Source organism: Hemiscyllium ocellatum, chromosome 3 (genome assembly GCF_020745735.1).
Source record: "Hemiscyllium ocellatum isolate sHemOce1 chromosome 3, sHemOce1.pat.X.cur, whole genome shotgun sequence".
Taxonomy (NCBI): domain Eukaryota; kingdom Metazoa; phylum Chordata; class Chondrichthyes; order Orectolobiformes; family Hemiscylliidae; genus Hemiscyllium; species Hemiscyllium ocellatum.
In genome coordinates, this window is record NC_083403.1 from 48,786,138 (window position 1) to 48,847,085 (window position 60,948).

A 60,948-nucleotide genomic window follows, 5' to 3' on the forward strand; every position below is an offset into this window, starting at 1 on the left:
AAATCTTTCAAGGTTCTGACAGGAGCATGAAACAGCACTGAAGCAGTTGCCGCTATACTGGGGAAAGAGTTGTGGGAGGGGGCAGTGAAGGACTGGAACAAAGATCATTCTACATGCCCCATAAAGAAGCAGGCATCACTGGAGCCATAGCCAGTCCTTTAACTTTGCAGAAGTGAGATGAATTAAAGGAGAAGTTGTTCAGTGAGAGAACACGTTCAGCCAAGTAGACAAGAGTGGTGGTGGATGGGGAATACTCAGGCCTCTGTTCGAGGAAGAAGCTAAGAGCTCACAGACCATTCTGGTAGAGGGTGGAAGTGTACAGGGATTGCACATCCATGGTGAACAGGAAGCGGTTAGGACCAGCGAACGGGAAATTGTCAACTTGGTGAAGGGCATCAGAGAAATCATTGTAGGTATGGAGAGAGGATGGAGTCAAGGTAGGAGGAAATGAGCTGGATGGCAGGAACAGGCTGATACAATGGGCCTACTGGGGGCAGTCTGGTTTGTGGATTTTGGGAAGGAGGTAGAAGTGAGCTGTCTGGGGTTGGGAGACTACAAGGTGGGGGGGGGGGGGGGGGGGGGGGGGGTGCGTGGTGGGAATCTCCAGAGGTAATGAGATCAGTGCCAGTCCTGGCAATAATGACTTGATTTAAGAGTGTGGTGCTGGAAAAGCACAGCCTGGCTGGCAGCATCCAAGGAGCAGGAGAATGGACATTTCAGGCAAAGCCCTTCATCAGGAATCAGACTTATGGGTCAGGGCTGAGAGATAAATGGAAGGGGTTGGGGGGAGGTAGCTGATGAAAGATTGATGAAAGTGAGGGAGAAGGTGATAGGTCAGAGGGAGCAGTAATGGACGGGTTTGGAGGGCGGTGCCAAATTGAAGGCTTGGGGCTAGGATAATGTGGGGGAGGGGAAGTGAAGAAGCTATTGAAATCCACATTTATCCTGTGTGGTTGCAGGGTTCCAAGGTGGAATATGAGGCATTCCTCCTCCAGGCATTGGGTGGTAATGGTTTGGCGGTGGAGGAGGCCCAGGACCTGCATGTCCTTGACTGAGTGGGATGGGGAGTTGAAGTGTTCAGACATGGGTCGGCGGGGTTGGTGGGTGTGCGTGTCCAGAGATGTCAAGGACTGGGGGAGCTAGGAAGAAGCGTCTGAGAGCTGGCATTGAGTCTCCGCAAAGTAAAGATTTGCCTGGATGCTTTCTGACCCGCTATGACTTCCAGCATTTGTTGTGTTCATTACATCTTGTAGAGAAGTAGTTTGACAAATTATCTCTATTTTGTTACGCTTTGCCATTAGCATTCCAAATTATTTGCATCAAATTGATAAATCAATTCACCTTTCAAAGGATTAGGCAAATGTTCCAAAAGATTTGCTACTTGCAATATAATATGAAATCGCACCATAGCCACAGCCCACGGAGGGGTCTTCTTTGTTGAAATGTGAACTCGAAGCTTGATGATGCAGGGAATTCTATCCTTCCCTCGTTTTGAAATATGTTGAAGTAAGTTTGAATGTTATCAGGCAGTGATGATCATTTTACTTTGTTAAAGTTTTTGGAAGCAAACAGTCCCCGTGGATAGTGTAGCAAAAATATGCTCCACTGAACACTCACGTTAATGTCATTTTAAAGGAGTAGCAGAGCTGAGACTCAGGCTATTTAACAAATATTAGTTGCCTGTAATATGAGTGGGTGATACTGACGTTCACACACTATGCTCCATGTGTTTGCACACATAGACTGGGTCAGCTCCTTTGCATAATTCTGTCAGCACATTTCCATCTCCTGTTTGTAAAATTAAGGATGCTGGCTGTTCTTTCATGCAATGCGCAATTGTCTTCCCCAATAGGCATAGGCCGGGGTGGACCACACCAATATTATTTCAGTAAAGTGAGGTAGAAGCAGGTAAACCAATTTTTTTTGGATTTTTTTTCATAATGATGTACCATATTTAAGGCTATAAGATAATGCAGCCATATTTTGCAGGTAGTGACTGAACTGCTACTATGGATCTAATGAGCCCAGAACGTAGCCGTGAATATCGTCCCAGTGCCAAACATTCCCAAACGGATGAGCCAGTTTAAAAAAAAAGCAGTAATATTTGGAAATTAGAGTATTGGTCAGAAAGGACCTCCATTTTGAAGCATACAAGATATATTGGAGCAATTATTCATTCACCAGTTTTACTGTTTTCATTTCCTTCTGTATTGTCGGCCTCAGTTCAGAGGGCAGATGCCTGACCAGATTACTTCATGATTGAGTTTGTCAGAGTGTTATTCATCTTGTGAAAAATCTGGAGTGGAATTTTGGATTGTCTGAGAGGATAAATTCGGAGGAGGGCAATTGATTATAGCAGCCTGTAGGTCAGCACACCAGTTTCACAACAAGCAGATTTCAAAAGACGCCGACAAGACTCAGGAAAGGGAACTTGCCAAATCTTCTTTAAAGATCATTTAAATGAGCTTGTTGTCAGTTCATTCAGAGGACTGTTTCATAGATCAGAAGGAGGCGGTGGTGGAAGGGCAAGGTAAGCTCTGTAACAGTGAAACATAGGCAAAGGTAGCAATACAGTAAGAATACAATGAGTTGGCCTCACACTTTATTGTACAAATCTTGCAGAATTGTTAGCAACATCAAGTTACCAAGGAAACACCTAGGAGGCAGAGTTCAATACAAACCAAACTACGATGCAGATCTCTCTGGTAACATGAGTTATAAAGTTATAGAGACGTACAGCATGGAAACAGACCCTTCGGTCCAACCCGTCCATGCCGACCAGATATCCCAACCCAATCTAGTCCCAGCTGCCAGCACCTGGCCCATATCCCTCCAAACCCTTCCTATTCATATACCCATCCAAATGCCTCTTAAATGTTGCAATTGTACCAGCCTCCACCACATTCTATGGCAGATCATTCCATACACGTACCACCCTCTGCGTGAAAAAGTTGCCCCTTTGGTCTCTTTTATATCTTTCCCCTCTCACCCTAAACCTATGCCCTCTAGTTCTGGACTCCCTGACCCCAGGAAACAGACTTTATCTATTTATCCTATCCATGCCCCTCATAATTTTGTAAACCGCTATAAGGTCACCCCTCAGCCTCTGATGCTCCAGGGCGACTCCACTTTCAAGGAGCTATGAAGCTACACTCCAAGGTCTCTTTGTTCAGCAACACTCCCTAGGACCTTTCCATTAAGTGTATAAGTCCTGCTAAGATTTGCTTTCCCAAATGCAGAACCTCACATCTTTCTGAATTAAATTCCATCTGCCACTTCTCAGCCCATTGGCCCATCTGGTCCAGATCCTGTTGCAATCTGAGGTAACCCTCTTCGCTGTCCACTACACTCCAATTTTGGTGTCATCTGCAAACTTACTAACTGTACCTCTTATGCTCGCATCCAAATCATTTATGTAAATGACAAAAAGTAGAGGGCCCAGCACCAATCCTTGAGGCACTTCACTGGTCACAGGCCTCTCAAGATGTCACCATCTATTTCCCTACAGTCTATATCTTTCATATCCTTTTCGACAGTAAATACTTATGCAAAATACCTGCTTAGTATCTCCCCCATTTTTTGCAGCTCTATACAAAGGCCACCTTGCTGATCTTTGAGTTGCCCTATTCTCTCCCTAGTTACCCTTTTGTCCTTAATGTATTTGTAAAAACCCTTTGGATTCTCCTTAATTCTATTTGCCAAAGCTATGTCCCCTTTTTGCCATCCTGATTTCCTTCTTAATTTTACTCCTACTTCCTTTATACTCTAAGGATTTACTCAATCTATCCTGTCTATACCTGACATATGCTTCCTTCTTTTTCTTAACCAAACACACAATTTCTTTAGTCATTAAACATTCCCTATACCTACCAGCCTTTCCTTTCACCCTAACAGGAATATACTTTCTCTGGATTCTCGTTATCTCATTTCTGAAGGCTTCCCATTTTCTTGGCTTCCCTTTACCTGCGAACATTTGCCTCCAATCAGCTTTTGAAAGTTCTTGCCTAATACCGTCAAAATTTGGTTTTCTCCAATTTAGAATTTAAACTTTTAGATCTGGTTTATCCTTTTTCATCATTATTTTCAATCTAAAACTATTATGGTCGCTGACCCCAAAGTGCTCCCCCACTGACACCTCAGTTATTTACTCTTCATTATTTCCTAAGAGTAAGTCAAGTTTTGCACCTTATCTAGTCAGTACATCCACATACTGAAATCAGAAAATTTTCTTGTACACACTTAAATTCCACTCCACCTAAACCCTTAACACTATGACAGTCCCAGTCTGTGTTTGGAAAGCGAAACCCCTCTGACCATAACTACCCTATTATTCTTACAGATAACTGAGATGTCCTGACAAATTTGTTTTTCAATTTCCCGCTAACTATTATAAAACAATAATACAATCTCAATAGGGTGATCATCCTTTCTTATTTTCAGTTCCACCCAAATAGCTTTCCTGGATTTATTTCCGGGAATATCCTCCCTGAACACAGCATTAATGCTATCAGTTATCAAAAAAGCCACTCCTCCTCCTTTCCTTCCTGTAGCATTTGAATCCTGGAATATTGAGGTGCCAGTCCTGTCCATCCCTGATCCACGTTTCTGTAATTGCTCTGATATCCCAGTCCCACGGTCCCAACCATACATCTGCCTTCCGTGTCAGGCATCTTGCACTGAAATAAATGCAGTTTAATTTATCAGTCCTACCTTGTTCTTTGCTTTGTCCCTGCCTGCCCTGACCGTTTGCGTCACTTCTTTTCTCAACTGTACCAGTCTCAGATTGATCTCTTCAGGGTGAGAGGTGAAAGATACGAAAGAGACCTAAGGGGCAACACCTCCACGCTGAGGGTAGCACATGCGCAGAATGAGCCGCCAGAGAAAGAGTTGAAGGCCAGCACAATTGCAACATCCAAAAAACATCTGGATGGGCACATGAACAGGAAGGGCCTAGAGGGACACGGGCTGGTGTTTATGATGCTTATCTTGAGTTTCCATTCTGATTCTTGTTACAGCCTATAAAAGAAATGTACAAAACTGAGTACAAGATTAAAAGTGTTGGAGTCAGTTTTACTTTCCATGGAACACTTTTCTTATCTACTAGCTGAAAGTATTAAAGTTGAACCCTATACATTATCCCTCCTCCTACATTGAAATTCAAATCCATCTTCCTCATGTCTTTCCTCCACTCCTGGTCTTCGGACTTTTCTCCAGTCTACAAACTGAAACCATCAGGCTAGCAAGTCTTTTAGCAACAGTAAAAAGAAGAGTAGGCTAATATTCAAAGTGTAGACCATTGTTTATTTCTGCTATCGAGTTTAAATTGAGCCTGCTCCTGGCTTGGTCTGGCTCATTCCTGTGCCTGTCCCTGCTAATTGGATAGTAAACACAATCCCAGCTGACTAAGCACATAGTACCTCACAAAACAGCAGAGGCACATTTCCACACCAGCACAGGCTTGGGACCTCGAAGTTATCATGCTGTTAGGGTTCTGATCCAGAAATTGAAATCCTGTTCCTGGAGATTATGAGATTTTTTTTCATTATAGGCCTATGCCCTCCTAGTTTATCTAATGTTGAACATTACTTTCATTTCATGGCATCATGGACTTCTAGGTGGAAGCAATCCTGTGAACTAGATGCAAAAGTTGTATGGAAAACTTTTAGCATTATCCTTTGGCTATTTGTGTCCATGTAGGATTTGACAATGCAATAATGTTCAACCTTTGTGAGTTGGATGCATGAACCATTAGAACAAGGACAGCCTAAATGTTAAGGCGTGGCACCTGATATAAAGCTATATGCTTTACATATACCTTACATGAGCAAAACCAAATTAGCCCTTTGTTGATTGCTTCACAGATCTCTGAAACAGCCATTAGCAGGATTCTGATCAGAAATGGTTTTTCAGTACAACATGGGAAAGAGCCAAGAATGGTTTGAGTTTGTCAGACATTTAACTGACTAATAAAAGCAATAAGTGATTCTGATGAATCTCCCTGGGCAGGACTGTAATGCTATTTGTGCTACATGTCTAATCCACAAACACTATTTAATCATACTTTGCAACTTATTTGCTAACAGTCTCGTTGTGAGATTCTCACAGCTACACCACAGACCTCCATATATTACACATAGGACTCTAGACAAAATCCAGACATGCGTTAAACCTTAGACTCAACCACAAATAAATACCCTCCATTATCCTGCTCACTGTATCATAAACCAAACACGACCAAACTATTGGAAAGAAATACTAAAACTCATCAAACAGCCAATAAACACAATTTTGCCAGACAAGCACACTGAGTATCAAGGGGATTACTTGTAGTGGATTATTTCAAACACAAGTTATTTTCTTCAATCCAAGATTGAGTGAAGGGCACATTTTACCCAGTGAGAGCAGAGCAATTGACTGTGCCACAATAGCCTGTTGCATTCTCCATTTTTCCAATTCAACATGAACCACGCCTCCCTCCCCCCACCTTGTGTAAGGTCTTTCTATTGCCTAGGAGAAAGTGAGGAATGCAGATGCTGGAGATCAGAGGTGAAAATGTGTTGGTGGAAAAGCGCAGCAGGTCAGGCAGCATCCAAGGAGCAGGAGAATCGACATTTCGGGGATTCCTGAAGAAGGGCTCATGCCGAAATGTCGATTCTCCTGCTCCTTGGATGCTGCCTGACCTTTCTATTGCCTACTTTAGTTTAGAAAGTGAGATTTCATAAGATGGTATGTTTTAAACTGCCTCTGTTAATTCAAGGTAAAATGGAATAGTGGAAAGGGGTTTATCATTCTGCCTGACAATAAACCCTTGTGAGCTGTTTGCCATGAGGTCGAGAACACAGCCTTATTGAAAATGCAGTGCTACCTGGTGATGAAAGAAATGGGAGTTGATCTTCCTGCTGCCAGCCCTACTGATTTAGAGACCTTGGACAAGAGAGAAAGATTCAGAGGGAGAGAGAGAAAGGAAAATGCAACTTCAATAAATAGCAGAGGAAATAGTAGCTTTCTGTTAGCCACCCGGCAGAATACTGGTAAGGAGCTTTGTTTTCTGGTGGAAGAGAGAAGACCAGGGGAATGAAAAGATACCAGAAGATTCACCTTGTCTTGGCTGGAGGAAGGAGCTGTCAGAGTGGGGCTTGCTGTTGGAAATCTTTTTGGGGCTTGTCAGTGGACTGAGGGCAACATCTTCCGGCACACACCAAAGGAACGAGGAGAAGCAAGCCATTCTGAGAGTTACCCATAGAGACTGCAATTCTGTGGAATGAGTGTCATAATATATAAATGCAGCACATGGTTTTAATTTGTGTTAGGAAATTAAGGGGATTTAGTTTTTCCATTGTTTACTGTAATAGTTGCCTAATGAATGTATCAATGTTGAATTCAGTTTGTCTGCTACAGTGGAAGTCTTAAAGAGCAACATTTTCTCATGTGCTGATTTGAATTGGTCACTGGGAAATGTTTATTTTTCAAGGAGGTATCAGTGTCTACGTGAGATTATCGACTTTATAGACTACAACCTTCCTCCATTTGATCTGAAAACATTAAACATAATTGAGGTGATGGAAGTTGTAGAAATCAGAACCAAAATTATGTCCTGGATTTGGTCGTGAACTTAAAATTGTACTTTAAAAATAAAGTGAATAATGCTTCAGAAGACCTGAAGTAAATTTTCCTGCTTCCTCTGTAAGAGAAGATGAAACCAGTACAGGAGTCAGTGGTGAGCAATCGTTCATATCAATTCCTATTCGCACTGACATTCCACAAACATGCCATGACGCTGAAAAGCTGTAGATAAATTCCACAAAGTGTCACTCATACAGGAAGTTAGCAGAGCCAGCGGAACTGAAAGAAATCATGTTAACATCACTCAAGGTACAATCTAGCCATCATACTGACATCTAATTTCAAATAAATACAAAATCAGGACTTAAAGGAATTGAAGTGTTTGAGCTTCAATTTGCAATCTTGAGACAGTCACTTGCTGACATCGAGCCCCATAGATCTGTCCTAGCTCTCTTAAGTCTTGTGCCTCCTCAACACATAAACTCTGCAGATCAATGGATCTCGTGAGAAGGCAATTGTTTTGGGATGCATCATTCGTACATTGCAGCCCATCAGGTATTGATATTGTACTTTCCTTGTGGTTTAGGTAGTTGGCCAGAGGGATCTGCAGCTGGGGAAATAGCTAGTAAATGTAAGCAGATCATATTAGCAGTGAGAGCTCGCCATAGGTCAGGTCTTCTCCCAATTCTGAGATACAGAACCTCAGGGAACCAGCCATGAAAGGAAAACTCCTTTCCTCATATAAGCAAACCTGTAAAGGTATTTCAGCACACTGGTTTGGACACTCTGCTTTCCAGCCTATTTGCAGACAGACCACTCAGTATTAGTGCATTGCAATCTACTGTAGAGAGTGTGGCTACCTCCAGGCATCTTGCAGCTAGACCCTCAGAAGCAGTTCAGTATCACTTGCCTTGCAGTTTCAGTAGATCTGATGGTTGACATAGGATAGAAGACAGAAACAGACCATTTGACTCAACTAGCCCATCTTATTGTTTACATTCTACTCAAGCCCCCTTTCATCTTTGCTCTTTTACATTTACTATTGGAACCATCCACTCCCTTTACTCCTAAATGCTTGTCTAGTGCCCCTAAACACATCAATGCTATTCATGTCACCATTGCCTGGGGCAGCACGTTCCATTTTCTCACTACTCTTTAGATACAGAAGTTTCTTCTGGTATGCAGTTACCAGGTTCAAACCTGTACTCTGCTTTAGGAAGGTGGATGTGCAAGTTGGAGGGACTGGTGCAGCAAATAGAAAGGAGCCTTCAAGGCAGCACCTACCTCTTGTTATTTGTTCTTCCTCAATGGAAATGATGAGCCCCAGCTCCAAGAAAGAGGCACCAGCACCTAGTCTTGGGCTGTCAAGCAAGCAGCGTGGCTGCTCTTTCACCAAATTGCCCCAACCTTAGTAATATTGGACCTCTGAACCTTTGGTCAAATTGATCCATTAGCCAATGGGTGGAATTTGAACCGTGGTATGGTGTTCTTGATGTTGAACTGGAAGAGTGCACCAATTCCATTCGCTTGCTGTTTGGTGGTTCCCACAGAATTGCAATTAAACTTTAAAGTACTGACGATGTGCACTGGAAACTTATGTGATTACTCAGAAGAAGAGACACTTCAGTGACATAACCCAACATTAGCCTGCCCAATCATAAACTTAGGACACTGGTTTCTTGCCTACGCTACCTGTACCCACTGCACCTTGGATTCCAAGCCCTTCCCTTTTCCGCTCTACCCTCTGTCTGCTTTTGGATCCCTCTTGCACTCTCCAATGCCCCTGGCATCATTCTGCACCTTGCCTTGGACCCCCTGCACGGCTCACACTTGCTGGCCCAGAGCCTCCATGTTGGGCACCGTGGTCTTGCTGCAGAGCTTAACACGGAAAACCACTGACCTCAGTCTAAACTGCACAAACCAGTGCTCTTTACATTTAAACCAAGTGTGAATTGCATGCCACCAGTTGCTTGGGCAATGCTAAAGCAGGATAGAATTTTTGAAGATTTTACACAAACAAGTATTCCTGACATGAGCGGTCTTGCAAGTGGGAACCTGCCACATGGAGAAAGTGAGGTCTGCAGATGCTGGAGATCAGAGCTGAAAATGTGTTGCTGGAAAAGCGCAGCAGGTCAGGTCATTCCTGAAGAAGGGCTTATGCCTGAAACATCGATTCTCCTGCTCCTTGGATGCTGCCTGACCTGCTGCGCTTTTCCAGCAACACATTTTTCGGAACCTGCCACATGACAGGGTGAGACAGGACATGCTACTTACATGCTGCTGACTTAATCCCCGCACCTTACCCCTCCTTCAGGAAATGGATCACTTGCCTCCCACCTAATTCAGTCACACCACATGCCATATTTCCTGCTCCTGTCAGCTTCATAAAATACCCTGCTTTGATTTGACGTTGGATTGAGAAATGAACATAAAGCAATTATTGTGTTCAAATTTAAACCCGTAGGGTTGAATTGCACACGATTTTGGCTAGTGTTTTGGAAGGTTTCTCTCTGTGGGGCCTAACAGGTTTTCTTGCTATATCTTACCAGTCTGGCCTCACTAACTACCTACCCCGTCCCAGTGATGGCCCTCTCCTCCAATCCTAGCCCCGTCCTACCATTTGCCATACTCAGAACAATTTGCTGCTGCCAGGATATCTCAGTATGAATTGGCGTTCTTGATGCTGGTGCTATCTTTAAAAGACCATTGGGCTCCCAGACAAGCAGTGCCAGTCACTGCCCAGTTCCCTTTACTTGCCCTGGATGTGGCAGAGACAGGAACATGCTTGCCCCATGTTGCAGGCAAGATTCTGGTGGATGGAGTGTGCACAGAAGGGACATCCTCTTTCCCCAGGACCAGACCATGCCAGCCTGGTTTGCAGTTGACATCTGGGTCAGTGTAGACTCAGTATCTGGAGGAATGCACAGCAATGTAAAAAGGTCACTCTGCCACCATCTTCTCACTCTATTCTTTCTACTTAAGGCTCATGTTCAACCACTCTCACTAATACCTGGAACATTTTCCCTCACTGTCACACACCACAACCCGCCACCACTGTGTGTGTGTACTCTCAATCAGGACATCCCCCCAAATATCTACAACCAGACCATCACTAACAACAGTGCAATCCATTTTCATTTCCCTTAATACCTGCCTCTCCCTCATTCCAGGAGAGAAACCAGCCCCTAACAGGGCAAAAAGCGTCAGGATGAGTGGTGGGCTACCTGACATTCGGTCTCTCAGTTTTTATGAGGAAAGCATCCAGACTCTAACCATCTTAAGTCACTGACTGATGGTGCCCAAGCTCCTGGACTGATATCAGAGACTCACTGTAGCAGGACCCACTGCCTGAAGTCTTGACCAAGCCCTGCTGACGACCACAAGAAACTTCCTGGCATTGAGTCTGTGCTAAACGACACTGCAGGACAGAATCACTGTAAGCCTGGTATCTCTGACTAAGGAACAAGGTGCGAAAAGACAAACAAAGGCAAGGATGTGAGCATCCAGGTAGACTCAAGGTGAGCTATGAGACCAAGGAAACAAGTGCAGCGTGGTCCAGTCTATGAACTGAGTGCAGTGACCTTGATGCAGCATGGCAATGAGAGTTGTAGTGCAGAAGTGTCCTGTAAATGGATGAGAGAGATGCCCATGGAGATTCTTAGAGTCTGATAAATGTCAAATGCCAGGGGCTGTGGATGTGGGGTGTGTTTGATCAGTGCCCACTAGAGATGTTGGCACATGGTATCCAACATGGATGTCCTTTAGTAAGCAGCGAACTGAGATCACCAGGTGCCCGCTCAGATGTTATGTCAAGAATTCTCACTATACAGTTTGTTCATGGTGGATGGCATGACAGAAAGTTGTATATTAATGAGGTAAGATCTGCAGTTAATAAACATTTTAACAAGCAATAACCCCCTTAATAGGTTCTTGCCACTGCCCAGCAAGAATCTTGCTCCAGTGCCCAGAGCTTAGTTAAAAGAGGAAATGAGTTGTTCCCGACATCGAGTTAGGTGGCTCAGTGGTTAGCACTGCTGCCTCACAGCGCCTGGGTTCAATTCCTGCCTTCGGCAACTGTTTATGAGGAGTTTGACCATTCTCCCTGTGTCTGTGTGGGTTTCTTCCGCGTGCTCCAGTTTCCTCCCACAGTCTAAAGATGTGCAGGTTAGGTGAATTGGCCATGCTAAGTTGCCCATAATGTTCAGGGATGTGTAGGCTATGTAATACGTAGTCAGGGGTAATTGGGTCTGGGTGAGATATTCTTCAGAGGGTTGGTATGGACTTGTTGAGCCAAATGGCCTGTTTTCACACTGTAAGGATTCAATGAGGTCTGACTGAGCTTCTCCTGTGATGTTGTTAAATTTCCCATCATAGCCCACATCTTTCAGGACCTTAAAAGATTCTAATCAATATCTTTATCCTCTGTGAACCACAGAACCACAGTACAGTTACAGCAGTCTCTGAGTCGACTTGTCTGAGGTAATGTTACATCCCAGCGGGAATATTATACACCATTGTGGGTGCCACATTATAGGAAAGATATGAATGCATTGGAGAGAGTGCAGAAGGGAATGATTCCAGGTTTGAGAAGTTTCAGCTCTGATAAAACAAGTTGGGACTGCTCTCCCTGGAGAGAAGAAGGCTAAGAGAGATTTAATAGAGGTTTTCAAAATCATGAGCAGGCTAGTTAGAGTAGACAGAGAGAAACTGTTGCTGCTCATAAAAGGAACAAGAATGAGAAGGCGTAGATATAAAGTGATGTTCAAATGAAACAAAAGTGATGTGTGGATATGGGAAAATAACCATTTTAACACAGCAAGTCGTTAGGGTATAGAGTGCTCTGCCTGGAAATGTAGTGCAGGCAGGTCCAATTAAGGCATTCAGGGGGGCATTGGATGATTACTTGGATTGTATCGGTGTGCAGGGAAACGGGATTAGGCAGGAGATTGGCACTGGGTAATAGGGATAGTGCAGGCATGATGGGTTGGAAGACTTTCTTCTGCACTGGAATGGTTCCATGATTTTGTACGTCATTCAAACAGAAGCTATCCAAATGGTTTCAATGTCCTGTAATGCAAGATGAGGAGAATGGTGAAAGGTTAACATGGAGGTTCTTTGTGCAGGGTTTTAAGAGGTATGAAATAAACTGGTCACTGGCATCACTGTGCAACTCATTCCTGACATCCTCCTGTTAAGTGTTGAGGTGACCCTCTCACTGCTGTTTCATTGCGCTTGACCTGATCTTTCTTATCCAATGATGACTGCTGCAGTTGGTCAATATGCAGGCCTCCCTGAATGACAACACGGTGCCAATGCAACTTGTGGAAGATGCTTAAAGAGATATTAGCCATGAGTCTGTCACTGCAGCATCCCTGTGTTTTGCTCACTAATGGCACTTGGGTTTGATTGCTCAGTTGTAGAATTGAAGGCAGGGGGGTGGTGTAATGAACCACATATGTGAGTGTGGAGTAGTGTATCCTTTTACTTCCTCCTGCACAGGAGTGTAAATGTCAACTTAATCATATGTTCAAGTCTCTGACACGGGTCTTGAACTGACAAATGATGACTCACAGATGAGAGTGCAACCAAGATGGAATTTATCGCAAGATAAAATATACATAGGCTTTTTCACATGTACCCTATCAGCTCACTTTCCAAAGTCTTTCATGACTTATAACAAAACTAGGTTTCTTGCAAAGCATCAGAGCTAATTTAGGATTTTGTGCTCACTCGATCTGATTTTAAAGTACAAGAGTCAAAAATTAAACCAGGCATTTTGAAAACAGATTTTATAAAGTTTTGTAAAAATGGTGTCCATGAACTAAGTAAATAATTTCAGGAGCATTGCTGGGCTTAATTATACCTTTCTGGCAAATTTATTTACTCTCAAATTTTAGCAACCATTCAAATAAATTGTCTAACTTCACTGACTCCAAAGTTACTTTGATATTTGGGAGTTTGCCTTCCCATCCACTCTCAGTATTTCTCTCAGATTTTACTTTTAACAGCGGAGCTAAGAGAAAAGTACTTGAGGTGTTAAACTGATCTCAGGAAGAAAGAGCTTTTAAGATCTGGTTATACACTGACGAGATACACAGTTACTCAGATGAGGGTTGTGGATTTTGCAGGGGTAAAGTCAGCACATTGTCTTATGCACGTGCAAACAGTTTACCACAACAAGAAATATACCAGCAACCTTTATCTGCATTCGGTGCCTAAGGGAGCATTTCATCCTAAGTGAGGGCTATTATTGTAAATTGAGGAAATTTCATTAAACTGTTAATTTGCTCCCTAATTTTCCGCACTTAACTTTAAATGATTTTCAGAACAACTTAGAAAAAGTCACTCTAACAATTCCAAGACAATCAATTAGAACATACAGAGCCAGAACACTTTTCAGACTCTAACCAAGCCACTGCCCTGCTGTCAGATTGAGAACAGAGGGGAAAAAAAAGTCCAAGTACTTAATCATAAAGTGCATTTATTTGCAAATGCAAATAAGAGGCAGAACAGCTGAGGCCTCTATTGCAAAACTGATTTGCTCTGTGACAGTCAGTCTTGTCACTCAGTAAAACCACACCATACATTTGCCTAAGAACAAAAAAAATTGTATATTTGACTTTTCCTTTTCTGAATATGGAAGCAAGAGCAGGAGGAGTGGATTCAAATAATACCAGCTGGTGATTTCTCCTCTGTTGCCTCTGTTCTCCTCTCCACATTCCCCTTCCCTTCCCCACATTCTTATCTCTAGACATAGGTCCAGTCCTTACTGACCTTAACTTCACTATGATGCTGACCCACAGTAATATTTAGCTCACCAAATGACTTCAAGTTGACATTAAAGAGATTGAAGACTGAAGATACAACCAAACTGCCATTAATTTCAAATTACGTGTTTTCATTTGCATAGTGACAATTTGCTTTTCATGCCATATGGAAAGGAAAAGAATTAGACTCACACTGAATCTTCAATTTTCTGATCAGTGTCACTGAATAAAAGTGGTAACACCTATAAGCAAATGGGCGTTCACTTGTATTTAAATAACACCAATCAGAAAACCCAGACTTTCTAATCCTTGGCCATTAGTCGGGGCACTCCTTCATCAGTGGAAGGAAACTCCAACCTTCAAGACAGAATTTATTTTTAAAATAAATAACTGGGGATGCTGGAAATCAGAAAAGCTGGAGAAGCTCAGGATCTGGCAGCATCTGTGGAGTGAGGAGCACAGTCTTCAGACCAATGTGATTCTTCCTTGGAACTCATTTCTTCTGTTTGTTTACTAGCGAGCGGCATCACTAACTGGGTGAACATTCATTGCTCAAGAAGATGGTGCTGAGTTGTCTTCTTGAAGTGCTGCAATCCTGCAGTTCACTAATAGTGCTATTAGGGAGGGAGTCCCAGGATTTTGACCCAGTGACAGTGAAGGAACGGCGATATGGTTCTGTCAGAAAGGTACGTGATTTGGAAAGAAACTTGCAGTTGGTGGTGCAGCCATTGTGCTTGGTATTTAAGTAGGAAAGGTCACGGGCTCGGAAGGTGTTGTCAAAGGGATGTTGGTAAGTCATTGCAGTGCAGCTCGTAGATGCCAATGACTAATGTAAATGAATGGTGTGTCATCCCTGCCAGAACAGATTAATTTCTGGGGGCAAGGCGTACAGCAAAGCAATGTACAACATCGTTTAGTATTCCATTGCCAGCAAGGAGACAAACTTTATCAAGTCAGCTTTCATATTAGCAAAGAAGGAAGTGCTGAACCAGTATGTCACTGTATTCAGATAACTGACTGGCCCTTCAAATAAAAAGAGTCAGGAGACTTTAATTCGTAATTTATTTTAGTTTTCAAACTTACATTTTATAATTAATGTATTCAGTTTACTTATGTGTTCAGCAGATAAACAATTTAATATATTCTTAAGGCATTGCTTCTGTCACAATATATGAACAATACTGCAGATCAAGTACAACATGATGAGAAGGCTCTATTTGTTCCTGAACAATCACGATACATCACTGTGATAAAGTATTACTACTAGTAAGGAACTTCTGTCTCAAGGCATTTGTACTCCTGACCTATGTCTATCTTTCTGTCTCCTTCAGGTGGCACAGAGGGCAAGTAGTTGTCAGCTTATTTTCTTGAAGGGTTACACCTCTTGTAATTTTGATATAACTAAACGTATCTGTGTGCTCCACACACCGAATCTGTGACATATCTCTGCCCATTGCCTGGGGTGAGGTATGTTACCATCATTAAAGACATTGGATAGCACATTGTTTTATGTATTTATAATTGATAGATAGAATTTAAAGAACATGATCCAATCTTTTGACATTCAAAACAATATTTTTTATTTTTTAATGTGTCACTCACTGTGTGTGGAGAGTCAGTGTTTTATTGTAATAGTTTTGACCTCTGTGAAAAACTCAAACGAGTCTTTACCCCCTTCCCTGCCAACTCCGGAAGCTTTCATGCCACCAAATGGCAAATTCAGGTCACGAATAAGCCAGCAATTGGTCCATACCATTCCGGTATGAAGCTTCTTGGCAACCCGGTGTATCCGGCCCACATCACGTGACCACACGGTAGAAGCCAAGCCATACTTCACATTATTTGCTCGTCGAACAACCTCCTCCTCAGTTTCAAAGGGAACTATGCAGGTCACTGGACCAAAGATTTCCTCTTGCATACAGCGTGAACTGTCCTTTATGTCTGTGATTACTGTGGGCAATAAAAAATAGCCCGTTTTGTTTTTGTCAGGAATGTCCAGGGAATCAATTCCTTCACCACAGAGGATTTTAGCTCCTTCATTTTTGGCTAGATTGACATAGCCCTTTACCTGTTCACAGAAACAATTAATTGATTATTATTGTCGAAAGGACTCATTTCAATATTGATATACAATTCATCTTGTGAAACCTACTGTTTAAATTGCAAGCATACTGTGCCTTCACCACAGTAAAATGTTCTGTCAGTATTTCACAAAAACAAGAGTACTTGCTGCGTATTTATATTTTTAGTAGAAGAGACTGAAGACATGGTCAAAGAAGTACATTTCCAGGAAGCTTCTGAAGGGACAGAGAGATGACAAACCAGAAGGGTTCAGCGAAAGAGGTCCTGTGTATGTGGTGGAAATATCTGAAGGCTTTGTCACCAAAGGTGGAGTGGAGGGAGGGAGGAGGACAGAGCTAGAGTAAAGGTTACAGTGGTGTCAGGTTCAACTGAGTGGAGACATTTAAGAAAAGATTTGTTATGAGTTTAGTACCAATAATGGAGCCTGGTTTGAGTAAAGCTGAACTTAAAGCCAGAGCTTCTGCCTCAGAAACAGGATGCTACCTACTAAGCCAGAAGCCTTCTCATGAAAGCTGAACCCCAAGCACTGATCTTTGAGGGACAATATTAAATAGTTCCTCTTAGTTCAAGTACATTATCTCTACTGTTTGTCTTCTACTGCTAACCATCTTCCATTTTACATCTTCTCTCAGTTATGCAGGGGATACCAAAACATGGCTCATGCTGTGATTTTACTTAGAGCAAAGTATGCCCCAAGTCCACCTCAACTTTAACAGGAAACAAACCACCCTCTAGCTGTCTAGCTAACTGTCCCCCTAGCAACCTGCCAACCAGCTGAGCAATCCCTTGATTCCTAGACTTTTGAACTGATTGGCTCTTGGTTGGGAAGCACAATGCCTTCATCCACCCAATGCAATTACCTTGTTTGAATGCTTCCACTGAGAAAAAAACAATCTGCAAACACCTAAGAAATGCAGGATCCAGGTCAGGGACCTTTCCAAGGATTCTGCTGCACTCCAACAGCTGGACAGGAAGTCAGCTGGAAGGCTCCAGTAAATTCAGGAGGCACTTGTTTTTAACAAATAAAATCAGTTTAAATCCAAAGCACATTAAATGTGCTTTTGTTGAACATCAAAGGGATAATCAAAAGTAGGAAACTAAATTCTTCAATTTTTTTTAAAGGTAAATTTCTATTTGATGGAAACCCCAGCATACGAGAATGTTTACAAACCTTTTCGAGATGTTCTTTGCTAATGAGAGCACCCATGTTGGCAGTTGGGTCAGACGGAATGCCAACCTTCCATTTCCTGGCACTCTTGACAAACTTCTCCAGAAACTCAGCATAAATGTTCTTTTGTACAAAAATTCTGCTTGTACACAGGCAGACTTCACCCTGTCAAAAAGGAGAAAATAATCATTCAGCTACACTCTACTGTAGGGAGAGAACGAGGGAGGCAAAGAAGAGAGAAACAGATTAACTTTAATTAGCTGAAATGTGCATAAAGCACAGCTTGGCTTTAATCATGATCATTTTGAGAGGAGGTCAGGTGCAAATTAATTCATGTCACTATAGAAACACTTCATGAGGTGGTACAGAATCACAGTGGACTGGTACAGTATGATCAGAGATAATCAGTCATTAAGTTATATTGCTTACATTGGCAATGTTAGGTATTTAGAATAATTAATACCAATTAAATATCTAAATATCTGAAGGCGGAGGAAATGCACAGGGGACTAAATTGCACATAGAGCTCCACAACTAAAGATGCGGAGAAAATGCAATCATAAATCATCTGGCTCCAGTTTAAACTTGTCTTGACTGTCTTATTTGGGTTTGCTCATCTCCAGTGGCTCTCTGGTGGCATCGCATTGAGAGAGGAGCTGAATCGACCTTCCTGGAGGACAGAACACTGGAAGCCAATTTGGAATCTCCTGACAACAGAAACAAAATGGCTGGTCCAATAAGCTGGTGCAAAGCAGTGTTCCCTTTTAAAATGAATGCACCAATTTATATTTGCCTTTATAATCCACCCTCACTGGGACTATTAGTGACAAGTTATCCCTACCTGCTGTGTGTGAATACATGTGAAGGTTATTGGGCCTGAGCATGGTGTCTGTCCCACTTCCCACCATTTCCCAATGCTAGCAGGATGGCAACAAGCTCAGAGAAACCATGGAAACGTCCCTCAGGTAGTATCTGCACTCCTTACACAGGCATGGAAGGTTCATGTGTTGTCACCTTTATATTTCCGTCCTGCAGATTTCACTCTCCAGTGAAGCCAGTCCATCATCTCCAGGGCTCCAAAAAAACCCTGTAAAAGCCTGATTTCTTCATCTCACACAGCGGCAGTGGTTCCGGGCCTGCTCGCTCTTTAATAATGGAAACTCACAGGAAGGCTATTATGGATACGATGGGCCGAAAATCCTCTTTCTATACTGTAATGATTCCTAGAATCTAGAGGGTTTATTAAGCACAGAAAATAACCCAGGATCTGGGTAGTTGTAGAATTATAGGAGAGGGCAGATGTCTGAACCCTGCTGAATCTTTACTGACAGGAGTGAATAAACCAGGCAAGTTTCCTACTCAATAATGTTACAACTGGTTGGACATCCAAAGTGAGGAAATATGATTTTTTAGGTTATTTTCATTATTTTCTTTCACTTCGATACTATAGGAGTAACATGAATAATTAACACATATCGGTGGAATTGTGCAGGGAGCTGAATGACATGGACCATGGAGAGAAATGTGACAGAATATTGCAACAAGTCCACCATGTCCTATTTTAATATCACGATCAACTTGCTGCACCTTTTAACAATGTTTCATACATTGAGATTCTCATTAGGCAGTGGCAAGTTGCCTATTAAGAATGATTATTGCATTTTAATTACCTTATTAACTGCTTGGTTCATCTCATCTTATTAATACGAATCTTCCTAACCTTATAGACCAGTTATCCTGACCTCGGTCATGGTTAGGATTTTAGAGTTCATTATTAAGTTTGAGATTACACAAAAGCGTGGTAAAATAAGGCTTAATCAGCAAAGTCTTCTCAAGGGATAGGCATGCCTTACAAATCTGTTAGAATTCTTTGAGGAAGTAATGAGCAATTTAGTCAAAGGAGAGCCAATGGATTTCCAGAAAGCTTTTGACATGGTGCTGCACAGGAAGATATGAGCCCATACTGTTAGGGGCAAGGTGTTGGCATGGATAGAGGATTAGAGTGGTGCTGGAAAAGCACAGCAGGTCAGGATAGAGGATTGGCTAACTAGTAGAAGGCAGAGTGTCGGGGTAAAGGAGTCTTTTTCAGGAAGACACCCAGTGACTAGTGGAGTTCTGTAGGGGTCAGTGCTGGGACCACAACTATTCGTGTTATACATTAATAATCTGGATGGAGAAAATTAGCATTGTTGCTAAGTTTGCAGATGACACAAAGAAACGTGGAAGGCCAGGTAGTAATGAGGAAGCAGAGACTTAGGCAGGTTAGGAAAAGGAAGTGGAAGATGGATTACTATGTGGGAAAGAGTGAGGTTACACACTTTGGTGGGAAGAATAGAGACTTATACTCCTTTCTAAATGGGGAGAGGCTTCGGAAGTCAGAAGCATAAATGGATTTGGGAGTCCTAGTTCAAGATTCTCTTAAGGTTAAGATGCAGGGTCAAGAAAGGCAAATGCAAAGTTAGCTTTCATTTCAGGAGGGCTGGAACACAAGAGCAGGGCTATACTGCTGAGGCTATATAAGGGTCTAGTCAGACGGCAATTGGAAAATTGGAAGTAGTTTTGGGACCCATGACTAATGCTGGCATTAGAGGCTGTCCAGAAGAGATTTACTATAATCATCCTGGGAATGAAGATGCTGTCATATGAGGAGTGTCGAGGACTCTGGGTCTGTACTCAGTAGAGTTTCGAAGAGTGAGGGGAGATTTCATTGAAATTTTCAGAATACTGAGAGACCTGGATAGAGTGGATATGGAGAAAATGATTCCAGTAGGAGAGACTAGGATCCAAAGGCACAGCTTCATGGTGAAGGGATGACCCTTTACAACTGCAATGAGGAATTTCAGTCAGAGGGTGGTTAACCTGTGGAGCTCATTGACTCAGAAGGCTGTGGAGGCCTAGTCATTAAGTGTATTTAAGGCAGAGATAGATAGGTTTTTGATTAGAAGAGAATCAAGGATTATGGAGAGAACGCAGGAGTATGGATTTGAGAAACTTATCAGTCATGATCGAATGGTCAAGCAGACTCGATGGGCTGAATGGCCTCATTCTGCTCCTTTATCTCATGGTCTTATGGACAGAATCAGGTAAGAAGGTACTGTAGGGCTGGGTAGCGAGTTAATGAGGTGAGTTTGGTAATATACAGTGAAAGACCTTGCTAGCTCACCTCGTGAAAATCCCTCCAAAACATTCAACAAAACTGATAGGCAAAAAAAAAGCAAAGCATTTAACTACTTTAAGAGTCTATTTTAAGTCAAATGCAGCACCAATATGTTTTTCGAAAAACTTTAAAAACAGTAGCAACATACTTTCTTTCGAAGATGTACATTCTGTAAAAAACATGCCCTGAGTTTCTTTATCCACCCTTGTGTTCAAGATGATCCTGTGTTCAAATCCCTCCATGTCCTCACCATCTTTTCTCTGCAGCCACTTCAGCTTTAGAACCTCTAAGGCAACTCATTCTGGCCTCCTGGCAGATTGGTGATGATAATTGCTGTTGCCCTTCATTTCCTCTTAAATTTTCTTCTAAAGGCGGTGACTCACACTGGAGAATTGGATGAAGCCAGCAGTCATTATTGTCTTTGCTCTTGTGAGCCTACTGTACCTCTGTGTCTGGCACCTGGATGTTGAGTGGAGCTGACTTCCACCTCCAAGCCAACCAATGAATGATACAAAATGATGGCAGGCCCCCACTAATGTTCACTGCTGTTTTTCTTTAATAGAACACTGTGTAATACAAGTTCCTACCCAACTATTAGAGGAGCTCTCATTCTACCATAATCACATGTTGAGAAGGAGGAAGAGGTGTTTCATGGGTGGTTGAGCTGATAGCACCCTTTTTACAATTTCATGGAAAGGTAAAATGAGTCCTGCAGGAGTTTGTGGTTCAGCCAGCCCTGTCAGTGTAACTTGCTCTGTCGAAAGAGTGAAGCCATCTCTTAAAAAAGCCATTCACTTTCAAAAAGTCAACCAAATCTACACATATCTTAAAGAAAATCAGCAGGAGTAGATCTAGAAGTAAACAAGGATTCCTGAGATCTTTTAAAAACACAAACATTATTTTAAAAGATACTCAGTGCTGACTAAAGACAATCTTTGTTGAGATCTTTGTTGTCCTCGTGATTAGACTATGTAAACCTTGATGTTTATTTTTGACAGACACCACATGGTAGGATGGAGTAGATAGGAAGAAATAGTGGGAGCTTGTCAGAAAGATACAGCAATAATCTTAAAGGAATTTATTCTACATATGGACTGGAAAGGTCAGATGGGAAAAGGTAGCTAGGTGAAAAATTCACAGAATGTTTTTTCAGGATAGTTTCTGTGAACAACAGATTCTGAAGCCAAGCAGAGAGCTGGCTATACTAAAACTAGGATTATGCAATGAGGCAGGATGAATAAATTACCTCATAGTGAAGACACTCCGAAGAAACAGTGATCTTAATATGATTGAATTTTATGTTCAGTTTGAGGGAAAGAAGTGGGTGTCCATCGCTAATATTGGCACCTGTCTTAAAACAAGCAAGATCCTGAGGAGTCTTAAAAGGGCGGATATGGAAAGGATGTTTCCACTTGTGCAAGAATCAAGACTTAAAAGTCACAGTTTAAAATGAGGAGTTCCCCGTTAAAGCAGAGATAAAGAGAAACAGTTCCTCACAAAAGACTGAGCGTCTTTGGAACTCTTCCTCAAAAGGTGGATGCAGAGACTTTGAATTTTTTTAAGACTGAAATGGATAAATTCTTAATAAGCAAAGAGGTGAAAGGTTTTTGACTATTGGCAGGAATATGGAGTAATCATATCAGCCATGATCATAATGAATGGCAGAGCGAGCTTGAGAGAATGGGCGGCCTACTCTCTTGCTGTTAAATTATACATTTGGTCTTTTGGTCATTTGTACGTTCATATCTTCATTTAAGCAAAAACATATTTGATATTTGTATCCCTGTGAGGAAAAGACTGAGTTATGTGTTTTTTTTAATCTTCCTGGTGCAGGTAGCAAGTACTCTTGCAAAGTTCCTGGCTCTTATCTCTTTATAACATTAGTTTGTCGGTATGTGATGGGTTCATATGAATCTCTGAAAATGTTGTCAAACTCTTTTCTGTTGTCAAACTCTCAAAGTCTTGTCAAAAACTTACTGCCTTTCTTGACCTTGATGCAGATAGTGCACTGTCTTCTATAACTATAGGTTCCAGAAGGAACAAAACCACATCTGTCCATGTGTCTGGTGTTTATTTCCCTTTCCCATTATTGTACAGTGAATAGTTTTGAGCATCATTCTCCCAGACTGTTTTCCCTTTTTGTATTATACATGTTGGAGAGGATAGGCCAGTGGTAATGGTACTGAACTAGCAATGCAAAGTTGTCAATTCAGTTTCCACTGTGATAACTTATTAAAGCGATTGTTTTACATATGGTCATTTATGCATTACCACCAAGAAAATTACCATTAATTGTTTAATGAATGTCCTTGAGACAAACAACACCTCTCACTTTTAAATGACCTGACCTAAAAGAGATTTCAATCCATAGTTTATCTTTTAATGCTCACTGAATTAGCTGAATAGACTACTCTGTAATCAGTGTAACTAGAAAGGAGTGGGTATGCAATAAATCTAGTGTGGCTCATATCCTCAGAACAAATTCAATCAAAAAGAGAGATTTATAAACTCATGAGAGGCATGGATAGGGTAAATAGACAAAGTCTTCTGGTGGTCCAGAACTAGAAGGTTTAAGGTGGAAGGGGAAAGATTTAAAAGGAACCAAAGGGACAACTTTTCATGCAGAGAGTGGTGCATGTATGAAATGAGCTGCCAGAGGAAGCGGTGGAGGCTGGTACAATTACAACATTAAAAGGAATCTGGATAGGTACATGAAAAGGAAAGATTTAGAGGGATATGGGCCGAATGCTAGCAAATGGGAGTAGATTAATTTAGGATATCTAGTCGGCATGGATGAATTGGAAGTTTCTGAGCTATATAACTCTACAGCCCTATGACAAATGAAAAGCAGAGTTAAACTTCCCTGAGTAAAGGAAAATCTTGGGATGGTCTGAACTCATTCAGAACAAGAGCTTTCACAAATGTTTAACCTTAAACCACTGTTTGCTTAGGGGACAAATTAGTACCTGAATTCCAACAAATCTCCTACCTGGTTAGTAAAGCTGGATCGCACGGTGGTTGGAATGCATTCATCAAGGTTTGCATCATCAAAGATGATGGCTGGGTTTTTCCCTCCCAGCTCCAGAGAGAGCTTCTTACAGAATGGAGCACTCTTCTCTTGGATATGCTGAGCAGTGACTGTGCTCCCAGTGAAGGAGATTAGTGGCACATCAGGGTGAGAGACAATTGCCTCCCCAGCCTGTGGGCCAGTCCCAAACACGATGTTCACAACTCCAGGTGGAACACCTAGGAGATAAGTAAGAAATCATTTCTAAATTGCAATAAATTATAGAATGATTTAGTTTGAAACATTGCAAAGATAATGATGCTTGATATTTGAATATGGGAAATTATATCCAAATGATGATGACCAGCACTTTCATGAAAGCAATATCAAGATAAACTTTACAAAAGCAGGAACAATTCCCAACATCATCATGTTCACCAAAATTCTATGAGCTTCTGACAAACACAAAAGACTGAAAGTCAGCAATTCTGACGACAGCAGGTGCAAAATGTAACTTGTACAAGGAATGAGCAAACGCTTGAATGCATGAATGGAGTAAATTGTTCTTCATAAAAAAGTGTTGAAAGAAAATTCTAAAAAAATACATTTTGTATCTATCACATTGAAGAAATCATATTTTGGTCTCGAAACATTAATTCTGTTTTTCCCTCCATAGGTACTGCATCTGTCAGTTGACATCATTATACCTGCTTCATCCAAGAGCTTGCACATCATCCAAGCAGTGACTGATGTCATTTCACTGGGCTTGGCAACCACAGTGTTGCCTGTGGCAATGGCTGGAGCTATCTTCCAGGTCAAGAGATACAGTGGTAAATTCCAAGGACTGATAAGGCCAGCTAAAAGACAAAGTAAGAAATTTGCATTAGTCACTCCACATTATGTGGAACTACGACTGGCAACAAGAAAGAAAATATGTCCCTGCCAAAGCTACAGCACATATATCAAACACATGCACAATTGTTCATATACAATCCTTTTCCTCCTTTCCTAAATTACCCATGACTCATTATTTAGTAAACTCAGTCTCACTGTCCGCTTTCTTCTGTTTACTATATAGTTACTAAGGGAGCTACAGAGGCACCTTAGAATAACTTCCATTGTGATGTTTGTTCCTTTTTGGCAGAATTATTTTCATTCTATACTTTCTACAATGGCTTTCTTGAGACTGGAAAGGGAACAGCTGCTGTGTACAACTTCATACAGCAGTCTTCAAAACCAATCTGCTCATTTCTGGACCTTCCATACCACATCCTTACAAGTTCATGATTCCCAGAATTGTGCTATTGACAGGAGCTAGGAGAACAGGAGTAGGCCATTCAGCCCATCGAGCCTTTTTCACCATTCAGTGAGATCAAGGTGGGATCTGTGGCCTAACTCCACATACCTGCCTTTGATCCATATCATTAATAGCTTTACTTAACAAAGTATTATTTTTCTCAGATTTAAAACTAACAACTGAACCAGCACCTACTGCCATTTGTGGACAGTCTAGCCTTAAATCTTAGATTATGTTGATGTTGTTAATCATATCAGGTGTTCAACAACATATTCAGTAGGCCTTAGAACAAATCCCTTGTATTAATCAATAATGTGTAAATATGAACACAATGTGGAAACTGTCACCTAACTCTTTTTTGCTGGATTGCCTGAAGGATCTACATCTGCTCAAGCACTATTCAACATCAATGTTAATGAGTTGCCTGAAACAATTCCATAATTCAGTTTCAGTGATGATATGTCATCTCCCACAGACCCCTACACAAAGTAAATGACTTTGCTATTATCTCCATAAAGCTGAAGTTACTGTCCAAATAGATTCAATTCCAACAGCTCTGTCCTATACCTCCCTAGTCTTTTACCTGAAAAACAAAAATGCCAAGGAACAATATCAATATACATCAATACCACATTTTCACTTGGATCCAGGTTAAGCACACCCTTTGTGTCAAATAAGATATTTAATTGGAGCCTTGGACAGACATGTGATTTGTAAATTAACCTGGGAAAGACTGTGTGAAAAGGAAAAAAATCAACAATGTTGACATATTCCTGTTAAACCATATCCTCCTAAAAATCTGGAGACTACTTCTCTATGCTGCTTTAGTTATCAGTGATGAGAAATGAAGACAGTTTTTCTTCCTGGACTCTCAGTCCTTTGCATCTGATTTGTTCTCCATCGTTTGTCAATATTAAGCAGAGGAAAATAAAGTGAGACAGCAGGAGGACTTGCAAAGGATGTGGACAAGCCACTAATGAAAATACATGTTCAGAAGGAACTTCATGCTTGACTAATTTATCTAAATGTTTCAAATAAATCACTAACTTTACAGATTAATACATGTGATATATCTAAATTTTATGGAATTTCAGAACATATTTGAAGATTCGTCCACAATATTGGTAATAGGGATAAAACCTGGGTGTACCACGTAATGGGCGGTGTGGTAGGATGTACAATGGACTGTGTAATGAGCCATGTGATGGCTGAGCCATGGATGGTGTCATGGCTGTGCAAGGGGATCTAGGAGTGAGGCTGAGGGGTGCAGTAGTGGTTTCACAACTAGACAGAGTAGTGAAGCAGAGGGTTTGGCACTCTTCCCTTCTACATTCAGAGCATTGAGTATAGGAGTTGGAACATCATGTCACAGCTATACAAGACACTGGTAAGGCCACATTTGGAGTACTGTGTACAAATCTAGTCACATCGCTACAGGAGGGATATAATTAAACTGGAAAGAGTGCATCCATTGACTTCATCTATACTTTCTGCTGCATTGGGAAAGCAACAATATAATCAAAGACCCCTTCCACCTCGGGTATACTCTCTTCCACTCTCTTTCATCAGGCAAGAGATATAAAAGTTTGTATACACATACGAACAGATTCAAGAACAGCTTCTTCTCTGCTGTTATCAGACTTCTGAATGGGCCTCTTTAAGGTTAAGGTTGATCTATCTCTGCGCCTTCTTGGCAGCTGTAATATTATATCCTACACTCTGTTCTGTTAGGTAAAAACAATGACTGCAGGTGCTGGAAACCAGATTCTGGAGTAGAGTGATGCTGGAAAAACACAGCAGTTCAGGCAGCATCCGAGGAGCAGGAAAATCGATGTTTCGGGCAAAAGCCCTTCATCAGGAATACAGGCAGAGTGCCTGAAGGGTGGAGAGATAAATGAGAGGAAGCCCCTCTCATTTATCTCTCCACCCTTCAGGCACTCTGCCTGTATTCCTGATGAAGGGCTTTTGCCCGAAACATCGATTTTCCTGCTCCTCGGATGCTGCCTGAACTGCTGTGTTTTTCCAGCACCACTCTACTCTGTTCTGTTACCCTGATGCACTTGGATAGTGCAATCTGCCTGTAAAGCATGTAAGACAATATCTTTTACTTTATCTTGATAATAAATCAAATCAAATCAAAAGATTTACAAGGATGTTATCGAGACTGGAAAGTTTGAGTTATAAGGAGAGGCAGAACAGGTTTGAGCCTTTTCTCCCTGGAGCACAGGAAGTTGAGGGTTAACCTTATAGTGGTTTATAAAACCATGAGGGATATAGATAAGGTGAATTGCCAAGGTCTTTTCTCAAGAGTAGGGGAGTCCAAAACTAGAGGGCATAGGTTTAAAGTGCAAGGGGAAAGATTTAAAAGGGAACTGAGTGACAACTTTTCACACAGAGGGTGGTGCGTATGTGGAATGAACTGTCAGATGAAGTGATACAATTACAAAATTTAAGAGACATTTGGACAGGTACATGGATAGGAAAGGTTTAGAGGGAGAGGGGCCAAAACCAGTTTAATGGGACTAGTTCAGTTTAGGAAGCCTGGTTGGCATGGACAAGTTGGCTCGAAGGGCCTGTTTCTGTGCTGTCCGACTCTCTGACTCTATATGACAGGACTGTTCAATAGATTGTTTTTGAGTTGTGTAATGAACAAATAATGGAATGTGTGATGATTTGTATGATGGATTGAGTAATGGGCTATGTGATGAGCTGTGTATTAATAGATCATGTAATGAGCTGTGTAAAGAGTTCTGTCATTGGTTTTGTGATGGATTGTGTAATAGACTGTGATTCTAAAGCTCATCTGGAAATGACTCTATTAAAACAACAAACAAGGATCGAAGCAAAAGTCAGGAATGTGATGGAATACTCCCCATTTGACTTGGTGATTGCAGATCCAATGACAGTCAAGAAGCTTAACACCATCAAGGCAAAGCAGCCTACTTGATAGGCACCCCATCATCACCATCAATATTCACTGCTCCCGAAGGTACAGGGGCAGTAGTGTTGACCATCTACAAGATGCACTACAACTCCACATCAAAGATCCTTAGACAGCACCCTTCATATCCACAACCATTATTATCGAAAAGGATATGGGTGGCAGATACATGGGAACATCTGCAAGGTCTCCTCCAAGCTACTTACTATCTTTGACCTGGAAATACTGCATATCAACTGGGTCAAAATCCTGGAATTCCCTCCCTCATGGCAGTGTGGGTGTATCTACAATACATGACTGTCATGGTTCAAGAATTGGAGATGCTGGTGTTGGTTCAAGAAGGCAGCTCACCAACACTTTCTTCAGCAATTAACAATAGCCAATAAGAATGGACCTGCCCAGTAATACTCAGATCCAGTGTATGAACAAACAAAAAGCCTCACTCAAATACACAGGAACAGGAAAACAGATGTGTGTTTGTGTGATGGGCTGGGTAATGGGTTGCATGAAGGTTGTGCAATATGCTGCATAATGGACGATGTGACGGACTGTTTAACTACTAGGCATAAAAAGCTATGTGGTGGGTTGTGTAATGAACAGTGCAATAGGATATGTAATGGCTTCTGTGTAATTATCCATCCATTAGATTGTGCAATAGGCTGTGCGATGAGCTGTGTCATGGATTGTGTAATAGACTATGTCATGGATTGTATGCTCATCTATGTTATGGATTGTATAATTGGGATGTGTAATAGGCTGTGTATTGAACTGTGTGCAGAGCTATGTGGTGGATTGCATAACTGGGATGTGTAAAAGGCTGTATGTTGAATTATATGGAAGGCTGTGTGATGGGTTGTAGGAAAGGCTATGTGATTGGGTTGTCATCTTCTACCCCAAATATCTTGATATGAGGTCTCAGCATTTAATACTCAATTCTGGGGTAAAATAACAATTAAAGGAATCTTGTAAAGCTATGTGAAGCAGTTGTGTCTCATGCTGATGTTCAAAAAGTTTATTTGGCTTTTTTTTTACTATATGTCATTCTTGTCTAAGGAAGAAGGTAGGAAAGTACCATAATTCCAAATCTCTCTGAATCACTATCTAATACTACGCACTGCACTGGATAGATTAGATTAGATTAGACTTACAGTGTGGAAACAGGCCCTTCGGCCCAACAAGTCCACACCGACCCGCCGAAGCGCAACCCACCCATACCCCTACATTTACCCCTTACCTAACACTACGGGCAATTTAGCATGGCCAATTCACCTGACCCGCACATCTTTGGACTGTGGGAGGAAACCGGAGCACCCGGAGGAAACCCACGCAGACACGGGGAGAACGTGCAAACTCCACACAGTCAGTCGCCTGAGTCGGGAATTGAACCCGGGTCTCAGGTGCTGTGAGGCAGCAGTGCTAACCACTGTGCCACCGTGCCGCCCACTAGCACAGTGAGGATAATGGCTAATTACATATTAATTGCCATTAAATAGTACTTCACTCTGTGTGCCTACATGCGATTTTTGATCTTTGTTTTCACAGCTAGAATGATATTTCTCCTCTGAAATTGTGCTTGTTCTGTGCTGCATGATGAAACCATGAAGAAAGCACCTCACCAACATCCCATTCTTCATGACCTGCACAGTGAATGCTGGCAGCCTGTTCATGACAGCTCCGATTGCCTTCGGTTGCAGAGTTTAAGCCCATGTACACCAGGAAATTAAACTCCATTTTTATTTAGCTCCTGGCTGGAGTACAAAAGCAGAGGTGGAGCTGTTTTAGTGAGAATAGCCATTGCATTACAATCACTGATGAGCATGTGTGTGCAGTAGTGAGGAATGGGTTACTCTCAGTTCTGCATGATCCAAAGTGTATGGATCATAACAAGGTCAGCCAGGTGAGCCTCATAGGATACGAGCTCCGATCGGGCTGTTAATCTGGTCCAGTCAGGGAGCCCTGGCTGGCAGATAAGAGCAGGAATGTCACCAACCCTGGAGTTGTTTAGGGAGAGGTGGGTGCCGCAGGGAGTGGAGTGCATCATTTCCCCCTCCAACTCTATTTTGATTTAGTCCCTGCCCTCCCCTTCACTGTTTGATCACACAGCATTGCCCTTTGATGTGAAGGGCACTGCTTGTCACTGGCCACTCGGGTGTTTCCTTTCTTCCTGGTGGTGGAAATTTGAATAAAGATTTGTGCACCTTGTGTCTCTCACTGTGTCTCACACCTGCACACACACACCATGGGTGCTGGAGAAAAAAAAAGCACTAACGCAGTTAAGCGGTAGTTTGGGGGGGTAATAAAAAAAAAGAAAAAAGGGAGTGTCAAAAAAAAGGACAGTAATGTCCGATATTCTGCTCACTCTGAGAGCTGGCTCTGAGGGAGCTGGGGGAAGGTGAGAACTGCAGATGCTGGAGATCAGAGTTGAGAAATGTGTTGCTGGAAAAGTGCAGCAGGTCAGGCAGCATCCAAGGAGCAGGAGAATCGATGTTTCGGGCATAAGCCCTTCTTCAGGAGGGAGCTGGATCAGTGTCAAGGACTCTCCACATTTAAATAAAGGGTGACTTGGTCATCAGATACCAGCCTCTGTGGAGTTATTTCAGAAAACAGCAATTATTTCATAAACGCCTACAAATTACCACTTGCTTTGTCTTTAGTCAGCATCCGCTTAGGAGAAGAATCTCATTTGTCAAAGGGCCTGTCAAAATGGGAGCAGCAGAAACCCACAGTTACATGTTCCCACCACTAGGGCTTAACAAGGGCATCAATGTCACCCACCCACTGCCTTCTGGTGTGACCTTCTGGTTGGCCATTGTGCCATCCTTCAGTTTGTGAACAGTTCAGTTAAATTGACAAATTCCCATAAAAGTAACAAGAAAACATGAGATGAAATGAAATAGATCTGATGGGTAAAAAGGTCTGTTCTATACTGTATGATTCTATAATCCTGTTATCATAGGGGAAGGGCCAGTTCCTGTCTTTCTCAAATGCAAAACCATGCTCAAAACAGTATGTCATTCTTCTCACTGCACTTACACATTAGATTCCCTTTTAATACTTTCATTAATCTTTGTGTTGGGATGAAGATTGTTAACCAGGCTCTGTTATGACTCTCGCTTTACAAGGTCTTGAAGGTTATATTAAAATGTTCTTGTAAATAACAGTATATCTTGTAAAGTTCATTTTCTTCATCACATCGTTGTACAAAATACTTGAATATATTTCCACAAAAATACATTTTTATTTGTTTATAATAATAGGAAAGAAGATTATAAACCAGGACTGTTCAACAGGAGGCTTGTGGACCATCCTGTGGCTACCAGAAGGTCCGATTTACTCGCCTTGATATTGAGAACACAGGAAGATAACTGGGAGACTCTGCAAGGAGATCGGCTCCAATTAGACACCCTTACTCTCCTGCATTTGCTGCTGATAGATTCACAGTAAACCTCTAGCCATAAAAGTGAGGGAGAAACAGATGCTGATTAGAAGGGTAATGAGCTGTGGAAATATGAGGAGCTTCACTGCCTGAGGCCTGTACACCAGTGGCCAGGTTGGGCAGGTAGGGAAAGGACAACCTGGAAAGAATGAGATGGCAGCTAGGGGGTGCAGAGTAACAAGCTCTGAGTTGAGGAGCAAGGGAGGCAGGGAAGAAAACGCACTTTCCTGCACAAGGATTAGCATCCTGGCGGAGGTGCTCAAGATGGTGCAGCAGAATGCCCTAGCCTGTGTGTACGTGTGTGTATTTGAATGAGAGGATTAGAGTCAGAGAAAATGGGTGGGTGGGATGGAGGGGTGAACTGCACATGTATGTGGGAGGGACAGAGAGAAGTGTGGGAACATAGGACAGGAAGAAGGGATGTGCAACGTGTACGTGTGTGTGGGAAGGTTTAGACAATTTTGGGAGTGTGTGAGGACAGTAGTAGGGAGGGAGAATGGAAAGTATGTTAGCATGTACCTGCAAGTGGGAAAGGGAGACAGTCAATAAACCCTGACACTGAGTGTGAGCTCGTCAGACATCCACCTCTTCTCCATCCACAGAAATGTAACCACAAAGCAGGCTGGAAGAGGAGGAAAGCCAAGACTGAAAGGTAACCCAGTTCTAACTCACACTTTCATGTGAATTTTACTCAGGCCAGCAAAGAGTGTACATTACCAGAGATGAATTAAGGTCAATGTTAGTTAGACCCAACTTCTTAGATCAGCCCCAGTCTCCCTCACTTCCCTGGTGACCAGGACCTGTGGCCTAGTCTGTCCTTCACTAGCTCTGCTTCTTAGCTAAAATACAATTAAAGATTTTATTGTTTAGCTCACTGCTTGGCACTAATAATGGCTATGTTTATTGGTTATACATTTATTTAAATCAGCAATTTATTTGTGGCTCTTTTTACCGAAATCATATTATTGTGCCAAAGTTGACCTTTTGAAGTGTAGCCCCCTCAATTTGAAAGGTTTGACAACCCTATCATAAACCTTCAATATTGACAATTGTTGCCTCACCTACTCCCACCGGAGTCCGTGTGGTGAAGTTTGTGCATCCCATATGGTCCATCTCTGCACATTCGGTTGTATAGTGCAGGATAATTGAGGCAAAGAAACGGAAATTATAAACTGCTCGAGGTATTTCCATGCTTCGGGCTGCAGTTATTGTTTTTCCTAAAATTTGAAAAGATAAAAAATAGTACTTGTGAAATTATTTAATTGGATCTGTTTATGAAACCATATTCACAGTGAGGAAATCTGTCCAAATCTGTCCCTATATTGGTTAACATGACACACTGGAAATATCCAAAACTTGACTACTCTACTCATACACAATTTGTTCCATTAATGGAATGTGAGCATGTTGGGGACCCCATTGACAGTCTGTCAGAACATTGGTTATTTAAAGAAAAAAAAATCACATGTTTACTTTTTAAATCAACAAGCATCTGTCAAAGAGAGACAGGCAGCTAGCTCCTTACTGATTGGGAAAGGAGGGATTGGGAAGAGTACAATCCTCGGACATTTCTAAAATATACCACAACTACTGGGTTCTTGTTGAGGCATCTGTCTTGAAATACAGTTACAATACTATTTACATTGATTGAGTTTTTTGAAGAAGTAACAAAGAAGATTGATGAGGGCTGAGCAGTAGATGTGATCTATATGGACTTCAGTAAGGCTTTCGACAAGGTTCCCCATGGGAGACTGATTAGCAAGGTTAGATCTCATGGAATACAGGGGCAACTATTATCACAGATCCCTCTCAATCCACCTCATCATCTCAGGAAATGTTTTCCAAAACCAGAAGTAAATCAATTAAAACACCCTAGCCATCAAATTGGGCTCATTGACATTTGGTTTTTAGACATTTAGCTGGTTTTAGGCTTCGGAATATAAATAAGTCCATGCTCTTTAAGCCCATTTGAAACTGGAAAACATCCTTCAGTAGAAAAAGGTCCTGGGCTACTGGCATCTGCAAAAAAGGTACCTACAGCCTGTTCATGCCTCTACCCTACATCTGCCAACTCTAACCATTGTGTAAGTCAAAGACATAAATATTTACCATAATCACTGTGGCCCCTAGTCCCAAACTCTGTCCTTTAAACCCGGTGCCACAAATCTGATGTTCTCCCCAGTTGGATTTCTTGATCCTCAATTTCTCAGTTGTGATCTCCCAACCATTCCTCCAAGTCTCCTACTCTGTCCTGTCCCTATTTCCCAACTGACTCATGTCACTCCCCTTCCCCAATTAGTGGTCCTGAAATCAACCCATGATCCAAACTCCCTGATCCGAGGGCCGGATTTAATCAGCTCGATGGGGATGTTGTACACCAGCCAGAGAACTGGTGGGGGCCTTCAGGCACTTAAGTGGCCACCATTAGGTCTTCAGGATCCCAGCGACAGTTGTCATATGCGCTTACAGCAGCTAACCAATCAAAAACTGGCAGCTCCTCTTGCCATCAGCACACCCAGGAGCAGTGGCAAGTATTTGTATTGTACCAGTCAGAGGAATTCACTGTCTGTAGGGATGGTAGTGGCAGAAACCCTCATAATATTTAAGAATTATTTAGATGTGCACTTACAATGCCAAAGCATACGAGGCTATGAGCCAGGTGTTGAAAAATGGGATGGGATTAGTTAGGTGGTTGTGAATCCTTAGAATGCTCCACCCTCCAGGATTGTGAATTCTCCAGTGTTGAATATATTTGTGAAAGAATGATTTTTGATCTCCATGAAAAACAGGGTATGGAAAGTGTGTCTGATTCACAACATTCTGAGTGAAGAAATTTCTCAACTCACTCCTAACCAAATGATCCATGATTCTGAGATTGTGTACCCTTCATGTTCTAGATTCCTCAACACTGACAGACAACCTCTCAGTTTTTACCCTGTCGGGGTGAATACATTTATGCTGCACTCCCTTGACTTTATAATGTTACAGTGTCATTCATTAGAGATGTTTAAGATGATGAAAGGAGTTGATAGGGTAAATCAAGAGAAACTATTTCCTCACATTGGAGATTCCTGGACAAGGGTACGATATTTATAAACAGAGCTAGGGCATTCAGCAACAAAGACAGCAGTTACTTCTTCACACAGAAGGGTTCCAGAAATCTGCAACTCTCTCTTCCAAAAAAGGAATAGGAGCCAAAGTCAGTTGAACATTTTGAAATTCAGGTTGCTGGCACATTGGTGAGGCACAGCTATAGTTATTGAATGCTACGAAACCAAGGGTGGCCAATGATGGAATCACTGTGCTCTCATTCAATTTTTTTTTATATTCTTGGCTTGAATAGTATCAGAATTCAAACAATCAAATAGTGCTCAGGTTGCATACACATTGAAGGGTGCAAGGCAAGCAGCAGTGTTTTTGCAAGAACTTTCCATTTTCAGAGGCAAGCTCATGGTGCCATCAAATGATCTTCTGAGCACAGTAACCAATCAGCTCAACTGTGATTGTATAGATGCAATGGGATAGGTCCCAGCCACATCTCCAACACTTCCAATACACTCACAGAAACAATCATTACCTTGGTCTTTCGATTCTGCTTGAGCAAATTCCTCCAGATGGGCCTCTATCAGGTCTGCCAGTTTATGTAGTACCTGGGATCGTTGCAAAGGACTTTTCGCTGACCATGCAGGGAAGGCATCTTTGGCAGCTTTGACAGCAGCATCCACCTTCAGACAAAGAAAGTTTAAAACAACAACAGGTCACAATATTTCAAATGCTTTCCATTTCTTCCACAGGCGTGAAGTTATTTTCACAATCTTCAATTAGTCCATGGCTTTATTCCGTTTGACTGCACCTGGATCAACACAATTCTGTTTTTCTGAACAATGTTTGGTGCATAATCAATTAATGAAAAATACACTATTTTGATACTTTGGAAACTCACGAGTGTGCCTATTTCACTGAGACATGGCAGTACATGAGTTGCACAACATCTACTTGTGAAACAGGTAAACCCAATTTAAACATGGCACGTGCTGGAAATCTGAAAGACATACAGAAAATGCAGGAAGTACACAGCAGGTCAGGCAGCATCTATAGGCTGGAGAAACAGAGTTCATTACTCAGGTCAAAGATCTTTCATCACAACTGGCAAAAGTTAGAAATATACAGAAATGGGGTTTGCGCAAGGGGTAAGTGGGACACGGGGAAAAAGAAATAGGGTGGAAAACAGGAGAGGCAAAAGTGATGACTGCAGCTGCTGGAGACCAGAGTCTAGATTAGAGTGGTGCTGGAAAAGCACAGCAGGTCAGGCAGCATCCGAGGAACAGGAAAATCAATGTTTCGGGCAAAAGCTCTTCATCAGGGCTTTTGCCCGAAACGTAGGTTTTCCTGCTCCTTGGATGCTGCCTGACCTGCTATGCATTTCCAGCACCACTCTAAATGGAAGACAGGAGAGATTGAATGACTAAAGAGTTCACCTTCCGGAGCTAAAGGTTGTTTGGAGTCAGGCTCTCTGCTGTGTTCGGCATTCAATTCTTGAACTGAACATTTGCTGATTCCTAAAGTTTTCATCCACATTTTACATTATTGGCAACATTTTCACATCACCTGATAATTTAATATTGATTTTATTTCTGAAACCAGACTATCAGACCATTGCTGAAAGTTGATCTTTTGATTTCAAAATGTACACTTTCCTGTAGACACTGAACTCTGGGCAATTCTCTTCCTCCTTCGGAAAATAAGGTTTCCACTGACATCCACTCTAAACCTTTCTTTTAACTTTGCAGATTTCAGCTTTATTCATTGTGTAGGTCCTCTGATAGTTTACGCAAGTGCTGGAGAAAGTCATTGAAGAAGAGAACACGCCTCACAAGCAGGCTACACCCAGCCAGTAATTTCCAGGGAGAGACCCACTATTCCAAAAGAAGAAGTTGGGAAGTTGGGAAAATGTTACACTAATGTTGCAAACAGACCTATAGCCAGCTTCATGTATAGGCAAAGCACATCCAGTGTTACTAAACATCACAGCTGTATTTGTCTTTGTGCGTTCGGCATTATTTCAAGGTATAGGTGTAAGTAAAACACAAGTGCAGATGTGTGATGTGTTTCATGGTTGCACTATTTGTTCAAGTCACCAAGATCACTTATTTCCAACTGGAAAACTAATTGCAGCCCAAGTAGGTGCCTCCTCAAGGGCAATTAGGGATAGGCAAATCACTGTCAAGCTTTCCAGCACTTCCCAAATGCCATGAAGGAATAAAGAAAAGTTACATGATTTACAAAATGGCAATCTCCCCTAAGAATGCAAGCTTGCATAGTACTGCGATTTTGTCCATCATTGCTCAAGATCAAAAGGTGACAACTCAGAACTCTAATTAAATTAAATTAACATGCCCTAATTTATTTTAATACGTAACTGTTGAATTAAGTTTTCTCAACTTACTGGTCAAGGAAGGGCAATGTCATTCAATTCAAACACAAAACTGGGATTTGTTCAAGTCTACACTTGATTGAAGCTCGTTTTAAACTTAACAGACCTTCATTTAATTATATGTTTGGAAGCCTTTATAATTGAAAAATCAACTGACTCCAATTTGGTCATAGATACTACCTGAGTCTTACCAAAGTTTTCTAGTTACGTTTTAGATTTTCATCTGTATCTGACTTTTAGGTCTTTTTTTTGGTCCAGGTTAAATGTGTTTGGAAATCATTTCTTTGCCTGGGTTGGTTCAAACACACCAGAGTTATTTAATTCTTCAGAGTGGTTTCATATTTCCAGGATAGCAAGCAAAGAAGCCAACGTGTAAGGATATATAATTGACAACAATTCCTACTTGATTGAAAATACAAGGTTATTAACGACAGCAAAATCTATAATGCTATTACCATTCAATTCTCCTTTACTCCTTTGGCAGTTGTACCCTAAATCACAGTCAATGGTAGTGTCACTCTGCCACCTTCAGGAATCAAGGAATTGCATGAAAGCTCGATAAGCCAGGAAACCAAAACCAGTGCTGCGCTTTCTGGTTGATTCCTAGAAGCACGCAATATATTTACTCAGATATCTTGAGAAAGCGAAATCCCCTCTGCGACACAAAGCAAAAATTAATTTATGGGAGTAAAATCAAAACAGGTCCAGAACTGTTTTGGTCCAAAAAAGGATGGGGGGGGGGGGGGTTAAAATCTCAAACACAGCTCCTGCCCGTTTGATCTCCAGCACTCACTTGATGTTTGATTCCTCCACCACCTCCATGGGAGAAACCTATCTGGTTCATTAATGTACTTTAGTGAACAGTAGGACCATAATAGACCTTGCCTAGTCTGGTCTACATGTGACTCCAAACCCACAGCAATGTGGTTGACTCTTAACTGCCCTCTGAAATGGTCTAGCATGACACTCAGTTGTACCAACTGCTGGAAAGTCTCATATCAGAATGAAACCAGATGGACCCACCTAGCATCAACCAGAAATGACAGCCCAATAATCCTGCAAAGTCCTCCTCTCTAATATCTGGGAGAGCTGTCTCACAGACTAGTCAAGCAACAGCCTGACATATGCGTGGTGTCATATCTGAGAAACAACGTCCCAGTCATCACCATCGCCATCCCTGAATATGACCTGTTCCACCGGCTGGACAGGCCTGGCAGAGGTGGTGGCACAGTGGTATACAGTCAGAAGTGAGCTGCCCTGGAAGTCCTCAACATTGACTCTGGATCCCTTGAAGCTTGTGGCATCAAATTAAACATGGGCAAGAGAACCTTCTGTTGATGATCATGCACTGCCCTCTCTTGGCTGATGACTCTGTGCTCCTTGATGTTAAGCAACACTTGGAGGAAGCACTGAAGTTGGCTAGTACAGAATGTACTCTGGATTGAGGATTTCACTGTTCACCACCAAGAGTGGCTCAGCAACAGCACTACTGATCGAGCTGGTCAGGTCCTAAAAGACATAGCTGCTAGACTTAGTCTGCAGAAAGTGATGAGGGAACCAATAAGAGGGAGAACACATTTGACCTCATCCTTACCAATCTAACCTCCGCAGATACATCTATCAAAGTGTCAGTAAGAGTGACACCCACACAGTCCATTTGGAGACAAAGTCCCACATTCACATTGAAAATACTTAGAGCATACTGTACAGCATTATCACTGTGCCAAATGGGAGAGTCTTTGAACTGGATATCCATGAGTTGGCAATAGCAAAATCATAATCCAAACAAACTGCAATCTCATGGCCCAACATGTCCCCCAAACATTCCCTGTGTTTGTTTCAGATTTCCAACATCAGCACTACTTTTCATTTGATTAAGCCAGGGTATGAGTCCTTGTTCAATGGAGAGTGCAGGAGGGCATGCCAAGAGCAGCGCCAGACATACCTAAATATAAGGTATCAACCTGCTGCAGCCACAAACAGGACCACTTTTATGCCAAACAAAATAAGCAGGAAGTGATTGGCAGAGCTAAGTGATCCCACAACTAAGCTCTGCAGTCCTGCCACATCCAGCTGTTAAATAATTCACTGGAGGAGAAGGATCCACAAATATCCCCATCCTCAATAACAGAAGAGCCCCAGATATCAGTAGAAAAGATAAGGCTGAGCATTTGCAACAATCATCAGTCAGAAGTGCCAAGTGAATGATTCATCTTGGACTCCTCCAGAAATCCACAACACCACAGAGATCAGTCTTGATGCAATCCACGTGATATCAAGAGATGGTTGAAACCAAAGGCTTCCAGCTCTGACAACAGTCTGTCACTAGGACTGAAAATCTGAGCTCCAGATCTTACCATATCCTTAGCCAAGCTCTTGCGGTACAGTTACAACACTGGCATTTACCCAACAATGTGGAAAATTGCCCAGGAATGTTCTGTCCACAAAAAGCCAGACGAGGCCAATGGTCAAAGGTGTTATCATATGCCCTCAAGCAACACCTGCTCAGCAATAACCTGCTCACTGGCATCCAGTTTGGGTTCTGCCAGGACCATTCAGCTCTTGACCTCACTACAGCTTCGGTTCAAACATGGACAAAAGAGGTGAATTCCAGAGGTAAGCTGAGAGTGACAGTCATTGACTTCAAGGCTGCATTCAACCAGGTGTGGCATCAAGTAGTCCTAACAAAACTGGAATAAATGGGTATCAGGAGGCAAATTCTCCACTTGTCAGTCATGTCTGGCACAATGATTGTGGTGATTGGGTGTCAATCATCTCAGCTCCAGGACATCTCTGCAGGAGTTCCTCAGGGTAATGTCTTAGACTCAATCATCTTTAGCTCTTTGATCAATGACCTTCTCTCCATTGTAAGGTCAGAAGTGGGGATGTTCACCAATGATTGTACACTGCTCAACACCATTCACAACTCCTCAGATAATGAAATCTATGTCCAAATATAGCAAGACCTAGACAATTTCCAGGTTTGTGCTGACATGTGGCAAGTAACATTGGCACTACACATTAGAGAGAGAGGAATGACTGGTGATGATTTAACCAGAGGGTTACCATGCCTCAGGTGAAGGCAGAGATTGAGAGGGAGAGTCCTTCATGATAACCTCAACTGGTGCAGGAATTGAACCACACTATTGACATCACAAACCAGCCATATCACCTCCAAGTTACACTGCAAAATTCCCCCTAAGACTTTTTACACAGCATCTTATAAATCTGAAACCCCTACCAATGAGGAGAACAACGGCAGCAGATTAATGTGAACACCACCATTCCAAATTACATATAACCTTGACTTGGAACTGTATTGACAACAGATCCTACACTGTTGCTGGGTCTAATTCCTGAAATTCTCTCTTTCATAGTTCTGTTTGTGTACCTGCAGCACATAGACTGCAGCAGGTGAAGAAGGCATTTCACCAACACTTTCCAAGATGGGAAATAAGTGTTTGTCCACCCAGTGACACCCACATCATACAAACAATTTTCTTTTAAGAAATGAGATACTTAGTGCTGAAAACCATTTACTTTGGTCGGGGGCTGCATTCTGTAGTTCCCCAGAATAACCTTCCTGTCATGCATTCAGCTTCATTAGGAACATTTACTCACCCCAGAATGATCAACCTATGTTGTAACTATTTGTCTTCACATACCATAGGATAATGATCATGACCATTCTTGAGATGCCAATTTCTAGTTGCTGATCTAAACTGGTTAGTGAACTTACATTTATTCACTAGATCATCAGCCCTCAGAGTGCTGCCACTTCCTTCCTCATCACTTAGCTGTAGGAATAAATATTCAACTAAATTTTGCAACCAGAGAAGATGCAAGGACCTTGGTGTACATTTTGAAAAATACCAATGCCAGAACCCAGGCTCAAGCAAATTTTTTTCAGAACTGCAAGGAGGTCAGGGGAGCTGTGCTTGACTAAGGGAGGCAATGCCTTTGTATTGACAAGTGGCACATCAAACAAACAGGCTTGGTTTGGACTGGCATGGGTGGGGGAAGTACATATATGCATTTCTAAGGTAGAAGAGGAAGGTGCTGTGCTGTACCTGTAATAGGAATGAGACAACATTACGGCTAATGGAATCCACTATGAAGCCCGTTGCGTATTTGTGCAGTATTAATCCAGGTCATTACGTTTGAATCTCATTATCTGGTTCTATGGACTAGGAAGGCAAAACATAACCATGAATCTACAGAAAATTACCTGCTTCTTGTACTCTCATAATTCGAATGTACAGATTCTGGAATTTAAAATCAGATCACAATTGATTCGCCATCTTTCCTCTCATTCCTCAACTGGTCGGACAAATTGCTTATTTGATCCCAGAATGTTTAGAAAGAAGGTGTCCTTCATCAAGGCATTTATTTTCTGTTAGCCATGCCAAAACGTGTATTGATTTGAGCTCTCCATTTTCTGCATAAAATTAAGTTGTTTCTGTTAAAAAAATATTTTAAATTTGCATATTTTTGATGCTGTGATTGGGATAAGATTAGTACAGCTGAAAATGTGTTGCTGGTTAAAGCACAGCAGGTTAGGCAGCATCCAAGGAACAGGAAATTCGACGTTTCGGGCATAAGCCCTTCATCAAGAAAGGGAAGATTAGTACAACTGTGAATGGATTGGACCATGCTGCAGTTTGTGATTGTATTTAGCCCTGTAAGATAAAGTCACTGTCATCCCAGATGCCTTATGGGGCTCCTTGCTCTCTGATTAGAGAGAGATGACTCATAGTGAGTTTAACCTGAGGGGCACTATGTCCCAGTTGGCGAGGTGAAGTTGAGAAGGTGGTACCTTTATGGTAACCTCATCCAGTGTGGAATTGATTCTGCACTGTAGGCATCACTCTGTATTGCCATTCAGCTATCCAGCCAACTGAGCTAGCTGAACCCTATAAACTAGGCCAATAGGCCAATAAAATGTAACTTGGTACATTTATAAGGCACACGTCATTTTCTATTATATTTTGAGGCAATAGGTTTTCTTTTAAATGTCAACTGTACAATGCTCACTTACATTTTTAAGGATTCCTTAACACTCAGCTCCTGACATGATCATAAATTGTTACTCTGTTATTTCAGGGGCTAGCAACTATACAAAACGCTGGTGTGGCCACACTTGGAATATTGTGTACAGGTCTGGTCGCCCCATTACAGGAAGGATGTGGAAGCATTGGAAAAGGTTCAGAGGAGATTTACCAGGATGTTGCCTGGTCTGGAGGGAAGGTCTTATGAGGAAAGGCTAAGAGACTTGGGTCTGTTCTCATTGGAAAGAAGGCTAAGGGGGGATTTGATAGAGACATCCAAGATGATCAGTGGATTAGATAGGTAGACAGTGAAAGACTTTTTCCTAGGATGATGATGTCAGCTTGTACGAGAGGGCATAACTACAAATTGAGGGGGGATAGATTTAAGACAGATGTCAGAGGCTAACCTGCAGAGAGTGGTAAGGGTGTGGAATGCCCTACCTGCTAATGTAGTCAACTCAGCCACATTATGGAGATTTAAACAATCCTTACATAAGTACATGGATAATTTTGGGATAGTTGTAGGGGGACAAGCTGAAAATAGTTCACACATAGGCGCAACATCGAGGGCCGATGTTCTATAGCACAGCTTATGGTGGAGCTGTAAATGACAGATTGCAGCCTCAGGCATCCCAGCTTTACCTGTGCTGGCTCTGAAATCTCAAGTTGCTGTCAGATTCAGATAAACAATAGCAGCGAACGCTACATAGGCCAGAATGAACAGCAACAAACACAGTGATACACATACGAAACATTCACTCCTGACAGTCGCTGCTGTGACATATTATCCTCAAATTTAACTTTTAGACTTGCTCACAATAAGCTGGCTGGCAGGCAATGGATCAGGACTCACAGCATCAGTATTGTGCTTTTAGATTTTGCTGATCGATTGGAGTGATGTGTGTGATTATGATATGCATCTATCTGTTGAAGCTTCCTCAACTAAAGATGACAGACAGAACGGTGCCTTCCCACAACTGGCAAGTGAGAGACCACAAGTGAATGACACAAACAAAATACAAAAAGCAGCAGGAGATTAAGTGCAATTCAGGCCTCCTCTGGTATCTAATAATACTGTGTCTGCTCTGACCGTAATCACAAATCCTACCTTCCCATCCAACCCTGATAACCTTCCAGTCCTTCTTCACCAAGGATCTATCAACCTCCAGCTTAAGAATATTCAAAGTCACAGCTTCCACCACCTTTTCAAGAAGGGAGTAACAATTTTGCCTCAGTGAGTTAAAGTGTCTCTGTGGCTCCCTGAGATATCCCTAGGCTTTGCGTCATGAGCTATAAGGACACCCAGAAATATTTTATTCCCAACACTAAGGAGGAAATAGCTTGCCTCCAAATTGAAACCGGTTGTCTGAAAATGGCCATGAAGCTGAGGAGCAAAAGTGTGCCCTCTCCATTGTGGATACAGTGCTGCGAGAGCTCCATCGATTTTACCAGGAAAGGTGAATGATAAAATGGCGTGTTTGAGCGCTAAGCCACATGATCTGATAGACTTCTCCTGCACAGCATTGGAATGACTGACACATACTGCAGCTCTGCCTACTTCTCTTTGTTGAGGTGCTGCCTCACATCCCCCCAACCTGACCACAATTAACCTCATTCTCACACCCACCCATCTCTCCACAAACAGTGTCAATCTATTGGTCACACTCTGAATGCTCTGCTTTCTTTCCTTGCAGCAGAAAGCACAAACAGAGGCAGGGAACCAGTCAGACGCTCTCCAGTCAGAACCACCTTAACCAAGTAGATGACAATGCACTGGTGACAAGCAGAGTCTGAACAATGCATAGCCATTGATAATGGAGATGAGCGTTTCACACCTACTCACTGACAGGATTGGATCACACAGCCACATGCACAGAATGCTCCCTCACACTGACGTAACCTTAATAACCACTGAAATATGTTAAACCACATACTTTGACAGTGAACTTTTATTTTTGTCAGTTTTAATTTATGATTTTCAGGGTGGCACGGTGGCTCAGCGGTTAGCACTGCAGTCTCATAGTGCCAGGGTCCCAGTTCGATGCCAGCCTCGGGCAACTGTCCGTGTGCACATTCTCCCCATGTCTGTGTGGGTTTCCTCTGGGTGCTCCGGTTCCTCGCACAGTCCAAAGATGTGCAGGTCAGGTGAATTAGCCATGGTTAATTGCCCATAGTATTCGGTGCATTAGTCGGGGTAAATATAGGATAGGGGAATGGGTCTGGGTGGGTTACTCTTTGATGAGTTGGTGTGGACTTGTTGGGCTGAAGGGCCTGTTTCCACACTGTAGGGAATCTAATCTAATCTAATCACTCCCAGAAACTGCAACCATTGACAATGAACTGGTGTCAGAGGTGGACAACGAGTCCTCAGACACCCCGAGGAATCACCATTGTCAACAGCCTGGATGCATATATCAGAGCAGCTGTGTTGTTACAGGGAAGCTATGCATCATAAGCAAATAAAGAAAATGTATAGGAAATCAGGACAGCGGTGAGGAATCCCCATTGGAGAACACAGAAATCTCTGAGCCCTGTTCACCCGAATGCAGGCACTGAGCTGCAGGGCCCAATGATGAAGAGGACCACTCAGAGTCACAGCAGGAAATGTGTAAGCTTCTATCAGATTTCCATAGGCACCATGCACCCATGGAAGAAAGACTGTATGAGTTTACCTTGGACATGAGCGCCATGATGACTTGAACCACTGTGTTAACACCTACCTCCATAGAAAGAGTGATCCATTAGGAAGCATCAGGCATCTATGGTTCTGGTGTTCCTGACTAATGGCCTACATATTCAGTTTCTCACTTTAAACAGGCTGGAGAGAAACCTTACCTTGGCTATTCAACACTTTGCTCAACTGCAGGAAACTGCTCCCCCACTCTCGGCAAAAGGGAAAGCAAGAGCAGGCCATTAGACAAGGAATGAAGAAAGGACACATGGAGGTAGGACCTCTCCACAAAGTGAACGCACTCCTGCCCAATGCTTCCACCCCATCCCACGCACCTTCCCAGTCAGATTCCCACATGCTGATGTGTACAAGGGGCAGGGCAGTGGCACCTTCACGGGCACCATGATCCAGAGGATGGGAGCCAAAAGGAATGAAGTAGTCAGAGGACTGGAATGGGCAGCTTGCTCCTCATTCTGATGATAAGGTTGCACCAAGTAGCAGCAGCAGGAAAGGGAGAGAAACTCGCTGCATTTTTACACAACATCTGGGTAAACTTTGCTTAGCTGTCAGTTTCAATGCTGAAAACCATAACCTCTATTATCCGACCACCTCTATCTTTATATACTGGTTGCTGGTGACCTTGAGAAAAACATGATGAGAATAGTAGAAAACCAGTGATAGGTTTCAGTGGGAGTATTGGGTTGTTGTCTCTGGCATCACTTTGTGCTGAGGGCCCGATGTAGTTTACAGTTACAGCAGACTCACCTGTCCCAAAGAGGATTCCTACATACTCGAAAGCGAGTTCTTGTTAAGGGTAGAAGTGGGTGACCGGCTTTTAAAAAATGTTTTAAGAACCTGTGTGCATTGACCAATCATTGCCAGATTGAGGGACCCAGTGTCGGGGAGAGGAGCACACTGACAGCAACCCACCCATCTTCAAGGATGATCCTCTACATCTCCCCGCACCCCCACAAGCCACTCCTCACTATCACCTATCTGTGCCTGAGTCCCTCCATGATTTGAGACCTTGCGTGGGTGTAGTACCAGCAGCAGCCACTGCCTCCCTGTTGGCCTCTAAATTGTGGGCAGGTTTCTGCAGGCAGGTGATAGTGAGGACTGCAGATGCTGGAGATTAGAGTCAACAGCGCAGTGCTGGAAAGGCATTTCAGGTCAGGCAGCTTCCAAAGAGCAGGAGAATCGACGTTTCGGGCAAAAGCCCTTCCTCATTCTGCAGGCAGAGTCCAGGGGTCCTGGATCCCAGCATATGCTTGCTGCAAGCCTGTAACTCCCTGAATGGCACAAGATACACTGATCCTTCCTCTTCCGAAGGTATGCAGCAACATTGATGTTAGAAGACAGGCTAGCAGCTGATCACAAACAGCAAACCTGTTCAAGCACTGCTTCACTTTTAGTTCCATTTCCAGACTGGGAAATAAATGATTACGTTTAGAGTCATAGAGATGTACAGACCGTTTCGGTCCAGCTCATCCATGCATGCCGACCAGATACCCCAACCCAATCTGGTTCCACCTGCCAGTACCCAGCCCAGATCCCTAAACCTATGCCCTCTAGTTCTGGACTCCCCCACCCCAAAGAAAAGACTTTGTCTATTCATCCTAACTATGCCCCTCATGATTTTATAAACCTCTATAAGGTCACCCCTCAGCCTCTGACAATCGAAGGAAAACAGCCCTAGCCTATTCAACATCTCCCGATAGCTCAAATCCTCCAACCCTGGCAACATCCTTGTAAATCTTTACTGAACCCTTTCAAGTTTCACAATATTCTTCCGATACGAAGGAGACCACAATTGCAGGCAATATTCCAAAAGTGTCCTAACCAATGTCCTGTGCAGCCGTGACATGACCTTCTAAGTCCTGTAGTCAATACTCTGGCCAATAAAGGAAAGCATACTAAGTGCCTCCTTCACTATCCTATCTACCTGCAACTCCACTTTCAAGGAGCTATGAACCTGCTCTCCAAGGTCTCTTTGTTCAGCAACACTCCCTAGGACCTTACCATTAAGTGTATAAGTTCTGCTAATATTTGCTTTTCCAAAGTGTTTGGATTGAGACAGAAGCTAAATTAAGAATAAACAAACTAGGAAAAGAAAAAGAAAATGTAGTTTTTAAAAATGTAAAATATTTGTTTGAAGAAATTTAACATTCTATAAATGTAAAATTAGGTATCAGGTCAGTGAGGGTATATAGCAGAATTTGGTATGTCATTAAAACATAATTACACTTCATTAGGGTGCAAATATTTTGAAGTTTTTTATAACAAAACGAATTGCATTAGAGTACAAATGCTCACCAATTCAACAGGTTTATATCGAAAGCAATCGGTGAGGTGGAGGGGAGGAAGGACAGGGTTAGCAGTGGCGCAACCTTTGGAGAAGCAGAGAATTGTCAGAAACCTCCAGATTCCATAAGTATTCCGCACATGTGCAGATCCCAAATGTGTCAATGTCAACGGGACACAGGTGGCAAACATTGACCAGTCTGCTGCCATAATGCAAATCTCTTTTCAAATCCTTAGCTCTCATTTCATCACATTTAAATAACTGCTTTTACTTAAAAATAACATCTCATTTCTCCAGAACAATCATATTTACTGAAATCAAAAAACAGAAGCTCTTTCTATCATGACACAACTTTGAAATGAATCATTACCTCAGGGTACATGGCTAAGTACACACAATCAGTTCAAAGTGCAAAAGGCTATTGATAAAGCCGCAAAAAGATTTTGAGATTGTTTACAGCATCTGACTGAGTGATTTACTTTGATGTCACGATAGTTTCAGAGACTGTATTCTGGCAGATTATTGATCATATCATGAATTTTCTTATTTTGTTTTACAATCAAATATATTGAACAGTGGGTTATGTTTAAATTATACATTTGAGGCTTCCACTCACTCAGAATTCATAACCTTATTATTTAAACTTCAGTTTCATTTTGCATTTTAACAACGTAGTCAGGGTAAGGGAAGGACAAAATGATAAAAATATTTTATCACGATACAGTTCAAAACCTTGAAAGTGGGTAAATACTCCAGAATGGCTGTGCAAGTTAATTGGAGGAGGAAGGGTCTGATAATACTGACGAACAAAAAGAGTTTGTTCATCATCTGAATCCTCAGATTACAACCACCTCATCCTCTAGGATCTTCTGGAAACACAGATAACTGCATCTTTAGATTCCTCCTCATTCCCTTTCCCTCACAACTCCAAAAATTGTAAACAGTTAACAGATTTTTTATCACTATGTTCGGGATTTCTTTGAGCTTGTCTTGCTCAGGAGACCTACCTCTGCGTTCCCTTGAGCTTATTCCCACTGAACCATTTCCTGTGCTAGCTGACATTCGACTGACTGCCTCTCCTCACTTTAAAATCACTGTCATCAACACCTTCATCAAAAAAAATTCAACCTTGACTCCCTGTCCTTGCAAACCAGTACTGCACATCCCACCTCCCTTTGCACTCCAAAGTTCTTGAACATGTTACTGCTTCCCAAATATGCACTTAAACTGCCTGCAGATTGACATACGTATCTTTCCAATGTGTTTGCGACTGTGAAGCATTTTCTCTCCTTATTCTCTTTGCAGGCCCATTTAACACATTTAACCTCACGTCCTCCCACTTTTACCAACCCACTTTTAGCCAGAACTACTTTTCTCACTTTGCACCATGAAAAGTTGTCATGCCTCACGGGGAATAGTACACTTGAAATCAAGCCTAACTATTCCCAGAGTCATCACAAAAGTTAAAATGTTATCAAAGAACACCAAGTCTCTCATTTACCCAGATTGTCAGAAAACACAGACCAGGTTTCTGCACTTCATGAAGGACTACTATTTACTAGAAATAAATACAACTAAACAACTATGATCTGTCAATATATAACTCACTAGATAAAACTCTAATCCCTATATTAATCCCCTCTACACACATACAGTCAGACCAAAAAAGGTATTAGAGGTGTAAGTGGAAAAGTGCTGGCGAACAATTCAATGGCCCCAGTTCATAGGGTTTGCTGAGATGCTCTTCAGTCTCTCTTCTCCTAATTACTTACATTGCTCTGTATGAGGCAGAGGCAGTTGGTGAGCCTGCAAAGCCTTTTAGTTACCACAGGACGACCCCCCTATCCATGGGTCCTGACTTCGCGATTTCAGTTATCCATTGCAGCCTGAACATATTACAGGGAATGTTCCAGAACCAGGGACCAGGTGGCTGCCAGGAAGGTAAACTTCCCATTTAAATTAATGGATTTGCTTGAATTCTGCGGTAGGTCTTGGAACATTTATCCTGCGAGTACGAGGGGATTACTGTAGTTAACGGCCACAGTTTACAGCAACTGGTGAGGGAAAATAAACTGGCTACCTTCAGACTTCAGTTATTTTGCTGGACTGAAAGACTCACTATCTGCCCTTTGCAGCAGTCCTAAGGCTTCTGCCAGTATCATGCACATCCACAAGCTGTTCGCTACTCAGCAGCCAATCAGATAATTGTTGTGGGACAGATGGGCTTTGATATTCACAACTAGTCAGAATTCCACAAACCAATAAGCAACCTGTTGCTAGCTGAATCTTACTTTGTCCATACTCCTGGGGCAGGCCCCTAGTCAAACAGCCTCCCCCATTGCTAGAACAAAGCAGTAATATGAAAACAACTTACAGTGAGTTTCACCAATTGGTTTTAAAAGTAGAGCAATTACTTTCACAATCCTTGGTTTTCAAAGCTATTTTGAATTTCAGTCTACAATCAATAATGCAGAATAATAAAGACATATTTTCAAAGTTGCACCCTCCAAGAATCTATTGTTATTTCTTATCCACATTCTGGATTTTTTAAAAAATCGTTTGAAGTAGAATAAGTTTCTGTATGCACACTGATGACATCCAAATCTATCTCTCCACCATCTGTTCAATCACACCTCTGAATCGATGCAGTCAGTTTGCTTGTCTGACCTAGTCTCAGAAAAGCCCCAATTTTCTTGAATTAAATACCGAGGAAACCAAAATTATTGTCCCCCACAATGCAGTCCATGTCCTGACCATTATATCTATTTATATCTACAGCTATCAATTCCTCATCTACCTTGAGCTGAGCCTCCAATATCATATATTCTCCACTCTCAAGGCCATCTCTATAAGCAACCCTGTAAAGACTGGGATTGTTGGGTGTGGAGGTTACAAAACTCTTGGACTCAAGAGCGTGTTAACCAAACTTCTATTCATTGACTCTCCCACACTCTGTAAACTTCAGCTCATCCAATTTACACATAAAACTACACCATCATGGTCTCCCAATATACTTATCCTTGCAGGCTTGTATTGGCTCCAAGTCCAAAGATTCAATTTTCAAAGTCACATCATATTTAAAAAAATTAAATATTCCTCATTCCAGCACATTATTTGTAACCTCCTCCTAACTTACACGCAACCTCACCTCTCTGCATTCCTCCATACACTGTTCCAAAAACGCTGGTCTTTGGTACACTCTTAATCCTTCTACTCCATCATTCATGGTCACACCTTCTATCAGTTAGGCCCAATGCCATTCTAAACTATAAACACCTCTTTCTGAAGACCTCTTTAAAACACAACTTTCTCATCAATCATTTGGTTGCTCCTCCTAATATCTTTCCATGGTTCAATATCCATCTTTGTACAAAAATGCCTGTATTTTGAACATTTTGAAATATGTTCTACATTAAAGGTGCTACATAAATGCATTTCACCGATGTTGTTAATTGCACTGAAGTTATGCAGATAATCTTTGACACGAATATTTGTTTTCAGAGTGCGTGTCAGACATAGGACTAAAACCACTCCCAGTCAACAAAATACAAATTTTCATTCCTGTAAACAATCCTGTATGCGCAATCTCTGACTGACTGTAACTTTCTAACTTGAAAAGATAGTAATGGGGCAGTCAGCTGTTTTCTGATATTGAACATTTCATTATTGATCAACGGACCTCTGGTAGCTTTTTGTGCTTTAACTTTAAAATTATAGTGAATTGTCATTGATCTTTATTTTGCCACAATTGATACAAAGTTCAAGTTTCTAGACCTATCTTCATTTGGTGCTCACATACTCAGTCCAAATGCTGATCTAACAGTAATATGGCTGCTTCCACATGATGGTGCATCACGACAGAAATCACTCTGCTAAGGTTATACAATGCATCGTATAATTGGACAGTTAGGACTTGCAATCCCTGGCCAACATTGCAGATACCATCTCTTATCCTGGCTGAAATGTATTTGGCATTTTTTCCCTTTCTTGGAATGGAAAAACATTTGTCTGTATTCTTCATCACATCATCAACTATGGCTGCATAAAATGTACTATTGGGAAAATAAGACAATCATTTAGTATTTAGGGGCAATAATGGTCACCAAAGCTGATAGAATGAAAGACTTAACTTAGATAAATTACAAGTTTTCGCCACACAGACAAAAATGACACACACACTGTGGAAACCTGTACTCTCTTTAATGGCTTTATATCTCTTCATGGAATAATCTACAGAGTGACAAGGTATATTCCTGGATATGAAAAACAATGGCTGTCATTGACTGCAGGTCTTCTGATCTTTAAATCACTGTGAAAATGTCAAAATGTTTCAAAACAGCTGGAAAATTACAGATTGTTTAAAAAAACGCATTAATGATTTACAATGAAGCACCAGACAAAAACGGTTACTTTTAAACTAAAACAACTACAATTAAACACAATGACATAAAAAGGTGTATGAAGTATTGTGAAATGTGAAGCTCATGGATCCTCTGATTCAGTATTCCCAGTGAATGTTATATTTTCACACAAATGATATATTCTATTAGTTTGGGACCAGTCGCATTTGCATTAAATATTAAACATTTATTTTGAGAGGCACTAGGAATCTATAGACTTGAAAAATGGTAGAAGGAGAAACTACATTTAAAAATTACTGGGATGTCGACTTGAAAAGCTGTGGCACGTGGGGCTATGAACCGAGTGCAGGAAGGAGACATCAGGCTGTTTGCTTTTCACTGACCAACATGAACATAATGGGCTGAATGGGCTTCTCCTGTCTTATACACTTTCTGAGTTTGAAATAATATATATACACAACACCTTCAAAGTAAATGTAAATGTTCTTTTCCTTAAATTAGCTTTAAAATCTGCTTATTTTTTAACCGTGAGTTTTCTTAAGCTCAATACTAATGCAAAATCTTCTTGTTATATAGTTCTTGATTATGTCAAGCCCAACGAAACAAAATCTACAGCTTATCAGATGATCCTTCCATATTGACGACTTTAGCTCAAGGCAACAAGAACATCCAAAAACATAAAGGACTCTGATAAGTGGAAGAGAAGCTTCTTTGGTTAAAGAAGTTGTAGTGGCTGAACGGATTGGGGGGTTACAGTCATGTGCAGGAATGCAGTCTCTTCTATGAAGGCATCTTCCCAGGGTCTACATCTTATGAGCTAGTGTTTACAAGTGGTGACTAATCCTCAAGAAGAGAAATGTTGAAGGCCAGATACACTCTGCAGCTTGACTTTGGTGCAGCGAGTACATTACAACCTGTCTAACAATACTCCTGCTCAATATGCCATGTATTTTCTGGCCAATATAGCACAAACTTGAATTAAATTTTTAAAATTTTCTTTATAACACCACGATGTTATCAGTCCAATCTCCATGCAGTCAGTTTTACAGTTCCATTCAGTGTTAATGCAGAAGACCATCCTGACCCAATGAATGACATCTTTATTAAGTACAAAATTATGAGGGGCTTGGATAGGGTAAATAGGCAAAGTCTTTTCCCTGGGGTCGGGGAGTCCAGAACTAGAGGTCATAGGTTTAGGGTGAGAGGGGAAAGATATAAAAGTGATCTAAGGGCAACTTTTTCACATTAAATACTTATCATAGAGTCATAGAGTCATAGAGATGTACAGCACGGAAACAGACCAACCTGTACATATGACTAGATATTTCTCGAAAGGTCAAGCAATACTTAATAAATTAAACTGCATTTATTTCAATGCAAGGAGCCTAACAGGGAAGGCAGATGAACTCAAGGGATGGTTCGGAACATGGGATTGGTATATCATAGCAATTACAGAAACATGGCTCAGAGATGGGCAGGACTGGCAGCTGAATGTTCCAGGATACAAATGCAACAGGAAGGATAGAAAGGGAGGCAACAGAGGAGGGGGAGTGACATTTTTGATAAGGGATAGCATTACAGCTGTGCTGAGGGAGGATATTCCCGGAAATACATCCAGGGAAGTTATTTGGGTGGAACTGAGAAATAAGAAAGGGATGATCACCTTATTGGGATTGTATTATAGACCCCCTAATAGTCAGAGGGAAATTGAGAAACAAACTTGTAAGGAGATCTCAGCTATCTGTAAGAATAATAGGGTGGTTATGGTAGGGGATTTTAACTTTGCAAACATCGACTGGGACTGTCATAGTGTTAAAGGTTTAGATGGAGAGGAATTTCTTAAGTGTGTACAAGACAATTTTTGATTCAGTATGTGGATGTACCTACTAGAGAAGGTGCAATACTTGACCTACTCTTGGGAAATAAGGCAGGGCAGGTGACTGAGGTGTCAGTGGGGGAGCACTTTGGGGCCAACGTTTTAAAATAGTGATGGAAAAGGATAGACTAGATCTAAAAGTTGAAGTTCTAAATTGGAGAAAGGCCAATTTTGATGGTATTAGGCAAGAACCTTCGAAAACTAATTGGAGGCAAATGTTCGCAGGTAAAGGGACGGCTGGAAAATGGGAAGCCTTCAGAAATGAGATAACAAGAATCCAGAGAAAGTATATTCCTGTCAGGGTGAAAGGGAAGGCTGGTAGGTATAGGGAATGCTGGACGACTAAAGAAATTGAGGGTTTGGTTAAGAAAAATAAGGAAGCTTATGTAAGGTATAGACAGGATAGATCGAGTAAATCCTTAGAAGAGTATAACGGAAGTAGGAGTATACTTAAGAGGGAAATCAGGAGGGCAAAAAGGAGACATGAGATAGCTTTGGCAAATGGAATTAAGGAGAATCCAAAGGGTTTTTACAAATATATTAAGGACAAAAGGGTAACTAGGGAGAGAATAGGGCCCCTAAAAGATCAGCAAGGCTGCCTTTGTGTGGAGTCACAGAAAATGGGGGAGATACTAAATGAGTATTTTGCATCAGTATTTACTGTGGAAAAGGATATGGAAGCTATAGACTGTAGGGAAAAAGATGGTGACATCTTGCAAAATGTCCAGTTTTTTTATATATAGATATTTTTATTGGGAATTTAACATTTTGACAAATTTATAAAAATAAGCAGAATTTTCAAGCACAAACATTAATACAAAAATAGATCTTAAATATATAATCATCAAAATTCAACTAATCCACAATCATCCAGAGTGTATAGTTGAGTCGCTTACATCCTTCAAATAAGAGACAATGTTCTCTAATACACTCATAACAGTATGATAAAAAAGAAGTTATTTCCAAACAATAAGAACAAAAAAAAATTAAACATGTTTGAATGGAGATCTTCCCCCTTGTTCTCAGGGGGCCTTACTACCTTTCCAACGTTCCACCATATCCTCTCCCAAACAGTGTCCCACCCTCAACCCGGGCGCTCCTTAATAGGATTTAGATATAATACCGAACTAGAGTTAACAGTGAGCGCCGCACCCCCACCCCTCCCCACCCATACCTGAGTATATCTGCTAGCATCAATGCCACGTACAAACACACATAACTATAAAATTACAACTCCAACAGATTACAGTTAAGTATAATAACATAGCAAGGAAGACAACCCCGCTCCCAGAGGCAAAAGTAAAGTAGAATAAAGTATCCATTTCTCCCCACGGAGTGTGGGAGAGGCAAGCCAACATAAATTGTCTCTTACGATTTATTTAAACGAGTCTAAAAGTTTCTTGGCCTCTTCCGATGATCTAAAATTATACTCGGATCCTTCGTGGGTAAAGCATAACGTCGCTGGGTAGCGTAAGGTGTATTGAATATCTAAGTCCCTTAGACATTTCTTCACCTCATCAAACGCCCTCCTTCTTCGTGCCAAAGCCGGGGAGAAGTCCTGAAATAACATAATCTTGGATCCTTCATGAATCATAGCTTTAGGATCCTTTCCAAGCTTTCTGGAGGCATCCAGGAGTATCTGCTTCTCCCTATAACTCTGCAGCCGGAGCAGGACCGGGCGTGGGCGCTGGTTTGGGCCAGATCCGCATACTGCGACCCGGTAGGCCCACTCCACCCTTACCCGATCAGTTTCAGCCCCCAGGTTTAAAAGCTGGGGCAGCCATCGCTCCAGAAATGCTGCTAACTGTCCTTTCCCTTCTTGTTCTTGAAGGCCCAGCAACCGAATATTCTTTCTCCGATTTCTGTTGTCAATATCATCGATGTAGATTTCAAAGGCCCTGACTCTCTGCTCCAGAGCTTGCACCTGTTCTGCAGCTGTTTGAGCTGCAGCCTCGGAGGTCGTGGCCTTTAGTTCCGCCCCCTCCACTCGGCCCTGCAGCTCCTCCATGGTTTGATTCTGTTTCTGCAGCTTTTCTTCGAATGCATTCCATCTCTGTCGGGATTCTGCGATGAAATTGACGAGTGTCGATTCCAATCTGGCAATCATCTCTACAAGGCCTGTTTTTTCATCAGCTGCAGCCGGAGGAGAGGAGGGTGGGGGAGGGGTCTTTGACTTCTGAGAGCTGCGGGGTCCCTTTGATTTACTCATTATCCACTCAGTATTAGACTGTTTAAATATAATATTCAGCAGCTAATTAAGATTAAAGAAATTTTTTGGGTGGTTTGGCAAGTGTGGTGGGGGCAGGAAACCCACTTTTCCCAGGTTTTGGGAAGGGCTCTGTAGACTCAGACTTGCTGAGTCGCCGCCATCTTGGATCCCTCCGCAAAATGTCCAGTTAACAGAAGTGGAAGTGCTTATGTCTTGAAACGGTTGAAGGTGGATAAATCCCCAGGACCTGATCAGGTGTACCTGAGAACTCTGTGGGAAGCTACAGAAGTGATTGCTAGGCCTCTTGCTGAGATATTTGTATCATCGATGGTCACAGATGAGGTGTCAGAAGACTGGAGGTTGGCAAACGTGGTGCCACTGTTTAAGAAGGGTGGTAAAGATAAGCCAGGGAACTATAGACCGGTGAGCCTGACCTCGGTGGTGGGCAAGTTGTTGGAGGGAATCCTGAGGGACAGGATGTACATGTAGTTGGAAAGGCAAGGACTGATTTGGGATAGTCAACATGGCTTTGTGCGTGGGAAATCATGTCTCGCAAACTTGATTGAGTTTTTTTGAAGAAGTAACAAAGAAGATTGATGAGGGCAAAGCAATAGATGTGATCTATGTGGACTTCAGTAAGGCGTTCGACAAGGTTCCCCATGGGAGACTGATTACAAAGGTTAGATCTCATGGAATACAGAACTGGCTCAAAGGTAGAAGACAGAGGATGGTGGTGGAGAGTTGTCTTTCAGACTGGAGGCCTGTGACCAGTGGAATGCCACAAGGGTCAGTGCTGGGTCCTCTACTTTTTGTCATTTACATAAATGATTTGGATGCGAGCATAAGAGGTACAGTTAGTAAGTTTGCAGTTGACATCAAAATTGGAGGTGTACTGGAGAGCGAAGAGGGTAACCTCAGATCACAACAGGATCTGGACCAATGGGCTAATGGGCTGAGAATAGGCAGATGGAGTTTAATTCAGATAAATGCGAGGTGCTGCATTTTGGGAAAGCAAATCTTAGCAGGACTTATACACTTAACAGTAAGGTCTTAGGGAGTGTTGCTGAACAAAGACCTTGGAGTGCAGGTAGATAGGATAGTGAAGAAGGCGTTTGGTATGCTTTCCTTTATTGGTCAGAGTATTGAGTACAGGAGTTGGGAGGTCATGTTGCGGCTGTACAGGACATTGGCTAGGCCACTGTTGGAATATTGCGTGCAATTTTGGTCTCCTTCCTATTGGAAAGATGTTGTGAAACTTGAAAGGTTTCAGAAAAGATTTACAAGGATGTTGCCAGGGTTGGAGGATTTGAGCTATAGGGAGAGGCTGAATAGGCTGGGGGTGTTTTCTCTGGAGCATCGGAGGCTGAGGGGTGACCTTTTAGAGGTTTACAAAATTATGAAGGGCATGGATAGGATAAATAGACAAAGTCTTTTCCCTGGGGTTGGTGAGTCCAGAACTAGAGGGCATAGGTTTAGGGTGAGAGGGGAATAATATAAAAGAGACCTAAGGGGCAACTTTTTCACGCAGAGAGTGGTACGTGTATGGAATGAGCTGCCAGAGGATGTGGTGGAGGCTGGTACAATTGCAACAGTTAAGAGGCATTTCGATGGGAATATGAATAGGAAGGGTTTGGAGGGATATGGGCCGGGTGCTGACAGGTGGGACTAGATTGGGTTGGGATATCTGGTTGGCATGGATGGGCTGGACAGAGGGGTCTGTTTCCATGCTGTATATTTCTATGACTCTATGACTCTAAATAATGCAGGTTCATCCTGTGCCTGCCATTCAAATAGTTGCATTTACCTCCCTCACTCACCAGAATAGTTTTGATGTCGTTTGGGATCAAAGTTTTGTGTCAATCATTCATAGACCTTCTCACTCTTGTGGCTTTCTCCCTTCGCTTTGTACAAAAAAACTAAATATAAATTCCACATTGGGAGCAAAAATGGTGTGAGTTTCTGGAATGGTTTATCCCATATGTCCTGCTATCTCTTAAATATCAAATCAGCATATATTTCATGTTATGTACCATTTCACAAATCATAATATTATTTGTTAAAACAATAATCCACTGAAATTATAACCCAAACAATAATCTAGGACATGATAACTAGGAGAAAGTGAGGACGGCAGATGATGGAGAGTCAGAGTAGAAAAGGGTGGTGCTGGGAAAGCACAGCAGGTCAGACAACATCCGAGGAGCAGGAAAAGCGACATTTCAGAACGTGGAGGGGAAAGGGGGATGAGAGATAAATAGGGAGGTGGGGACGGGGCTGGGGGGGAAGGCAAGTGGGAAGGCAATAGGTGGATGCAGGTAGGGGGGTAATTGTGACAGGTCGGTGGGGCGGATAGGTGGGAAGGAAGATGGACAGGTCAAGAGGGTGGTGCCGAGTGGGAGGGTTGGATCTGGGATGATGTGGGGGGAGGGGAGGTTTGGAAACTAGTGAAGTCAATGTTCATGCCGCATGGTGAATGGTCTCAAGATGGAAGATGAGGCATTCTTCCTCCAGATGGTGGGTGGCTTTGATTTGGTGGGGGAGGAGGCCCAGGACTTGCATGTGGGCTCCTCTACATCCCCAGTCGTGCAGCATTTCAGGGAACATCTCTGGGACACAGGTATCAAACAACACCATCACCCTGTGGCCGACCACTTCAATACCCCCTCCCACTTCTCCAAGGACATACAAGTCACTTATCACCTTCGCACCTGCCTTCCCCCCAGCCCCACCTCCAACCACCTATTTATCTCTCATCCCCCTTCCCACTCCACATTTCTTATGCCTGAAATGTCAACTCTCCTGCTCCTCGGATGCTGCCTGACTTTTCAACTATCACATGATCACTTGTGGTAGTTTCTTTATTATAGCAACATTGGTCAATAAAAGCATAGTTTTAACAAGCAGCTGTGTGATACTTGCAGTTTGTAACGCAATGGTGGCCCCATAACCAACTAGAAGAGCTGAAAACCTTATTTCTGCTCCTATTTTCTATGTTTCTACGCTGCACAATAACTCAGTGACTGCAATGTGTCAAGTGTTGCAACATTTTCTGACCAAATATTTTAAACCAATAACAAAAGAATTCATAATTCCCCAATGCCACATCTCACCACCAACAGGAATTTATGCTTTAACTGTTTGGATCCAATCCTTGGTTTCTACATTGCAGTGAATGTAACTTTATTTTATCCCTACCACAGCTTTATTGTTGAAATACGAGTTAACCTTTCTCCATTGTTGTCACCAATGCTGCACTGTCTTTGTCTGATGCCAGGCGAGTCTTGTCCAGCAAGGAATGTTGAAAACCGTCAAATCTGTGTTGTGGATTTATGGCCCTGGGTTATGGATTCATCTCAATGGGGTCCACCTACAGCATCTTTGGTTATCATAAAACTGGTAGACAGTGAGACAGTTATCGTCAATGTCATTGGTGATCAACACTTCAGAAAGCATGTGTGAATGTGAGATAAAGGATCCCCTCCATCAACTTATTTTTTTTCTTCCCCATATCTAATAGCATTGAGATTAACAACTGTCAACCATAATGTCAACAAGTGTTTGGGCTGAACAAGATCTAATTAGAATCAGGCTGATATCTTATGTTTTGTTAGTTAATATTTAATTTGTAATTTGTGCTAAAAAGCTTATCAAGCATGTTATATTGTGTGAGTATAAGTTAATCTTTGGCCAGACCTCTTCAGTTACTGTTTTGCACGCACTATTTGGATACATAATTATAATAATTCGAGTGATATGTTAAAATGACTCCATTCTCCACCGGATCTCCTGAATACTAAGGAAAGCATGGTGTTTAGTTCATATTCAACATCTCATGTTATAAGATGAAATAATTTGCGTATAAACAAGGCTCACCACCTCTCGACTGGAAGAATAAGCACATTCCCTTTAATATTACAAAAAAACCAATAATCACTTTCATTCCTGATCTACAATGCAGCCTGCAGAGGAGCAAGCTGCAATCATTTTGTAAACAACCAACCCGGTTTATTCTATTTGTCAGTACTGTTCAATAATTACTGAATAATTTTAATGCAACGATCCTGGAGCTGATAGACATTGTAGACACTGGACCAGCCTCACCTCCTCCTTCCCACTGTCTGGCACTCTGCAATACACATCTCCAGAGGAAGGGTCGTAGGAATCGAGATGCCTGGAGCACGGCACGAATTTCCCACCGATGTAATTCTCCAGCACTAAATGTGTTCTCTGATGAGCCATTTTCGGCATGTTTCTTCCAGCTTCAGAAACAGCTGAGACACAGCAACAGCAGCAAGCCCCGCCCCCTCGACCGAGGTGCTGCTGTGTGACGTCTGCCGTAGCCAATCAGCGACCCAGGTAGCCCGTCCTAGCTGTCAATCAGGGTCCGGATGTACCAATAGACAGAGAGAAGGGGCGGGCTCTGGGCGGCCCGGGGCAGCTCGGCCCCTTCACTCGGGACTTGGTCCTTCCCTCGTTTTCATTGGATCCTGCAGGGGGCGAGGAGAGGGCAAGGTTTGAGTTCAATGCCCCAGGGGAGCTTTATCATCAAAAATCTCCTGTTAAAGGGATGTAGTTCCAATTGAGAAGTATTTGCATTTGCAGGATATTTGTTTATAATCTCGTCTCTCTCTGTCCCTCGGTAGCGGCTGAGATTGATGGCAGCAACCAGTTTCAAATGGGCAAATGTTAGGAATTTCCTGAGTTCATGGTCACTCACTGAGACAGAGCAAGTGCATTTGAAAGGATGTAAAGGGGACCTTCAAGAGATGGAAATCAATGACTGTTTTTTCAGAGTAAGATCAGTGTAGTTTATTTTCTTGGGAAGCCGATTGAAGTCTAACCCATTCCTAGCCCCACTGTCAGAGCTGAAATCTGGGAACTGCATTCTGTCCCATTTCTACCAGTCCTGCATACTTTGAGCGCAGGACAATAGAGACACCATACTGTAACTTGAACTGAAATGGTAACTCCTTCACGACCTGCGTGTCCTATTCTGCTGCCTTTAGTCCTGCCATGTTCTGCATTTTAATCAAGTGGCACAAAAATAACCATGAATCATCTGATCAAGTTAGCTGTCAGTCAGCTTGCAGTCATTCACAGTTCCTGCTGTGACTGTGACCTTCAGTCAGAACTGACTGGCTGTACTCAGGTGCAAGAGTCTGTGGACATAACTTGGTGTATGTGTACCTTGCAATTAAGTGCATTGGCCTTTTACCTATGTGCTATGTGTACGCAGTGCTGTCAGTTAGTCTAACTGTGAGTCTGCAAGCTGCACACACAGAAATCAGTTGCTTACTGGAATGCCTGCTTAATAATTTGGAGTGTGTTTTATTGTTTTAAATAATAATTATTAGCCCATCGTCATTAATATGGCATGCATGATAAGGACTCCTCAAAGGACCTTACTCTTTCTGAGCGTTCACCATGAGAGAACATACACACTTAGTGAGTTAGAATTAATTAGGTTTGTGGCCTACTGTTTCACAATTCACAAGTGATCACAAGCAGACGGAGACAGTAACTACCACCCCCTTTCCCAAGGACCTGCTGAACAAAGTCTGTAGCAGCCAATCGAGTTGCCCAGGATGTCAATCAGAGATATCAATCAACACCTCCATGCAGAGAAAGG

General features: G+C 42.1%; 1 protein-coding gene across 2 annotated transcripts; it reads right to left on the reverse strand.

The window, feature by feature from the left end:
• Positions 1-15,435: 15,435 nt before the first annotated feature.
• On the reverse strand, positions 15,436-59,618 carry aldh8a1 (aldehyde dehydrogenase 8 family, member A1). Of its 2 annotated transcripts, XM_060857006.1 has the most exons (7): positions 59,421-59,618; positions 34,996-35,143; positions 32,480-32,635; positions 24,452-24,601; positions 23,727-23,983; positions 17,584-17,745; positions 15,436-16,398 (listed from the first exon to the last, which is right to left on the reverse strand). In XM_060857006.1, the coding sequence occupies exons 1-7, from the start codon at positions 59,565-59,567 to the stop codon at positions 15,946-15,948; spliced, it is 1,473 nt and encodes a 490-aa protein (XP_060712989.1). In that variant the 5' UTR covers positions 59,568-59,618; the 3' UTR covers positions 15,436-15,945. The 2 variants fall into 2 exon arrangements, with proteins under 2 accessions (XP_060712989.1, XP_060712996.1); XM_060857013.1 differs by lacking the exon at positions 32,480-32,635.
• Between the last annotated feature and the right edge of the window lie 1,330 nt (positions 59,619-60,948).

Excerpts from the sequence above, each read along its gene's own strand:
- aldh8a1 (XM_060857006.1), bottom strand. The coding sequence starts at position 59,567 with ATGCCGAAAATGGCTCATCAGAGAACACATTTAGTGCTGGAGAATTAC. Across the intron at positions 17,746-23,726 it reads GATCCAGCTTTACTAACCAG|GGTGAAGTCTGCCTGTGTAC; the intron begins GTAGGAGATTTG and ends CCTTTTTGACAG. Across the intron at positions 16,399-17,583 it reads GCAAAGAACATCTCGAAAAG|GTAAAGGGCTATGTCAATCT; the intron begins GTTTGTAAACAT and ends TTCTGTGAACAG.